General features: G+C 37.3%; 2 protein-coding genes across 2 annotated transcripts; one reads left to right on the top strand and one right to left on the bottom strand.

The window, feature by feature from the left end:
- Positions 1 to 22836: 22836 nt before the first annotated feature.
- Positions 22837 to 23734, bottom strand: CAPZA3 (capping actin protein of muscle Z-line subunit alpha 3). Its single transcript, XM_025895925.1, is given in 6 exon segments — positions 22837 to 22914; positions 22916 to 23190; positions 23193 to 23369; positions 23372 to 23441; positions 23443 to 23519; positions 23522 to 23734. Coding segments are annotated over 6 exon segments (807 nt in total). The 5' UTR covers positions 23652 to 23734.
- A 102-nt stretch (positions 23735 to 23836) lies between these two features.
- PLCZ1 (phospholipase C zeta 1) lies at positions 23837 to 70882 on the top strand. The gene is made up of 13 exons (XM_018080212.3): positions 23837 to 23981; positions 24545 to 24668; positions 28436 to 28670; positions 36267 to 36468; positions 38073 to 38217; positions 40053 to 40208; positions 47597 to 47869; positions 50027 to 50183; positions 51822 to 51938; positions 62185 to 62357; positions 65334 to 65466; positions 67172 to 67321; positions 70709 to 70882. Exons 1-13 carry the CDS (start codon positions 23968 to 23970, stop codon positions 70789 to 70791), a joined length of 1962 nt encoding a protein of 653 aa, XP_017935701.1. The 5' UTR covers positions 23837 to 23967; the 3' UTR covers positions 70792 to 70882.
- The last annotated feature ends 1207 nt before the right edge of the window (positions 70883 to 72089 follow it).

The following is a 72089-nucleotide window of genomic DNA, read 5'->3' as shown; positions in this document are numbered from 1 at the left end:
TGTCTACTGAACACTTGCATTAAATATTGTATTGCCTTCCTCAAACCCTGAATTTTAAATGACTGGCTTTGAGCTTTGTCTGCTACTTATATATAGAGACAAGAACTGTACATGTATATTGTGTAAGGAAGTTCACTGCAATTATTATTTACACAGCACTTTCTAGACGCCAATGGTTACACACTATTATTTCCATCTTCTTTTGTACTCTGCTCAAAAAAATATTGTACTATGCCAGCACAGATAATTGCAAAGTCTTTGAATTTATATCCTTACAAGATAAGCTAGGGTAGAACAGTAGAAAAAACAGGACCTACAATTAGCGCAGGTTAAGAGTGTTTTACTGTGCTTTTTCAAACCCCTTAAGTTGTCAATGTAGTTATAGCACTTAATTTTACAATACCCAAATCTGTAATAAAAAAATTAAATCTACAGCTTTATCTTCCTTTTAAAAAGATGTTTTTGTGAGTCTAAGAAGCAAAGCATTTATGTCGTCAAATGGCACAGTTAATGGCTAAAAAACTTCAGCATATCTAATGCATTAGTTTTTCATAAAAGTTCTTTTGAAATACAGTAGAAGTAATATTTTCCTTGCTGGAAAAAGTCAGTAAATATTGAATGCTATTTTTGTTTGTAACTTTTGTCTGCCCTACGAAAACAAGTTTTTGAAAGCAAACTTGTGGTCAAGGGATAATTTTTAAGATCACTTAAAATTTTGAATTTGAAAGCTTTTAAATATGGCAGAACTACCTTTTCTACTTGTGTTTACAAGACAGGACACAATGCACAAGACACTGCATAAAATTGGGACTTTAGTTAGCCAAAACAACAATGAACCAGATTAAAATTTATCATTCCACAGAACCATTTATTTATTCTCTTTATGATTTTGGCTCCTTTCATCCTTCATATTTTCATCACCTTTCTTCCTACTGGATTATTATTTTCTTTACCTATTTAGTGTCTTCTTTTCCCTTCCTCTCCCAAACTGAATACTGAAATTATTTTAGTCTTTTTTAAAAATAAGCACCTCCTCAATTAATAAATTTCCGGGGTCTTCCACTCCGTCTGTCTCTACAAAGGACCTTATTTCCTATTCCAGAATAAGACACTTTAATTTCTGGACCATTGTTTGAGGGCAGCTGGGCACAACAGAACAAGAAAAAAAATAAGCAAAACCAAACCTTGAGTTTTATTGCACATTTTTATCTTCTATTACAGGAAATCATGTCCTTAACTGGGCTTGGGGTTTTTATATGTCTTCATAAAATATCAAGAAGTGTTTGTTAGGGTTTTTTGAGGGAGTTGATTGGATTTTTTTTTCATCTTTTGTGGAGAATTAGGACACGGACTTTGCATGATGGTGAAAGTAAAGGCATTTATTAATTATTTCAGCAGTCTTTTTATACCTTTTACACAACAGGCTGCAATTGTTCATTTAGGCCGTGAGTCCATGCTGCTAGCTACAATATTATAACATTTTTACCTATTAGCAACATTAGTTCCTTTTGTCCTTTGTCCAAGGCCCTCTTCCTACCCCAGGGAACTGCTCCTCCTCACTTTTCCCACGGCTTCCATCCCACCAGTGTAACAATGTCCATTTCTTGCTGTTTTCCCATATTAGAAATCCCTACAATCTTTCTATTTTCAAGCAAAACCGCATGTTCCAGGCAATTCAAAAAATAAACAGTTAAGGAAACTTTTCTGTCTGATCACCCAGGAATTCCTCCGGGTGTCCCATTTGACTTCCTACACAGCCAGACCAGGTTTCCTCACCAGCCCCACCCCAGGGTTTCCCATAGGAGAGTCCCAGAACTCTGGATCCTTAAAGCAATTTATTCACAGCTCAGTAACACAGAAACATGAAACAACATCTCAACCTTGGCCATATTGATCATCACAACTGGTCTACTCTGGCCTCCAACTGGGAGGTCTGGAGACACACCATCTATAACGCTGCTGATGCTTTTGAGAACGCACGCAGGGTCACTCTCGAGGAGAAAAGACAACGCAGAAAGAATCATGTCTTGCAGAATATACCACCTAAGGAGTCTTTCTGCTGTGCCTTTTGCAGCCAGATATGTCTATCTCATATTGGCCTTTTAACAAACGTGGGTAGTGCCCTTCCCAAATCTTCGTTCGCGAAGCCCGGCCATGAACACAGAAACAATTTGAGATGGTGACTCCAAGGAGGGACCCTGAACAAAGAACCCCATGGCTTTTATTCCCTCACAGTCTATGTGTGTGATAGTCTGGGGTTTGCCTGCTGAGCCGCTGGCTCCTGCCATGCCCATGAGTGTCCAGTCACCCGGCTGGGCCACAGGTCCCTGTGCCCTTTGTTGTGCAAAGGGGCTGTGCCCATTCACAGGCTCTTGATTGGTGCTGATGCCAATTCCCACCTCCCAGAGCTCACCCTCCAGCTTGGACTGCACTAAATGTGTTCCTCAACAACACACTGGTGATCCACCCACTCCAGACGCCATCATTAGAGCACAAAACAAAGTAGGGGCACAAATTTTATGACCTTAGTGCATGAAGGCCACAGAAAAAGATGCAAAAATTAACCTATTTTAGGATTATCGTTACAGTGAGCTTTAAAAATAAGCTGGGGGAAGAGGAGTGAGTCTTGATAATGGCTGTGGTCTCAGCTAAATAAAATCCAGGTCTGAAATGCATGGAGTTCACTAGCCTAAGCTGTGATTATTACTGGGTTAATGAGTAGGTATGATTGCACAGGAATATGCTCTTCTGCCTGTTTTTTCAGTGAAAATTGCCTATTACAAATCTTTCACCCTTTCAGTGACTGATGCTTCTGCAATGTTTAATCAGCTTAATATCTGTCCCTCCTCTTTCCGACCCTTGTAATGAATTCACTCCTAAAGTTTCTCCAGCTGAAATGAGGACCTATGCTTTTCAAAGCAGGTGACAAAAGGTTAAAAGAAGGAGACTATTTCATCCTCACTCAACAGACAGAGAGCTGTGGCCCAGAATAAGTGGGTCATTTTCTCAAATCTCTGGTGAGGTAGTTATTAATTCACATCTCATACATCTCACTTCAAGAACTCTTGGTCACAACTATTTCTTTGCTGAGGATTCCTACTAAATAGGGAAAAAAATAATTTTGTAAGGAAATTGTTCATAATAGTCAAGGAAATCTAAGTCTCCAGAACATGACAAACTCAAATAACTCATAGCTTTGACACTGGGCTTTCTGGAAGGCTATATAAAACCATTGCAAACACCATCTTTTTGTCTCTAATATAAGGAATGTACTGGCTAGAATACCTCAGTATTAAGATAAAACCATGTCTGCTATTGGGCAGGCTGATGGTTTGGCAGGAGTCAAAAGTTAAGGCAGCAGCAGGACAGAGAACTCTAAGGACTGAGGAGAAAAAATACACATACAAATACATCTGCTTTGATTTGCTAATGATAGCTCTCAGCCAAACTACAGTATTTGAATGCCTGGTAGCCACTGAAAAGTGACAGGAGTTATAAAGCAAATCACAAAGACACAGCTATTTGGAGTGACAATAATTACATAACTGAAAATTATTTACTTTTATGCATTTAAATGGAAACAACTTAAATAGGCCTCAGATTTGGCACTATCTTCAGAAACACAGCCCAGAGCAATAAAAGACAAAATGTAAAAAAAACAATGCATAAGGCAGGAAAACCAGAGAAGGGAGAGAGAAAACTTATAGAACTCCATCTTTATTTACACTCGATAAACTATGCCTAAATATCTACTCATCATGACAGTATTTGTAAAATGCTCTGCAAATCCAGCATGCAAGTTTTATAACACATGATTGAGTTGATTAGTTTTATGTATTGTGATTGTGTTGATTAAATGAGAATTTTTTTATATCTTTCAAAACATAAATAAAGTTATAATAATGCTTTACGCAGCATTAAATACTACATCAATATGTTTTAGCTAATCTTAATCTTCATATAAATGATTAAACAATTTTTTTGTATGAAAGACATTGTTGGTTGCTCCCTCTCTAACCTTCTGCTTTCTGCCCTGAGATTCCAGGGACCCAAATTTGTGATCTCGTTATGTATTACAAGGGATGTGTGGTGGGGAAGAAAAGGGAAAACGCTGTTTGATGGGAGTAGATTTATCTCTATTGTTTGGAACAAACTGATTAATGTATTTTTAATAGTAGGTTAATTAAGAGGTAATAATTTCTAATTTAATATTAGCACGTGACCTTTTTGCAAATTATGTAAACATCAAACTTGTGGAGCAGAATACAACAAAAAGAAATCAGCAACTAATTTAGGAAATGCTTGTAAATTCAGCTCTTTTATTTATGGTGCTGCCCATGGAGTCCACTTTAAAGTACAAACTTGTGTGCTTAACGTCCATTAATTCACTCACATAAAAATAATGGGAGACTAATTTAAAAAAAAAATCAGTACATTCTGTGCCAAATTTGGAAGTCAGTGGGATTTTTTTATGAGTACCTGAGAGCAAACTATGTATATTATGAATCAAATTCAAGGACTGACAGGATGCAGTATTCTGCAGAGGAGTCATGTAGGTTCCCCACCACACAAATATTATTGGACAGCATGTGATTTAAAATCAAGATTTAAATCATTCTCCATGAGTACCTTTCAGAAAAGATTGAATTGATAGATATTACCATAACCTTGACAGTCAGCTATTCTAAAAAGGAATGATTTGTGTCAGAGCTGAAATTTAAGGAGTTCTTTTTTTGATTTCATTGGCTGCCACAGGGCCGAAACTTCTCCCATCTATGAAAAGCTTCAGGACTCCAAAAGTTGAATGCAGATATAGCAACCAATAAATAATCCAAGGTGAAACACCATGTATACCAATTGCTAGCAAAGTTTTATGATCATTCTGACAATTATTGTGGATTTATACTGAGGCAAATTGCTATGGAAAATGTTGTCTCTCTGTTAAAAGAAAAACAGAAAAGTGGGGAGATTTTTTTTCTCCCCCCCGGTTTCAAAGCTCCCATTTCCTAATATAATATAGTAGACTTATGGTCACTGGTTTAAATTAGTGTAGTAGACAAAAATTTTGTGCTGTCTTATGTCAATGAGATCATTGTAATTAATCTGATCTTCTGTTTGTTGTATTGCTGCATATTTTGTCCTTTTACCCTTGCAACTCAACCTCAAGTGAACAACAGCTATTGCTCTTAAAACTTTGATATCTAAAAATTTCTTAGAAACTTTTGGTGGATATAAACTATGACTCCTTAATTTTTACCTTTTTTTCATATATGAAGACAAGCCTAGATACTGTCTTTTAAAAAATCATAAACTATATTGACAATAATACCTGCATAAAGCATATTTTAGTATACACCTATGCACTGTGCAGGTAACTATTACCAAGCATTTTCGAACAAATTTGAGGCAAACTATTTAGCAAACCAGCTTTTTTTTTTTTTTTTTTTTTTTTTGCCAACCACCTTCAAAAAAGAATCAGATTATCTAATTTAGGTGTCAATTTAACTGTGCTTTGCTGCTCTATCAAATAGTTGTACCCAGAATAATTCTGTAAGGAATGGTACAGCAGAATTGTTCAGGATACATATAATATGCCTGCCCACACATCTGTGTTTGCAAATTGGCTTGTCAGCACTCTTCAATCCCAAATCAGACCCAGTTCTACCTATTACAAACCCCATAACATTTGTTTCACAGTTCCTGATATAGTGCTGTCTTGTAGCTGTCTATCCAAAGACAATTTTCAGTATATTTATAGTAATTTCATCAGTGAAGTATTACTAGCAACCCTACAGACAGGAGCCATGAGGCAAAATACATAATGTTCCTCATCCCATCCTATCCATCAGCTTACATTAATTTTCTTTGTATCTCAGAATGTTATCACTGTAAATTTAGTTCCAAGAAAATAGTCATTCTTAGAGTATCTCCCTTAAAAAAATGTAAAGTATTTCTGTATAAAGTTGCTGAGGTAACAAGGAAAAACAGAAGAGCTTTTCATCCCTCAATGTTATATTGATTTTGTCTATGAGAGAGCAATCAGATACCTCTTCATCTATGTTAAAGTTTCAAAAATATGACAAAATGGCTTAAAATAGGAAATATTGAAATATGTGTTACCCTTAATACCCTGTCAAACAGCTATTCAATTTTCTGACTAAAACATGCCTAGCAACAGCCAGTTTTGAGATGGTTTTAAGAACAGAAACTCAAAGCCTGTAGAAGACTTCTGTATCAATCCAATCACAGCACACAGTTTCTGTAAAGGATAGCAGAACTTATTAGAAAAAGCTTATAAAGAGAACTTATTAAAAAAAAGTTGCTTCACCTGGAGAGGTGGATGCTGTACAATTGCAGAAGAACTAATGGGATGTGGGAGACCCTATTAGGAGGGTTGCAGCAAAGCAGCTATTGGATGCTGAACTGTTTGTGGGTTTTTGATGAATGTTTGTCCAAATGCCAATGATGTCTGAGGATATTTTGGGTTAGACATGTTATTCTGGCTTGGGGAAATCAGCCAGCAGTGCATTCCTGTCCTGTCTGTTTTGTCCTGGGCACTTCTGTCTTATGTCACAAGGGAATAGATAGACCATTCCTTATGTAAACATGAGTGAATAATATTATTAATTATAAATTTTAGGATAGTGTGACCTATTAATTAGGGGAGTGAAAGGGAGGATGCAGTACAGCAATGGCATCTAGTACAGTGTAATGTATCATGGGATGAGGGTTGATGATACGAGAGAATCAATGTCATATTGCCTTGAAAAATTGAGAGATTCTCATATTAAATAAATATGAGATGCCATAAAGAAATTAGACAAGACAATAAATTTACTAGGATACAATCTGACTGTGTCAGAAAGACACAGGGAAGAGAACTAGAATGCTTTTAAGATGTCTGAGTTTGACATAAATGTGATTTACATCAGAAAAAATGGAGCTAGCTTCTTTCAAGCAGAAATGATCCTTCTGATCCTATGAATTATGATCATCTAGGCAGGGACATAAGGGAAACAGAGTATGTTTATCAACAAGTGAGTTCTTGATGACTGATCACAACAAACAAGACTTCAAACAGGTAAATATATCACCACACTACAACACGTCTGGGGATCTCTCAAAAAAGTCTAGGGTAAAGGCAAGCAAGAAAACCAAATGTTAGCAAACAATTGCTGGATAAGAAATATAATTTGATCTCAAAGGGGTTTACTCATATAACTAATTTTGATTTTCAATTAATTTTTTTTGGATTTCCTCTGTGTTTAGATCTCACAGTGAAATTACATTTTGAATTATTGTTGGTGAGCAAAGATCTGCAAACTAAAGCTGCTGTGATTCACAACACAGAGGTGCTGTAAAAGGAGCCAGGAAGACAAAAACAAGGAAGATTAGAGTTCTGCTTCAACCTTCTGTTCAGTGTTCAGAACAGCATGATGTCACCTGCCTTGTGAATAGTGGAGACTCGTTCACCACTTTGACAGCAGTGCTAGATAAAATACTCTGGATAGGAACCCCTAGGAACTGACAAATTGAAAAGCTGATGAAAGACATTCATATATTTTATATGGCCTTTGGTAACCTTAAGGACAGGAAATCAATTATTCTTGTTATTATTTGATACGTGACTGTCCATAATAAGTGAGTATAGAACATTTGGAAGGCTGTAGTTCCAAAGACTTGGAGACTGGTTGAAATTCAATAACAAAGGATTGACTTCTGGGATATCATCTGCTGGAATGATTACATTTCTTCCTTCCCCCAAAAAAAGCATGTCTAGGAACTTTTCAGCCTTTAGTTTAAAATCATGACTTAATTATTCGAGTCCTGTTAAAGATGAAAATTCCTGTCTCTCAGGTATCTACAAGCAAAAATAATTGAGATGACATTCTGGATATCTAAGGATTTTCCCACATCCCCTTACACTTTCTGGCTCACAAGGCCAAAGTAAGTAAAATTGCAATATTCTAACCCCAAGGGAGAATGAGAATTAATTATGTCAGTTAGTCAACTTGTTGGAGGAGTTGTTTGATATTTTAAGGGAAGGTGGCTTTCTGCTTGCACAAAGAACAAAAGCAGAAGCAATCCTTCATCTCAAAAGAGCAGATGAGACAACGCTCACGTGTTTTCAGCTCGTGAGGTTAACCAACAATTACAGTAATTGCCTTTAATATATTCTTACCTCAAAACACCTGAGCCTTGATTACTACTGGTCTTTCCTCAAACACAAATGGAGGTTTTTCAGCTGTACATCCTGTATGGAATCAAATCACACCAACAGGTTCTGTGAGCACTCTCTATTCCTTGCTTGCTTTCTCAGCAGATCGATAGCAGCAGAAAGAAATGGTGAGGTTGGAGTTCCTGCATTTCCTTCCCCCTCTAGGAGCTGGCAAAGCAGAAGGGGTATGCCAGGGTGTACATGTCCAGCTTACTGAACAGCTCAGAGAGAGTTTCACAGCAACACAGAGTATGGCCTGTGGCAAGTGACTGTACCCCAGGTTTCTCTGTGATAGCTTTTGCCCCGAGAGTGCTATGCTGTGTAAGGAGTGAAACTTAATATCCTTCACCCCTTATTCCTAAATGGATATATTTGGAAGTAATAACAAGGCACATTGTGGTGATAAAACTCCTTTTACTTAGCTCACCTGTTTAAAAGAGAAGAAGAGGTAATTTATTGCTCCTCTGCTTGTACATGACCTAATAACCTGTGAAGTTTATGTGTGTTTTTAACATTATGTAGAATAGATGTTTCAGTCTTAACAGGCTTTAGATTTTAATCTCTAGAGGGAATACAGATTTTCTTGGTTTAGCCAAAGCAGCAGTCAGTACAGCAGAAGATTCCTCTGTGTGGTTAGGCCATAGCCCTGTGTGCCCCAATACAGACCCTGCTAAAACAGTGGAGATCCACAGCAACATTTAGGGATTTGTGTGATAAGCCACCACTGCAAGAGGGAGGCTACACACTGCAGAGTTTGCCTTCAGGGAATCTAAATTTTCAGGGAACCTCATTAGAATTTCTACATCATTTGTAATAAATCTTTTTGAAGAAAGAGCAGGATATGCAGCAAAAGCAAGGTCCTTTGGCTTAAATGAGAACAGAATCGATTTCCTGAAACATAGTCCATCTTCTTGAGACTTGGAACAAACATCCAGTAACTTAAAAGCTGAGAGTATGTGTTGCTGTAAGTTTAATGGTTTAACTGCCTTTCTTTTCCATCCACAATCTTCCAGTTAATTGATGACAGAAATGAGAATCTGCAATGGCCATCCAGGTACTTTTGCAAAGATATAAGATAAACAGTTATGTACAGTGAATTGGGGCTGAGAGTCTGCTGATGAAATCAGGGATACTAAATTGTGCCATTCTGTTGTGCATCCTATACAGCAATAGCCCACCTCAAAATAATGTTCTTTCTTCTTTTTCTTGAAATGTTTCATGTTAACAAAAAAAAAAAAAAAAAAAAAAAAAGGAGAGAAAGTGTAAATTCTATCCCAAATTTATCCAAGGGATGAAACAAGGTAATGATCAAACAGAACTCTTATGCAAACCAAACCAGCCAACACACCATCCAAGCAAGCTAAAAATAACTAAGGCATGGTTGTTAAAGAATGTATTAGAAAGTACAAATATGTAAAGGTAAACATCTTAGTTCTTTACTTTCAATATATTGTTCTTTGAATAGAAAATTGAGACAGAATTTCCGAGAGCAAACTGATCAAAACAACAGTTCCGAAACCTTAAACAACATCAATATTTCTTAATGCATAAGAGTGGATCATTTAGCTACATTTTGGTTAACGAAGGAAAAGGTCATGGCAAATTGATATATGGAGAACTATCCACAAGCTGAGAGGTTATAGTTTGGCACTGAATTTTAGAATTATATGGAGGCAGTAGAATAAATTCAGAGCTGAGCTATATGCAAAAAGCAGAATACTATTCAGGAGCTATGGGCAAGTCTGCTGCTACAAAATCCATTTGACTCCAGCCCTGATCCAACTCCCATTTTTTTAACTTCCTGTCCATAGTCATCCCCCTTTTATCCTTCACAAGCTTTTTACCACTCTACATTGCAAAAAAAGTAAATTCCCACTTCTCTAGACTGTGTGGAGAGATTATCTGCCTGCATTCACTGGTAGCTGCAATTTCAAGGGCGATTCTTCATAAACCTGGAAGGAATCTACTCAGTAAAGATGGGCTGCCTGAAGACTTCTCCTCTGTTCAGCCCTTGTGAGACTGTACCTTTAGCAGTGTGTCCCCTAAGGGCTCCCCAGTAAAAGAAAGACATTGAAATACTGACCCAAGTCCAACAAAGGGGCATCAGGTTGGTTAGAGGGGTGGGATGCATGAGGAGAGGCAAAGACAGCTGTTCAGCCCTAAAGAGAGAAGGCAAAGGGGAGATGTGATTGTTGCCTACAACTACCTTGCAGGAGGTTGTAATGGAGACAGGTCCAGTGTCCTAGAGGCACACTGTGGAAGAACAAGAGAAAACAGGCACAAGTAGGAACAGGAGAAATTCTGACTCGCTAGAAAGAGTAAGAGTTTTTATCATGAGGTTGTTCCAACAGAGGAACAGGGGCCCAGAGAAGCCTTGACGCTGTTGCTTTTTTCAGGCTGTGCTCTTTTATAAACACCCCTCAGGGAGGCCAGTTAATTGCTCTAACAACAGCAGGCTACTTTTGGCCACCACCTCTCCTGAGAGTCAGATGTTTCTTTCCTCCTGTGTCATGTGACAACACGCATCCAGTCCACATGAGTTGGAATGTGCCCTATGGAAAAATTGGGGAGCAGCCTGCCGTAAGCACGGGCATTCCTTCACCCTGCAGCCTGATTTGCAGGAGCACGTGCATGGGGGTGAGGAAGGGCAGCAATGGTCCCTGAACACACCCATCCCCAATCTCTCCCAGGACCAATGTGGGCATGGACAGGAACTGTATAGTCATTGATCTCACTGGGCATTTGGTACAACCGATCCCACCTGGAACAAGGATGGTAGCTCAGTTTGCATCTCTTCCCTATTGGATGCCAGTGCTCCACTATTAACTCCACCTTGTCCCTCTGGACAGGTTTCCTTCTGTCTCCAGGGACTCACTGCTGCTCCCACCTAAGACTTGTCACAGTTTTATTCCCCTCGTGGGTGGAAGCTGATTTTTCTGATGCTGTTTATCCTTGCTGCTCTTGTCTATGTAATCACAAGTATTTCTGTATCATTACAGTAGTTCATTAGGATGTGGTTTCCCATAGGATGCATGCAGGCTGCAAGATGCAGGGTACAAGTACAGTTTCTTCTCAGGAATTTTTGACAACATGCAATACTATTTTAAGCAGGATAAATGTGTCTTTAATAAATATTTATATTCTTTCTGTCTAGGTTTCTACATGGGCATTGTCATAGCTACAAAACTCATACATACACAAGCCTTTACTCAGCCTGGAAGCTTTTAGAAAGAAATATTCACTCTTAGTGCTATTTCACCTGATTTGACACAATCAAGGCATTTAAATACTTTTAATATAAATAACAACTTTTAAATTAAGTATTATTTTTAAAGCTGTCCTTATTTGTATAAGTGATGTCTTTTTATAAACAGATTGAACATGAGAGTGAGATAGATTTAATGTGGGATAGATTTTTATCATGAGCCATAGTAAGTTTATATATAGTAACTGATTTTAGAGGTATTTACAGTAATCTATGATCAAAATTATTTTAAGTTCTATATTTTAAGTGAGCAGATAGTATTTTCAGAGGCTGTTATTCTGAAAAACATAGTATTTGCTGTTTTTTTAAAATAGTGTGCAGATATCAACAAATGCTGGTTATAAAGCTTCAATATTTTATAATTATATTAGATACAGTAGCTACATCAGTATTTTTAACTGCATATTTGCAAATCTATTTGACAACCAGGGAAAAAGTTTAGCTGCCAGCCAATTATTATGGGATCGTTAAATTTTCTTTCAAAGAAAAACTTTAATTATCCTGAAATGTGAAGACTAACACAGATGTAGACAGCGTACTGAGGTTCATCTTGCTTAGATACATTTATTTTTCTATAATTCCTCAAATATGCCTTTCACTACGACCTTGTTTCTTGTGAGGATTATCTGGAATCTGCAAAGACTGAATCTTCAATGATACAACATTAAACATTGAATAAGTGACTACAATTTGCATCCTGTATGCGAATTAGAGCTTAGCCCTTTTAAACTTTTTGGGTCTCCTAATTTTATTGGCTGTATTTCATCTCAAAGCCCATCTCAAAGTATATATATATATATATATATATATATGTTTTTATGTTTTTCATATATTTATGTATACACACACACATACACTTTATGTCTTTTATATGTATATATAGGCTTTTTTCTTCCCCTAAAATTTATTTGGTAGGTCCGCCCTGTCCTATATAGAGCATTTCATGCCCACAAATGCATTTGCAGTGACCCCAGAGGTAGCAACATCAATGCCAGAATAGTTATACTGTGCAGCACAGCTTGGGATTCTGCCAGAGATACAGCATGAATTCCAAAAGCAGCTGAGCTGCAGTAGTTCCACAGTGCATGTAATCTCATTAGGCTGGGTCTAAGCTCTTCAGACAGAGCAGTAACAAATCTGTTTTGAGGACTAGGCTGGCTGGTGTTTTGACATCCCTGTACCAAGATCAATTGTACAAAGATTTTAGATGGATTTAACACCAAATGGACAGGAGATTGTTACTGGGTAGAAGGTACTATCCCGAATCTAGACAGCACTCAGTACTTGTCACACCAGTAGTAAAATCCCGAGGCCAGTTTTTCACCTGGTATAAAATGGAGTAGTCAAACTGTGATGAAAATATCCCAAATTGATCTAACTGTAAAAAGGCATTTTTAATGCAGTAAAGGATATGTTTTTCTAATGCCTAATGCAACATGGTGTTTCAGTGCACTATATTTAGCTAACATGTCCCTTGACACTAGTAAGCCATTGGTCATATAGGTTTTTGTTTTAATAATGTAACTATCCTCAGTTGTTCCCCCTAAATAATGGCAACATGCTGAGTGCCAAATACCCTTTCTTTTATTTAAAACACGCAGGTAACAGATTCCAATGAATTATTTGTGTGCACTGTTCTTATTTAAGCACAATATCATCTAGAGGATGCTGTATTTACTCTGAGCATTCCGAAATGCTCTTGACCTTTGAAGTTTTTCAGGATTCACTAGTCCTTATTTCGGCAGTCTGATAGAAATATACGTCCTGTATCCATTGTATTCTCTGTCCTTTTTAAGAAACAGGTCAGGCACTACTGTACTCTAAGAACAACCACTCCTTTTCCCCCCAGCATACTTAGATTTTTTTTTTGACTCCTTCCATGTCTTTTTTTTTGACGTGGGTGCTCACATTCACTGCACTGCTTGCCAAGCCCTCTTTCCTTTCTATGTGTTTGTGGAAAACAGGATCTTAATCCTTTCCACCTAACACATCAAAGAGGAGCTTCTACTGTTTGGTCTGAAGGTCTACATCCAGAATTTGCCTTAAAGGGAGGAAATAGGGGTTGCTCAGAGTTCTGGACACTGGGTGAACCACTACATTGGGAATGCAGCACAGGTAACACAGTGTGGACTTTGAGGGGAGAAAGGCATTAAGACCAATTTCCCCAGGGTAAATAGAATCTCCTATTTCATGCCAGATTCCCTCACATCAAAATGAGGAGTCCAGCTGAAGTCTTTTGTGTGAAGTCTTTATTTTTTTTACCAGCCTAAGCAAAGAGATTGCCCAGCATTTAGCTTGTGCACCTGAGAAAGAGCCTTTGAGGTACTCAGTACTCATGTCACACCAACCTGGAAACTCACTTCTGGCCCAATGCTACAAAGTCACAGGGGTAATTTAGGTTTCGTTGGAATTTTCTGTGAGTATCTAAAGGTAGAAAGGGAAAAAGACAGACTGAGTTGAGCTCTCCTGTGAAACCATAGTTTGGCAGTCAGGGTTGCACAGCTGAGTAAAGAGAGATGTGGTAAAAGGAATAAAAGCAAACAAATGCTGAGCAATATATTTTGGCTTTTGCATTGTTTTCCTGCTTCTGGAGTAGGCAAATAATGTACCCAAGCAAGCATTACTACCACTGTTTATATGAGACTATGGATCTGTGTGGAATACTGGAAAATGCATAAATTCCTCACTAATTACGCCTTAAACTAACATTTAATATAATTTCTGATTTCACTTCATCATACCAATGAGCTACAAACAACTGTCCTTTGACCCAGAGCTTACAGCCTTTGGCAATTTCCTTTCTACTTAGCACATCATGAAGTCTTTAGATGATAATTTTACAATATGACATGGTTAATAATTTGGTCTTTTAGAAGCAAATGAAATAGAGAATATTCATCTGGGGAGTTAAAATTATCAGGATTATGCTGCCTATGAGGGGTTTAATGAAACAGGAACAGATGCGTCAAAGTCACTTTTCACTGCAGAATTTTATGATTAATATATTGAGCTCTTTTTGTTTTCACTATATTTTGCTTATAAAAATATTGTGCCAATATCAATAGGATTTAGACGTTGGAATTACCTACTCAGTTACAGGGGTAGACTTGCAAATGCTTCCACCTCTTCTAGTCTGGTCCTACATGTTCACAGAACTCAAAGAAATTCTCAGAACTAAAGGAGTTCTTAAAATTATTGTTGCTTTTTTTTTTAAAAAAAAAAACAAACTGGAAACAACCTAAAATTCTGAAATAAGGATGCTAATGGCAGGCAAAAATCCAAGTTTTTTTCCACCTTCATTCTGCACTTAATTTCTTTCCTCCTTCCTGTTATCTGAAAACCCGTAAGCAACCCCCACTCTTGCAGAATCTCAGCAGATCAGAGTGTTTCATGTTTTTACTTTCCCAATAAACAGTAGTCAGTTGTCACTAAAAAGAATTTTGCTCTGCTGGATCCAGCTACCTTCCAGCTAAGTCATGAATTATGCTAATCTTTCTCTTTTTATGCCCACAGACTGTGCATTCTGTAGCACACAATAACACATTTTCTACAGGTGTGTGTGAGTGCCAGTTCATAACGAAGCTGCAAGGGAACTCCACTGGAAAAATGAGACACAGAGTTGAACTTCCTTAAATTAAGAAGACACTGAACACTCCCAGAGTGAGCATACTCTCTACAACTCACAGTCTAAATATCCATGGGATAGGTGCTTCACTTGACTTATTTATGACTAGAGCATGAATAGGTGCTTAGCATTTAGTTTACTGAAGCTTCTAGACTTTTAAGTCCATTTCTGGATTTAGAGGTATTAATTTAAAATTAATTATTTTATGATTAACATGTTTCATAGATTAGGACAAAAAATGCAGCAGGATAATATAAATTAATTTATAAAATATATTGGAGCACTGGAACTCGGTCTGTAGGAACTTTCTCCAAGTGGGTCTAAACTTCACAGTCAAAAGAAGGGAACATTTCTCCTGTTCTCTGTACCTTCTTTGTCAGGTCCTTCATTTTGTATGATCCTGTATAACTAACTGTAACATCATGGTACCTATATCATACTATTCCTCCCAGTGGAAATAGTCAAATGATTGTAATTAATCAAACAATTAAGTACTTTGTCGAACTGGGACTTAAACAGAGGAGCCAGAAAACAGCTGAAGGCAAAATAGAACCTAAGCATTTTAATCTTCTCTGTCTCCCCATGAATACTTCACAGGAAATAACAGGTTGTTTTGAAAAACCTGAATTTTAAGCACAGTTTGCCCCATAATCTGCATCACGCATTTGGCAGCCTATGTAACTTTGATAATGGAAAATAAATGATTGCACACCAAATACCAAAATGTTAATTACGCTTTTCATTGGCTTCAGATAAATCCATATTTTGTAATGGATTTAGGCATAGAGAACTACAGCCCAGAGGCTGAAATAACAGCTTGGTTCTTGCAGGACTTACAGATCATAGAAAGCGTGTTGTCGATGTGCCTTTAAAATGACCTTTTGATGGAAAGAGAAAGAATGAACTATAGAAGCTCAGTGAATACACACTGCACACTCAATGTTAATTACTAGAGGAACTGGTCTGAGCAAGAATATATTAGCAGATAATGTTAATTATTTAAGAAAGAACAACAGAATAAATTTGCATGTAGATGTTATATATGGAAAGCAATGGTACTGAATTCTGTGTAATACCATACCTGAAGAAATCACATTTCTTTTATGGGCATGCAAAGCTGATGAACAAGAAGGTGACTTTCTACTGCAGATGCACTTCAGGCATTGATTCATTAACAATACAAGAATGAATAATAAATACTTGAAATAAACTGTGCTTCTCATATCTGTCTCTAATGATGATATAATTAAAAGTTGCAAACGGGAAGTCTTGTGTGAAATAAAGTTCTTAAGTAAAATTAATAATATCTTCAGTGAACTGGCAAAAAATTTTTTTCTGAAAAACAATCTCAGGGATTTGTAAAAAATATTTACTAATGAACTCACAAGCATTAAAAACAAAAAGTGCTTTTTCTCATCTGTTGAGTGCTATAAAGCAAGAAAGACAGCATAAGGAACCTTTATAACTTGGAATGTAAGTGGTTTTAAAGGTAAGTCATCTATATAACTTGCTTCAAGATCAGTGGAGTCCTAATTATTTCGTGCTACACACAGGACAACACAGCTGTTAAAGGCATACACAGGACTTTCTACTTCTCTGTGAGCCTGACCTCTGAGTGGTGAGCTTCTCAAAGGTCATTCTCTTAATAGTAACTTCAATGCAGGGTAAAAAACTCCAAACTCTACCAAATAAAAAAACCCACCCACTAATAATCTGTTCATCTTCACCTTCCTTTTAATTATCTCATTCCAGAAAGAAAATGTTTCTATCTGAAACCAAAGCTACTTTTTTTTCTCCACTGAAACCACTCTCTAGGAGGCTTGTAGGGTGAGTATGTATTTTTCTTACCCTATAGAGGAACTCAAACTCTTTCAGCCATTGAATCTCCACAGTGGGATACATTCCCCAGTCCTGTCTCAACCTCCTGTCATCACAGAACCCCAAAAATACACATTAACTTCCAAGGGAAAGAAATGTGAGTGTGTGGCAAAAAAAGAGCTGTATGAAACGAGCACTCCACCATGTGTCCAGGTAGAATGACTGGAGGACTAATGCCAGAATGGGCCTCTGTGAGAGTCTCCAGTCATGAACATACATGACTATGGACACAAACATGTTTCTTCATCTTATTTGAGTGTATAGGACTTAGTATGGCCTGCACCATGCATTTGGGTTAAAGTCTAACTCCTTGGTCTGTGTCTCAGAAGTCAGGTAACACTGAAATTATGTGAGCAGCACTGTACTCGATGTCTTCTTGTCTCCCTCAGGCCTCTAAACTTCTTGTGCTTAAGAATAAACAATGTGTGTTTAAGGAAAAACAATGAATAAGTGAATAAATAAAGCCTTTTGATCCCTTGCTTTACCACCAGTCTGCCCCTGAGGGCTCTTCCTATCTGGAATATGAGCTTTCTGCCAGTGAAGATGAGCACTCCTAAGTAGCTGTAGGCTTGCCAAGGGCTGGTGCACTGCTCTGTGATCTGTGTAGGTAGATCATGAAGCTTTGCTGGTAAAAAACCCTGTCATACATAAGAACACAGCAGAGTGCTTGAGGATGTAGCTTTGTAATTCTAAATTTCAGTCAGGATAGAAAATTTCCTGTTTCTTAATGCTTTTTAACTTTGTGAAACAAACTTGCATTAACTTATAGTTAATAATAATAAGAGAGTTTTATTTGGGACCATGGCTACTTTGCGTATGTGTCACATATAATTAAATTGTTCCCTACCTCAGTTATTAAGAACCGATTATTGTATTATTTATTTATCATTTTAATGCACTCTGATAGAATACCTGGGGGATCAGGGAGAGTGGTTGGCTTTCCTGGATACAGAGAGGCTGAAGATTGCATATACTGGAGTACTGATTTGAGATCTCTGAGTCAATGTGACTTGCCCCAAAGAAAAGGAAGGAAAGACAGCAAGGGAGCTGAGATTTCAGTTCCACTCTTCTGGAACTGTCTCCTCGAGTCCCAGAACAGTGGAATTATAATGCTTGTCTCTTTTTTCTTCCTTTCTCCAATTGTGAATTTGCCTTTTTACATTTTTCTTCAACATCTCCCCACTTACACCCTTTCCCTGATCCCTCCTGTTCCAGGTTGCTAGTTCTCCTCTAATGCCATTCTAGACACTGGGCTTCCATTCCCCTGAGGAGAGACACCTGGATCATATGCAGTTCTGGTGACCTTTAGTTATGTATAAAGATTCAGGACTAAAAGACCTATACCTACATCTACAAAAAAAGCTGACCCACACTTCCTTTTCTTCCAAACGTGTTATAGGAACTGTAATATAAAAAAAAATCCCACCAAGTCCAACCAGATCCGATTATTAGGATCCCACAATCTCAGGACATTTTCTGAGTATGAATTTAAGGACGTGTAGTAGATTATTTTAGATTAGTAGATTAGATTATGCTTGTTCCATCCAAGGATAATCTGCTACATAAATGACCTAATATGATATGGGTCATCAGTTTTAAATATTATGTATCTTATTCCCTCAGTTTTGTATGGTGGCAATTCCTAAGCCTTTCTGTAACAAACACCTCTTGTAACCTTGGAAAATCCCAGGTTAGTATGCTTTGTATAGTTCAAAATAGTTATTTTTTGAAATAATGACTTTTGAAACCATTTCACATTCATTTTTTGTAATTCTGAGGCTTTCATTAAAAAGAACTATAAAATCCACTATTTGTGGATGCTGACATACAGATCTGAAAATTGTTTTGCTCTTGGCATGTAATCTGCTTTTTCAGATTTGTTGGAACATTTTAAACCATTCTTACCATAGAAGGGAAAATAATCCTTGAATGTGGTCTCACTATAGTTGGAGCATTAATGCATTGATTGTTTGAGATCAGTGAGAGAGATATACTTGACAGAAGGTTCTTTGGATTTCCTTCACCTTTATTTCCTCTGTTTCAAAATCATGTTTTCCTTTCTTTTCCATCACTTGGTAAGGAATAGGGAGTAAGAAATACAGTGGAGATTTTAGTACAGACTACAGCCTGGAAAACATACAAGTAAGGCTGGGGTTTTTTTACAAAAAAATGCCTTTTTCATTCCATGAATGAAGCAAAGAAAGAATTAGTACTGTTTTGGAGAATGTAAAGGGGAAAACATGAATTTCTTCCAAAGACTGTGAGTATTGATAGACTTTGATTTCTGCCAACAGATAACTGGAGTCTCTTTTGCCTATTACAGATTTGGTTATCTGTTCTGAAACTAAAAAGAAATCAGCTTTTAATTCCACACATATATTTGAATGAAAATGAAAATGAAATGAGTAAACTTGTTTTGCTAAGTGTCCTCATTTTGATAGGTTTTCCACCTGCTGTAGTACTAGCAAAACATGAAGCAAACTTTATAATGTGGACATTAAATATTCAGTCCAAGTACTAATTTTAAGCATCTTCCAATTTTAATGCAGCTGTAAGCTGACGATGAAGTCCAAGCCAAGCTCTAATGTTACTGGCATAGCAAAAATGATGATTTTCTTTGCAACAACAATTAATGATAGATTCAAAAGTATTGTCAGAATTAAAGAAATTTGAACCAATTTGGCTCAGGTACATTTGTACTGACTCGATGATTCCAATGAGTTTGCAAGCCTGTAAATGGAGTTTCAACAGAAGTTCTGTTTTGTTTTGAAAGAAAATTGCATCTTATTGTGTAACTGTTCTGAACTGATGGAGTAGATGATCTTCTCCTTGTGACAAAGAACCAGGGCCACTCAGTAACCACCAAAGACAAGAACAAAAAAGCAGTATTGGGGGCATATTACAGAAAGATAACTGATGATAATGTGTTTTTGCTGGTACAGAGCAAGTCTTTAACAGCAGATAGTTATGATTGTAAATAGGTAGATAGAACTCCAATTCCAGGTATGCTGTACTGGCTGCAGTGGGAACCTACTGCATGATACAGCTGGACAACTTGAATTTCTGTTTTTGTTGCACATGCCTATCCTTCATTTCTGTTCTTAAAATACAGGGTGCTGATGACAACAAAAAGAGATGGATTCACAAGGATCTATAAGAATGTGAATTGTTTTCAAAGCAGTAGAGAGAAAAAGAGGGCTATTTTAGGAATAAAGATAATGACAGATGTCATGTATTCCCTATGTAACAAAAAAACCTCCTGGTATGGACAAAAAGGTAAGAAGTTACAACCAAATCTCAAAGACAAGCAGAGTCACAAAGGTGTATAGGTAAAAGTTCAGTCAAGTGTTCAATGAAGTTGTGCATCTTCACTTTCTTCTCATAATGTTTACTCCTCCCCAAGTTTCCTCTTTACAAAAGCAATTAAAAAATGCCAAGCCCATCCCAGAGAACGCAGAGGGAAAAATGGCAAAGCCTGTATTGGAATTACCTTTCCCAGATTAATTTCATAGGCCTTGCGAAAACTGAGTGAGCATTTTCAGTCTGATGAGAACATTTCCTCTGCCCAAATTCCATCCCTCTGAGCAGCTTCTGTTGCAGATTCTGGTTTCACAGATTCCCTCTTCTATAGAGAAAGGAAATGGAAGGATAATGAAAAGTTTATAAGGGTAGTCTGATGGGGAAGATAGGAAGACTGTGTAATCCTACAATATTAAATGTTTTTATTATTACACTCTTTGTTACAATTTTGCCATAGAGAAACTGCATTTTAAAGAAGAGAGAATTGAGTTCTACAGGCCAAACAGTATATTGCAAAATACCATATATTTGCATCTCGTAAGGTCTGGTGGAATAAACCTTGAAAGTGAAAGTCATCTGACTGCTCAGTCTTTTTCATTGTTCTCTACTGTTCCTTATTGTTTGTTCATGTTCAATATTTGTGTTTGAATAAAGTGCTTTTTCACAATCCAGAATTTTTAGTGCTTTGTTCCTGTTTCTGTTAGTACTTAAATTTATGTCCAAAATTTCGTCTGTTATTTTGTACTGCAGATGTGAACTACACTCACAACAGGCTATCTTCATTAAAGCATCCCTGGCTTGTATAACACTTTTTAATAAATTCCTCTTACTTTCAATAAAGGAATAATCACATACTCAACCAAATTCCATGTAAAGACAGCTGCTTGGTCATTGAATGCTCTCCAGCAGCAACATGGGCACTAAAGGGCTGGATTGGTGTTGGATGGAACCCAGTAGCAGCTGTGGGGTGAAAAGAGAAATGACCCACAGGTAATGCAGCTTTCTCTGAAGAACCAAAGGAGCACAGAAAATGCTCTCCATGCTCCAACCTTCTTCCTATTCAAGTGCATGGTGCAGATTCTCTAACAAATGGACATCTGCAAAAGGTGTTGTTAAGGGACATTGTTAGAAGGGCAGCAGCCTGCTTGCTGCTTGCAGGAAAGGAACCTGCATGATGAGCATCTTCCTGCACATGGATTAGAACCATTGCCCTGAATGGCCATAAAGATGAGCGACCAGATGAAAAATGTGCTCTAGTCAATGCAAATCTGAAGAATTTCAGTGTGTATCAAAGGAACTATTTCATTTATTTCAGTTACATTCAAATATTGAAAACACTGCAACATAGTCTTCTGCAGCAAGGCTTTGTAAATTAGTGTGCTTATTAATAAAAATTGAGCCTATGACTTAATCATCAACAATATAGAATGATGTAGAAACATGGTTTTTGTATTAAACACCTCTTCATTACTCCAGATGTATAGAAAATGGAATCCCCCAAATCAGGGGTCAGTACGAATGCAAAATCTTCATTTTTTATCAAAAAAGAAACTTGAAAACAGCATTTTTGCATGATGTTTTCTCTACATTTTTAAACCAAGACAGTGAAAGCAATCATGACCAGTCTGATCAGTGAACCTATAAAGCCACAGATGAGAGGGCATGTTCAACCCATGTGACATTGCAATTGCCATCATCAGTGATGAACAACAACAAAATCTTGTGCTTACATTAAAAACATCTAGCATTTGTAAAATAATGTTTAAATGTTTATGTCAATATTTTTTAGTGTTTACATCACTGCTTGAAATTAACTTTTGTTTCTGATAAAACTGTAATTAAAAGTTATATTTACAGAAAACAGCAAAGGTGGTAGGCATTTGAAATAACTTGTGATAAATGTGATAATCACTGTCATGGTTTGAAAGTAAACCAAAATCACATACATTCCTTTGACCTTTATAAGGAACACTGGGAGAAGGGAAGTAGCACTGCTTTATTCTGTAATGCCTCAGCACCCAGCACACAACCCTGATCAGTCCTGAAATATCTTCTGCACTAGCTATAAGAAATTTATTCCTCCTGTGTACTGCTCTCCCTTTGTTCATGAGCCTGTGTTAGGGATGTCTCCTGAAGGCTGAATTTACAGCGTTTCACAGTACCAATGAAAAAATCTGGATATAATGCCAACCTACCTTACCAACTTTCCTTATAACCAGTGCTTTATTTAGTATGAAGTTACATAAGTGAATGTCATATTGGTTAAAATTACAGAGGAAAGTAAGAGTTTGCTTGCTGACTCACCTGCCTTTGACATTTTGACCACTACTAGTATCCTTAAAAGCAGTTGAAAAGTACACGAAGTAAACGAAAAAAAAACTACAGCAAATTATTTCCAGTCACTACGAACCTGAATTATTTTTAAAGTGGTAGTTGACTGATGGAAATTTCTGTACTCTCCTGAGTGATCCAGAAATAAATCAAACAAACAACCCCATTTTGTATTTTTCTTCTTTTTTATATTTAGGACACCATATCAAAGGGTTTATTTCAGTACCATGGAAGCACTTTGACATTGGAGACACTGGTGTTCAGATGCTGATCATTCAATAGTTTATTCCAGTTCATTAAAAGTGTGACTAACAGGGAGTTTCCTCGACAGATTTCCCCCTCATATATCCTCTGACAAAACCTGAATGTTTTCCAGAATGGCAATATGAAACTTGGTGTCCTCAACTTTCACAAGTTTCACAAAATCTGTGGCAAACTGCCTTTGGTCTGTCACATTTAGAGTCTCAATCTCAGGCTTGCTGGCATTTACATGGAGGCTGGCAGCTTCGAAGCAGCGTGCCTGGAGGAAAAGGATCCCTGTAACATCAGTGGTACGTGGAGCCAGGGCAAAATCCAGCCTGACTTCCAAAGGCTGTTCCAGTGGTTTGAAGGCTGATACTGGTGGGTCTCAAAGCAGGGCACAGATAGCTCCTCTTGCCCAGGGTGTTTGTGAGCATACGGTAGGGATGTGGCAACCCATGTGGGCTTCCATCCCTTGGGATATTCCTCAGTGTCTGCCATCACACTGTGCCCTGGAACCTGCTGCTTCCCCCACCCAGGTGGGCAGATTCAGAAGGGAGTTTATCCTGAGGGCCAAAGAAAGAGGTTTCCCCCTAAATTGTTGCAGTGGGTCAGTATCATGGTGTCCCCGTTTATTTGGACGAGGGTGAGGATGTTGCTGTGGCAGCCTCCTGCCTCGCCAGCTTGTCGTCCCGGACCAGAGCAGGCACACCTTGGACAAGCTGGCCCAACTCTCCAGCAGGACACTGGCACAGTTGGCTGAATATAGGAAACAGCTCCTTCCTGGTGCCCATTCTGGGGCTGTGGGCTGTCCAAGGAGTGGGAGATGATGGGTGAGGGCAGGCCACGAGGGCCGCTTTGGGCTCGAAGGAAAAGGCACAAGATGGTGGCGGGGGGGCAGCAGCAGAGGCTGGAAGGGGCCTGTGCTGGGCGCCCACGGTTTGTGACATCACCAGAGCGGCACCGGGACAACCCCGGCGGGATGGGGGAGCAAACATTCTGTGCAGTTCCGAGAGGGCACTGTGGGATGAGGAGCCCTCTGTGAACTGGAGCTAGGTTCTGGCAACGCCACTGCAGTGAAGGCACTGGAGCGGGCGATGCACAGCCAGCATGGATGAGAACAGATATCCTTTGGCTGCTCTACCTCCTCCTCCTCTCCCTGTCCTGTGACAGCTGCTGTTGTGACACTCCCCACATGCCTCTTCCCCCCAGGCCTGGATCCAGCCTGGGCACACATGGGACCCCCAGATGGGTGTCAGGGATGGAGGGGGGCAGCCAGTCTGGTCAGCCGGGGCCAGTTTGATGTGGTTGGGTGGGCGCAGTGCTGGGCACACTCACTCCTTGAGGCTTCTTGGCATTCCCCATTGCTCCCCTCAGCCTCTTCCACATTTCCCTTCTCTCACTACACCCCTTTCTTCACCCTGACCACCTCCTGATTTCCCTCACACGCTGCCTTTGGCCCTTCTTGTCACTGCCCTCAGAGTCTTTGGGAACAGAGCAGAAGTCTCTCCTTGCACGCCTCAGAGCCCGCTGTGTTCCCAGAGACCAGAAGACAAGGATGTTCTAGAGTATGAGAAAAGCAAAGCACAAACTTCTTAGGTTTAACAGAACTAAACTTCTCCCCTTCTTTCCCCCATTAAAAGGCAATGTCGTGGGCCAGAAGTTTCCTTAACCTCATTTCTCTTACGTGGTTCTGGTCTGTCATTCAGAATGATTTCAAGACTGGGAATATTGATTTAGAGGGCTGCATGAGGCTGCTTGAAAAAATGCAAATACCTTTTGATGAGGCACATGTAACACATATTTTCAAGGTAAGGTATATGTAGGTTAAGTAATTAAATAAGTTTAGAAGTTCAGTTACATAAGTGTCTTACATTTGCTGACTTTAAATTTTTTTTTTGAGAAGTGTATTTCATGCTAGTAAAGTGTGCAAAATCAGCAAATAATTTTTGTTTCTGTGTAAAATAGATAACCAAGGGCTTGCATTAGAATCCAAATCATTTAAGTTGGAAAAATACTTTTAAGATCACTGAGTCCAACCATTCCAGCACTGCAAAATCCACTGCTAAACCATGTCCCTAAACACCACATGTACATGTCTTTTAAATACCTTCAAGGAATGATGACTCAGACATTTCCCTGGACAGCCTGTTCCAATGCTTGACAAGCCTTTTGGTGAAGAAATTTTTCCTAATATCTAATCTGGCACACCCTGAGGCCATTCCCTGCTGTCCTATTAAGTTGGAGAAAAGACCAACACTCACATAACGCCTTCTCTTTGCCACAACAAAATAGTATAAGGTGGAAAATACATAAGTTTTGATTCCCAGTTTTTTTGTAGCATGTCTGCACTTGGGAAAATTTAAAATATTCTAGTTTCATCTAATCCAGCTTCTGTGATCAAGCTAAGGAACCCAGATGGCCCTGTCTGATCCTAGACAGAGCCATTAGAGCAACTTCCTAAAAATCCTTTTGCCAGCAGGACAACATGGACTTATCTGAGCTGCTTGGGCTTCAGAACAACATAGATGAAGCACACTGTCATTCATTCTTCACTATACCTCTTCTCTAGGATTTAGGAGGTGTGCCTGAATGGATAGGAATTGTACTCTAACCCCCAGGGAAAGTATTTGGCCTAGAGTTATGGAAGTGTTTAAGAGATTTCTATAAGGTTACATGGTACAGCTAGGAATTGGACTTACTGATGGGTTAATTTGGTGTAGGGAAGAAAACTATCAGCAGGTGGGTATTGTCCCAGTGAGCAAATAGTGCAAATTTGAGGGGGCCTTAGGACATCCTGGGTTTACATGTTCTTCTGGTCCTTTCTAGAACTGACTCAAAAGCTCTATGATTTTTCTTTTTACCTCATTTTTCCCCCCAAAACAGTTGTCTGGTAAAACATTTCTAAGGGAATGAAACCAAGTGGCTATATATATATGTGTGTGTGTGTGATTCTTTTGAGAATTTTGTAACCAACTGGTTGACTCTGTCCCAGTTTGGCAGAGGAGAATTAACTATGGTGAGTCAGAAACTTTCAGGTCACGTCATGCTGACAGGCAGACAGGCAGAGGGAAGGCATTGTGTTTTCCTCACTCTGTTGTGTTCCTCTCTCATTGTTCTCTGCCTTGTCAAGCCAAGGTAAAACCGGCAGCATGAGCTCAACGCTTGCTAAAGAGGCTTCCTGTGGTTTTGGAACTTGCACTGCGCTGAGAGAATTGCCAACCATGAGAACTTAAAAGTGTTTCTCAGTTTCCTCAGTTTTCCATCTACTTTGCTTTCTGACAGAAATTTGAGAGAGGTGGCCAGTTGTGGGTAGAGAAGAGAGTAATTATTAGAGGAAGTGATCTGCAAAGAAAAAGTCTGATCTAGCTGTATTTAACATATTATGCTCAGTAGCCTGATCTAGATATTTGTAGCTGTACTTACAGGTATTCTTTGCCATTTGAGTGAGATTTTAGTGTATTCAGTAGCTTGGGGGTCCAAATATTTCATCAGTGTAATAATATGTAAAAATACAAAGGAGTCTGAAAGGGAATCTTGCTGACATTGTTGTAAGTAACTACACATCAACAGTTAATCAAATGGTTATACATAAAAAATACATTTTATAGAAAACATAGTTTGTAAAGAAAAATCTGCGCTTTTTTTCTTGTCTCTTCTCTTTAGTTTATTTTAATATAACGCTCCTTTGAACAATATCAGAATTATGAACATTAAGATTTTTAAGGAATAATACAGTTGCATATAATTCCTCTCAAGACTCTTTGTCTAGATACTTTTTCTGAATAGCAAACATTTGATGTGCGTTAATAAAAAGAAGAATAATAAAAATCCCCCAAGAAGAAATTTATAACTATCTTTTTATAGCAACATGATTTTTATAACTTTTAATTTGAAGAGCTCTCCTGTGGAGCATTGTTGCCTGTATTTCATGAAGAGGCAAGTGAGATAGAAGTTTTAATTTTTTTGCCCAGCTTCTCTCCATGTCAGTGCCCAAGTGAACATCTCCCAAGTCCTAGTAGACTATTTATTTCCAAAATAAGTTGGTATTTTCTTTTCCTCTTTAACAGTAATGAGCAAATTTGCAGCTTTCTTAAAGATGTTAAAAATCAGGTTGAAGGTATCAACCTTGAGGAATTTCTCAGTGATAGTGAAATGTGTGTAATTAGCCTTTGTATTGAAATATTTTCTGTTAAAAATGATCATTATTATTCTCTTTCACAAACTCAAAACAAATACTGAAGTACTGATATGTAAGATTTTTCACTAGAACTCCTCATGAAATTTACTTTAGTACTTGTTTCCGTTATCTAATATGTTCTGACCCTACTGCTGTATTTATTCAGAAGTACAGTAGGAACTACATTGTAAGGAGGTGGTAATGTATCATTAAACTTTTAGGTTTTAAGGTATAACTTCAAAACTAATCTAACTTAGCAATAATCAAAAGTCTTCATTAAAGTCTTGATCAAAGCCAGAGCTCAAGTAAGTAATTTCCTGTTTATGGACACTTTTGGGGAAGTAAGTGCCATGTTTTAGATGGTGAAATTTAGGCTCTTTGGTAGTCTCAGTTTGAGGAACCAACTATTAAGAATTTTGATCACCTTTCGGTGATAATCATTGAGGCAATTAATTGCCATTTATTTGTGACTTTTGTGAGCATTTTTGTCATCAAATTTCTCTTAATTTGGCAACTTTTAACAATAATGCAAGCTAAAACATTAGAAAGATTTATATTTTGTATGCACAATTACTTGAGTAGAAAATTTTAAAGGAAATATAGAATCATTAAATCTGAGAAAAGTGTTCAAAGCAGAAACGGTAAAAAAGTATTCTACTCAAATTCTTTTACCCTTTTAAACTTTGTAGTGGCTTTTATACTGGAACATTGAAATTAATTACTATACTAACATTTTGTAAGCTGTATAAAAACAAGCTTACAGTTTAAGAATTCTGAAAGTGTGAATAATTAATCTAACTTAACCAGTCTGGCTTGTTAAGAATAGAACATGATGTCATAGGTTATTATAAAATACCTTGTCTTCAAACTTTAATAGTGTTTCTTATCTGATGTATTGAAAGACTTGGATCTCATGATAATTTGGTCATCCTTATTTCATTTTTAAATTACTGGTTGCTGTGTTTTGTATGGAAATTTAATGGACAGTATTTACAATATGGTCTAAATTGCTGTTGGAGAAATATTATATTAGATATATTTTCTAATTGATAACTTTTATGCTGCAAATTTATTTTAATTTGCATCATTTTAGAGACTTTGCATAATGTGTTTTAATATTGCATACACATTAAATATAAATTTATTGTAATTATTTAGATGCTAATTATGTCATATGGTCCATTTTAATCTGTATAAAATATTTTACCGCACAAAATCAAATCTAAAAGTTAAAGAATATGATCTGATAACACACTGTTGCCTGAGGATTCTTCTTTGGTTCTTGCTCTTATGATCAGTTAGAATAAAGTGGTTTGTGTGTCTCTTTGTGTTGCAGCATATATTTGTATTGATTGGGGTTTGTGGTGGATTTTTTGGTTGCTTTTTTTTTTTTTCCAGAAAACAGTTGACAAACACTCAGGACATATAATTAGCATGGAAGACTTCAAGGCAATTTATCGAGCTATTGTACACAGATCTGAATTTCAGGAACTATTCCGGGCTTACTCGCCAGACGGCAAAATTCTCCCTGACAGCCAGCTCATTAAATTTCTTGTGAAAGAACAGTTTTACACTGAAGCCACTGAAACAACTGCCTTTGAACTTATTTCAAAGTATGAACCCATTGATGAAGGTATGCATGGCTTAAGTATTTTTAAAAGCAATCCCTTTTTGTGTATTTATTATTTTTTTCTGTGTTTTCTTTTGTTTTCATGGTGCTATCCTTTCTCTGCTCTCTTCTTTTTTTCTGTCATTTATTTCTCTTTTTCCCTTGTCCTTCCACGTGTTCTGTCCTTCAGCTCACCGATGGTCACAACAAAACACTTTTAATTTGTTTTTCTTAGGGTTCTTATCTACCTTGTTTCTTCTCTGCTCATTGTACTGTCTTCTCTCCCTTGAGTCGTTCACTGACAATGCAGGGCCACAGACAAGACTTGTCCCCTTGACTTGCTTGCAGAATAAGCCCTATGTGTGATCTTCATGATCATCCTTTCTGAATCATGAGAATTCTGAGATGAGGAGAGGTTTATAAAGCTGTAACATGTATTCTTCAGCTATTGAAAGCTGCCTCAAGTTGTAGTGTAATATTTCTACTGAGTTTCACTGAACATAACTTCAGGCAAAATTTGCAACTAAGCTATGAAAAGGACCTAAATACATTTTATTGCAAGCTGTTACTTTGTTCAGTGGAATATGAATCTCAGATGTTTAATTTTTCAGTTTCCTTGGTTCCCGGTCTTTGAAAATGGGTGGATTTGATAACTGGTTAAAAAAAATAAACCCAAGGAGAAGTGTTCCTTTTGGGATAATAATCCTGAAATATCTATGCTGATCCTGTGGTGGAAGAAGAAAATGAATCACCCTGTCAAAACGTTTCTTGAAGAGGCATTACTGTCCAGTAGCAGCTACACAACATGTGATTCCTTATGCCTTTACTCTCCAAGGTTGCCTTTCAAATTAGACTGTATTTTATTGAATATATTCTGCTCTTTCTGAGGACTACTATGTTTGCTAAGTAGTTGCATAAGTTACCAGTTTAAAAGGTTCCTTTTTTTTGTATTATCTGTTTTGATGGGAAAACTAAAAGCTATAACACACTTAAACAATGAAAAAATCTTTAGTCCATTAGAAAACACATTTGTAAATATCAACTGGAGTTTCCACAGGTTTAATTTAATGTCTGGTTTAAATTTCAGATGCTGAGCCAAATTCTTGTTTGTTTCTTCATCTGTGATAAAATTTGTTTGCCTTGTAATTGGAAATAATCTTGCTGAACGGAATAATAACTGTATTGTTCAATGCTCCTTTGAGTGAACTAAAACTCCCACTCAAACACATTTATTGGAAAGTTCCAGTTATGATTGACACGATCAATGATTCGTGTGGTGTTGTGATAGACCATTTTGTGTAACTGTTGTTCTCAATTTGGTATGGAATACTCTGCATCAGGATGATCGGTTGGACTCATCAGCCATCCTTGTCCTCTGAAAGGGAAAAGGGCAGATTTTGACACTCGATTGACTGGTCTGCTAATAGTAATAACCATTATCTGATAAACTTGATAGCACTCACATGTCAAGATTAAGATGAAAACAGTGACTAGACTTTACATACAGCTTTGATAAGTGCATCTATAGCATTTAGTACATAGACTTTCCAATGCTATTGAGCCAGAAAACTCTGTATTAACTCTCTGAGGGTACTGTAGCTTGTTCAGGAACGGTGTGGAATACATCACTCATCCCTTTTTATTGTACAATTTAAATGTCTAATGGGAAAACGCTGCATTAACAGATTTTTTTTATGTGCTAAAAGCTTGCATTTTGGCAGAAAGAACCATTTTTGTGGAATTGATCACAAAAAATGAATATGTGATTCACACCTGACTGTTGTGTCTTACTAACATCCAATTGTCAGTTTTATTTCACACAAATATTCCATTATCTCTTCATTTTATTATTAATTTTGAATAGAAGTCTTCAGTCATTAAATGAGGTTAAAGAAAACATGTCAGCTAAATGCACCTTTTTTAAAAAGCTTGGCATATATCTCTTTTTTAAAAAAATTATTGCTTATTATTCAGTATTTACATGGATAGGATTAGAGGCACATTGAGGATAAGAAGGTGCACCCCACTATTATTTACAGAGTAGTACCATTCAAAGACTCTGCTCTTGTCTCTCTATTTTTCTGCTAAGCAGTACAAAAACAGGGCAAAAATACAATCCTGTCTTGAAAACGTGCTTACTTTGTAAATAACAGTATAAGCATCTGTCAGATAAAGAGTTTGAGTAATCCAAAATGTATTTGTGAACAAAAAACCCACATTTTCAGTTTGTTCCTAGGATATACAGTCTTTTAAACTTTGTTGGGTTGTTTTGGGGGGGTTTTTTTGGTTTGGGGGTTTTTTTGTTTGGTATTTTTGGGGTTTTTTTTGTGTGTGCATGAGTGTGTTAAAGACAGAGCAAGATAGAGAGCATTCATTTGCAGGAGAGAAAATTTGATCCCATTGGCCATTGCAAACCAAATTTCAACAAAATCTCAACTAAGACAATGTTTGTCTCTGGATTTATGAGACATAAGAATTCAGATGTGTGAAAGAGTGTGTAAATATCCAGCCTCAGGAAAAGCTTTTGGCAGAAGACAATTATGAGATATAAGCCCTTAGAAAACTCCACTGCAGCTCAGATACTTTATTCAAGTGTGCACCAATTATAAGTGTGGGTCAGGTGGAAAACAAAGTCCCCAGAATATAAACTCAGAGTAGAAAAGGAACAACTTAGTCATGGAAATATTTCTGTCTTTATTGTTCACTTAGAGGATGAAACTTTTAATCCGATGTTAAGTAGTAAAATTTCATAGTATGAAATTCCAACTGATAATGTTTCTGCCTGACTTGTAACAACTGTTGAAAGCTTCCTTCTTCCAATATAGCAGAGTAACATCCCTTGTCTCTGGTTGCATTTCTCATGACTTCACCCTTAAAATTCCCACTACACACCTATTTGTACACATTTCAATATCTCTGGTGGCCAAGTAACATATACATTTAATTACCAAGTTAACTATTGGGAAACAAAGAACACATACATACATTTAAAAACATGGAAAACACCTTTCTCCCCATTTCCTAGTCTCAAATTCCTTTCAGGCTCTTCTCATCCCCACCTCCTAGTCTCCACTTCAGACCAGACACCTCTCCTCCCAATTCTGATGGCTGCAGGTTGTACTCAGTCCCTTCAGTGGGGAAAAGGTGTTGCAGGAGGCTGTGGTCAGCATGTAGTGACTTATTTATTTTGTCTGCTTCAGCATGGATCTGCACAGGCCTCAGTCCCTTCAGGGCAGCAAATATCTAATGAAAGTTTTCACTTTTTTTCTTTCCATAAAGAAAGAAAAATACTTTCACAATAGCTCCAAGATAAATTAGAAAGCAGAATGTAATAAACTCTAAAAATAATATATCATGTAATCCAAGTCTTTCAAATACTCAGGTTATATCTATAATTCCTCTCTGATATGACAGTATTTGTATATGTGGCAGAGCTGGAGTTTACCTTAACAGGAGGAATAGGGAAAACCATTTTTTTTAAAATTAGATTTGGAAAAAAAAGGATTATTATTAATAATATATATCGCAGACTATCCAGAAGAGGAAGGCAAGAAAAAAGCATTGAACCTTGTAAACAAAAAGAGATGACAAATATATTTTCTTGCCTTCTCTTTTTCTTTCTACACGAAATGGATATGTGTACACACTAACTACTGCTGAAGGATCCTGATGGACATAAAGGTGATATTCCTCTCAGGAAGAAATATGAGGTCCTGATGAATATATCTTTTCATTGCAGAATAGTTATGGAGATGAATTCCCACTTCCTCTAATGTAAAAGGAGAAAATGTCTGTAAATGGTCAGAAAATAGTATGACTGTGCTAATCCTTAGAATTTAACAAGCAGGTCCTTCCACTTCTAGCTAGTTTTGGTATCTTCATCAGACAAAGATGGGACAGAGCTCTGAAGAAACACAGGTTTTCTCCCCTGGTATGAGAGGGGTGAACAAACAGTAGCAGTAATAAAAAATTAAGTGTACCATTATCTTAAACTCTCAAAACTATGACCTACCAAACATCATATTTCTGAACATTTATTTTATCAAATGGCATGTCATTTATGTACACGTGAAGGTCTTTTGCATATCTCAATTCCCAGAGCTGCCCATGCTGCTAGAACTGAGCTGGGCCCATGGGAATCTGGTGAGGTTTAACGAGACCGAGCGCAAGGTGCCGTACCTGGGTGGGGAGAATCCCCACCGTCAGTACAGGCAGGGGGATGAACAGATCAGGAGCAGCCCTGGCAAGAAGAACTTGGGGGTGCTGGTGAATGAGAGGCTGGATGTGAGCCAGCAATGTGCACTCACAGCCCAGAAAGCCTGGAGTGTCCTGGGCTGCATCCAAAGCAGTGAGGGCAGCGGGGTGAGGGAGGGGATTCTGCCCCTCTTCCAGTACCTGGAGGGAGCCTACAGGAAAGATGGAGAGGGCTTCTTATAGGGGTGTGCAGTGACAGGACAAAGAGGAATGGCTTCAAACTGAAAGAGAGTAGGTTTAGATCAGATATCAGGAAGAAATTCTTTACTGTGAGGGTGGTGAGGCACTGGAACAGGCTGCCCAGAGAAGTTGGGGATGTCCTGTCCCTGGAAATGTTCAAGGCCAGGTTGGATGGGACTCTGAGCAACCTGGTCTAGTGAAAGATGTCCATGGCCAAGGCACAGGGGGCAGAACAAGATGATCTTTAAGGTCCCTTCAAAACCAGGTGATTCTATGATTCTATGAATTTTTAGTGCAAAGCTCAGTTTACAACTCTGTAGTTTTGGTAGTTCTCCAGAAACATGATGGTAACTTCAGTTGCATGCAGTTCAGTGACAGCAACTAGAGATCCCTGAGAAAATTAAATATAAGCCAGTTTAATGTAAGGGCCTGTAATGAGTTGTATAAAAACAAAAAGATTTTTATTCCTTTGATTAGAAACACAAGTGGAATATTTTACTGAAGTCCAAGATCTTACATACGGACTAACAAAGTAATAATATGTTTTTATTTTGGGAGGATTATGGTCATGAGCTTGTTTATCGATATATAATTTCTCTTCTGGAGAATATTATAATTAACTTTTGTTAATAACAAGAACAGCCAGGAAAGCATCATAAATAATTCAGAAAATAAGCAAAACTTTGGAAAGTCAGTGTTTTTCACTAATTTAAAAGATAAATGCAGGGGAACAAAAAGTAAGAATTGTTAGTAAATAAAACTAAGAATTGTTAATAAATAACCACTCCCCCCCACAAAGTTACCAGCTTTATTTTTAGTTACAGAGATAAATATATAGAGCATGAAAAATAAATAAAAACTAGATATCATTGATGAAAAGCCTTCACTTCAAAGGAATTGTCTACGACTCATGCAGTTCATTATATGCTAAGCATCCAGAATGAATGTATTCTGTTTTGAGCAACATGTAAAAAAAATTCAAACTGCTTTTTAAAGACCCAGAAAGTAGAAAGTTAAACCAGTTGCTACAAGCATTGAATAATACAATGTGTGCATGTGGATAAATCAAAGTCAGGATACCAAATAAGACAGAATTATCAAGTCATCAGGGTAGCCATGTAATTCTGCAAATATATTGGTTAAAAGAAGACCAAAGAAATTCCTGATGTACTGCCTAGGTACGATCTAGTGGCCTAATATTATTAATGGGACCAGATTAAAATCTCAGTCAAAAATAGGGATAAATCAGGATAGGACATGCTTAAATGACTTCTTCAGATAGGTGAAGAAAGGTTGACAAAGCCAAGTTCTTAGAAAATTGACTGTAACAAGCTTGACTAATATGGTTACCTTTGAAGATATGAGAAAATGGATGATGAATTGAAAGACTGGGAAAGATCAAATGTAATATTTATTTTAGGAAGGTAACATCCAAGGAAATAGGCACGGTCAGTTACCAGAAAAAAACCTGGAACAAATAACAAATATGCAATGATCTCTAATATGGTAAGGATGAGTAGCAGTTTGTCAGGACACTTCATGAAGAAATAGTATCCAGTTTTATTCTGTGAGAGAGCAGCAGTACTAGTGGATAGAAGAAAAATGAAAATTCTCGGAAGTCTAAGAAAACCTGACCTAAACAGCAAGATGCCCTGAATTGGATTTGTTTCTTCTGGAAGGTATTGGAATGAGGGGAAGTGCAGTAGCAGACTTGGTCTGTCAAACAGGTGAAGTGTGAAAAAAGAGGAGAGGAATAGTATCAAACAGAATAAATATTTTGGATAGCAAGGAAGTTTCAGGGTAAACTTCTGTTTCCAAGTTATGTAAAACTTTCTAACAATAAGGTTACTCCGGTGTTGAAGTGGTTTTACTGGGTTGTCTGGGGATTATTCATCAATGAATGTCTGTAAGAATAGCTTCAAACAGACTTCAGTAGAAATAACATTTGTTTGGGTTAGAAGAAGGATGAATATATGTATGATGTCTGAGTGGCTTTCATCCTTATTTTCTATTTCTATTTATAATTTCAAAATGTTCCAGGTTTTCTTGTTCGAAAACCTGTGTAATTTAGAAATAATTATTTTCTATAAATTCTCATTCAGGTGTAAAGCTTTCAGTCTGTACACATACTGAAGATCGATAATTGCAATTCTAGCTCATAAATGCTGATTCTTATAGCTGTATTAGGAATTAAGAGGTCAGAAAAGGAATTTTTGTGCAGGTTTTTTTCCTTTATTTTTTTTCCATTCCCAACTTCCCCCCAAGTTTGTATACATGCATCTGTAAGTTATTGTTAACATAAAGTAATCTTGCTTATATATCTTGCAAGTGATATATATATAGTGATATATGCTTATATATCACTAGCCTACCATGATGACAAAATGGTTATTTTACAGTCAGAACTGGGCAAAATCCCTCACTAATTCAAACTATGTTTTGAAGCAAAGCTGACTTTTGAGATTATATCATTTGCAAAATGATTACATTCAAAACATGACATTGGGAGCAGCAGTTGGCAGTGTAATGGTTCTACTTGTCATTAAATCATTTAAAACCAAAACAAATGGGATGACTATCACTGTTATGGAGGCAATTAGCTCATTTTGTTATAAATGCAGTAATGTAATAACCTTGATTTGCAATTCATCTGTCTGGGCAGTCGTTTCTTTTGTTACAATGCTATTTTTATTTCAAATATTTCCAAGCATTGTTTAATCAATATTTATTTGGGATTTTCCACCATTAAGAAGGACATTTGGTGCTGGGAATCATAGCTTCTGCAAGATTATCTTGACAGCTTCTGACTGGTGTTTTGGAGAACAATCTCTGTTTTTTTAAAAAGAGAAAAAAATGTTATCTTAGTGCACATTACCTTCCAAAAATAAAGAGCAAGGACTACTGTAAACTCTTCTTACTGGTGTCCATAGAAGAATAAAAATGTCAGAACACATTTATTTCCTCTCAAAAGTTTGAACCACAGCAATTCAGCCCCAGAATCGTACCTATCTGCTGTTTGTATTTGTATGTTTGTTAGGAATTTTAAAATTGCAGGAAAGTGTTGTGCTGAGTACCCTTTAGCAGTGTTCAGAATTGACTGTCAAAATTATGGAAAGTATATAAACTGTCAGTTTAGCTTCACATCAGAGATATTTTGCTTTTGCTTTTTTTTTTTTTTTCTTCCAGTGAGGAAAAAAAAGCAGATGTCATTTGAGGGATTTGTAAGGTACATGAACTCAGACGAATGTTCGATATTTAAAAGCCAGCACAAGACCATCTACCAAGACATGAACCAGCCATTGTGTGACTATTTTATTTCATCTTCCCACAACACCTACTTGATAGCTGACCAGCTAATGGGACCCAGTCATTTGTGGGGATATACCAGGTATTTAGATACTGATTTTTAATATTTTAAACATTCTTTGGGTGTTTTTTTAAATGAATACTAGGTCACGTATAATCCTACTTGGCAATCAGGAACAAAGCCATCACAGATACAAGTTGAAAATGTGAGAGTGGCATTTTATTTTGTGTATAGACTTTTCAATATACTTGCCAAACCATCTGTTCATAGTCTGGAAACAATCTATTTTTTTCACTTACGTCTCAAAAAATCAACCTTTCAGCAAATGAAATCTATAGTATGGCACACAGTATATGATTAAATCAGTTTTTAATCTCAACATGCCATGCAAAAATAAATAACTCCCTGTTACAAATATAAAATTCCCAGGCAAACTCTAATCTGATCAATATATAGCATGTAAGGGCACAGTGTGTTGGAGCATGTCAAGGATATCTGTGATCAGTGCATGCTGCAAGTTTAGAAACTAAAACAACAACAAAACATGGGCACTCTGGTAGCCAGGAGGGAGGAAAAACTTTGCAGTGTATAACTCCAAGATGATGATGACCTGATGACCAGGATGCCTTATTGCCAAGAAAGGGAAGAAGAAAAGGGATGGTGTAATAACAGCAACACAGAGGAGGCAGAAAGTATTAAGAACTTGGAAGACAAGTGTCCAGCATTCCTATTATTTGTACTACATCAGTGATGAGAAAGCAGTTGAAACTGTCACCTATCTCAACTTTTTTTGTTTTGGTGGCTCTCTGAATATTCCCTAATGACTTGCAATAATCAGAAACATTAGTGAATTTCTCACAGGATTTAAAATTATATGATGCTAACACTGCATTGCTGAAAGTAATTACAAAGAGGGTATAAGCCCCCATCTCTTCATCTTTATCTACTGTTAGTGTGAGGAAAATGCTAAAATCAGCAAGAGGCATCTTTGAGATATGGTAAACGTGAAGGGCAGCATGTAAGAGACAGGTTGGTAATTAAGTGGAATAATCTGGAAGAAATGTTTCAATTAGTTCCAAGGCAAATATTAGAGATCTAAGACCTTTAAGGGATGCCATTAGCATATTAAAAATTAAACCAGTAAATTTAAGGCACCTGAGAAACTTTAGCACTCCCTCTTACAAGCAGGGTGGGGGTAGAACAACTGAATTGTGTAAAGACCAAGCACAAGCTGACTCTCTAAGTGCAATGCTGTTATTTTTAAGCACAGTGATCCTCAAACTTGCAGGCAAGTCCTGGAAAAGTAATAGAAAAGGCCATTTCAAACTTTTATTCTTCTATTTTAAGTGCCAGTTTACCATTATCCCACAATTCCTTTATTGAAATCTTTGACCCTCGTTTTTAGTTTCTTGGTGAAGGTTATTCAGGTAATCCCTCACTCTTTAATGCTCCAATATAGTTTATTACCTAACATAGCTAAGACAAACAACAGAAAGTATTGCTCTGTCTTATATCTATATAATTCTGTAGGATTTCTTTTGGTTTTCTTATGATGAAAAAGTAGAGAGTTTTTTTTTTTTTGGTGATTAACCGATGTGGCTTGTAAACAGAAACACAACAACTTCTATAAAAAAGCGTGATAGCTTTCTTTTCACTAGAAAATTGTTTCTATTGTTCTTTCAAAGTGCTCTCTTAAAAGGATGTCGTTGCCTGGAAATCGACTGCTGGGATGGCTCCAACAACGAACCCGTGGTGTACCACGGGCACACTTTAACAAGCAAGATCCCATTTCGTTCTGTGATCCATGTGATTGACAAGTATGCCTTTATGGTATGTTTACACACCTGTCTGTATATATCAGTTGGTTGGAATGTGATGGGGGCTTTAACAAAGCCCAGGGATGTGGGTGTTGTCAGAGATTCTCAAGGGTAAAGCAATAGGAAGCAGATTGTTGTGGCAGTGGGCACTGTTGAAATTAATGACAGGAAAATCGTGCTATCTGGTCTTCATATATTTTTAATCTTTTTTTAAGGAAGAGTAAACATGCTGAATGATTATAAACCAAACTAGTTGCAAAGAATTCAGGTGATCTTACTTATTTTGTTAGGTGGAATGCTCACCTGAGATCATTTAAGCAAGGACTGAATATAAAGTGAGCAACTACTTCAGAATCAGTCTGGTGTTTTACTCCTTTGTATCTTTTAAATCTTTTTGCTTCACTTATTCTTCTGTTGCTATCAGACTGTGTTATATCCTACATGTGAGCTTATGAAAAAGACAACAATGTTAGATTATAGCTGAGTTTGAGACTTACTCTGTTTTCCATTTCCTCTCCTTTTATTTTAAATGTTGAACCTGATGCAGGTTGCCAGCTACTGATGTCTTTTTGTCAGGTGACTCATTAGGGCAGTGTCCCTTCTGCCCATCTCTGGCAAAGCAGCAAAAGGTGGAGAGTTCTTGGCACTGTCTCAGGCTTTTATAGAGGTTTCTGACAAAACTCCTGCTCAAATAAAGTCCTGAATGAAATTAAGATAACTCTTGAATTCAGGCCAGCATTATATTTAAATATATACATCTATGATCATACAGTTATATGAATTTTTATGCATGTATTTTTATAGCCTTCTCAGTGTTAATCAAAGCTGTGTTTTTTCTATTCTTATTTCTATATACAATTTAATTAGCCTCTGATTTTGAAGGTGAAATAAAAAACGTGGTTTTACTTCACTGTTCTTCAAAACACATTAGATATAACTCTCCTGCTCTTGCTAATACACCACATATTGTACTTAACTATATTGCAAACTTCATTTCACAGGGACAAGTTACAGTAAGATGATAAAATCACAATAGATAATGGTTCATACCAGCTGTGCTTCTATTAGTGGTTAATAGCAAGTGCTCAGGGGAGAAGGGTGAAGACAGGGTAAAAATACAGTACTTCTCTTAGAAAAAGATAATTTTAAGTCCTGCTGAAGTAAAGATTTTATTCAGAGGTTTTGTTTTCGGTAGCCACCAGTATTACTGGCAATTTGTGAGATTTAATTTTACAGTCTATATGGACGTGTTTCATTTGAGCTATTCTCTGATTTTTACTCAATTTCCCTTGTTTTGCCTGTCTTGCTTGAGTACTGTGATGAGCAAAGTGTGAAGAGTCCCAAGAAAAGTTCGTGATATTATGAAAAAGTAGAAGCATAGCTTGTTAATGTAAAGGCAATGATTTCTGAACAAGCTTTAAGGATACTCAGCTTGAAATATCATCAGCTAAAATCTGTCATAAACTAAAGCAGAAGACATTTAATCCTGCTGTACTTCATCAATTTTAATTTTAGAATATGATTTTACCTTTCAAAAACCAAACAGTTCTTTTTGCACCTCTGTATATGTCTAGCACTGTTTTAACCCCCCCCAAACATCCCGAAGATACATTTTTCTCTTCTTCAATTGTACTTTCTCTTTTCCATAAATATTGTGAGCGTTTATTATGTGTTATTAACACATAATTATGTGTTATTAACACAGTTGTTCCAGCTGACCTATATTCTGAACATTTGAAAAAAAAAGGAAAATACAGATTGGTAAGGGAACTTTTGTAAGATATTTTGCAAAAGCAAGCGATCCTATTTTTATTTATGAATAATAAAATCTTTAAATTATGTTTTCAGTCATCTGCCTATCCACTTGTGCTGTCTTTGGAGAACCACTGCAGCCCTAAGCAACAGGAAGTAATGGCAGACTGCTTAAAAAGTATTCTAGGTGACAAACTTCTTTCTTCACCACTTGGTGGTGAGACAGAGATGACTAGACTACCTTCTCCTGAGGTAATAAGATTGCACTTTTCTCTATGAAAGACATGGAAAAAGATGTGTTTTGTTTGTTTGTTTGTTTGGGGGCTTTGTTTGTTTTTAATTCTCTGCAACTGAATGTATGGAACACTTCTTTTGTCTGAAATAGATCTCAGATAGTAACAAACCAATATTTAAACAGCACACAGAAGCCACGTGAAAAGATACATGTTAGCGTATCTGTTATCTGCTCATTTATTTTTTGTTGCTTAAAGTGAAGGAAAATCCTGAAATTTAAACATATTATTGAACTGGAAACCTGAATCTGAATTTTTTGACAATAACTGTGATGATGAAACTTTCTTATTGAGTTCTGCTACTACAAAGACATTCTTTCTTTCTCAGTGTGTTTCTCCCTAAGACTTTCTCAGCTGGTGGCTTCAGACCCCTGGGATATGAAGTCAGAAAAGGCAATTAGATGGGTGTTGAAAATTTTATTGCTAACTGAAACAAATAAATTCCCATTGTTCCAGTCTTTGCACACAATTTTCTTTCAAGGGCAAAAGTTTTTTTAATCTCTTTTAGCACAATGAATACATCCAAAATACTTATTTAGACTTGTTGCTCTTGCCAGTGATATATTTTATACCTTTTTTTGTTTACAGTAGTTGAAAAAGAATGCAAATAAAAATATGGGGAGGAAACACTGTCACAAGAAAAAAAAAATACACATAAAGGAATACAAGAATTTTAAGAATTTATCAAGGAAAAAAATTTTTGAAGAGACATGTCCAAAAGATATGCTAAAGAAATATGCATACTGCTATATTTCCATAACAATGTAGTTGTAAATATATTTATTATATAAATTTCTCACCCAACATAGTTTTTTTTTTTTTGATTGTAGCATTACACTTTTTATATCACAGTGTCCAATGTCACTTTGAAACCTTGCAAGTTTTTTTGTAACTCTGAAAAATATAACCTATATTAAACAGGAGGCTTTGTTTTGAAGCTTCCCAAAGCATGACTGGATTCAGTGCATTACATGTCCAGGGATCATATGTTCTCTGTGGCAAGCACAAAACCACTGCACTGCATATGAATCATGGAGTCACTGAATCACACAATTAAAAATATTATTTTTAAGAGGTGTGTCCCTTACCATGAGGTTACTGCGATGCAGGGAATTCATACTTCATATTTTCATAGCTTAAAGTTGTCATATGTCAGCTCTGCAGAATTTTTGCCTGAAAATGCATTGCTGGAAATGCTGTTCAGGTGAGATTCATTCTCCTGAACTTTTAATATATTAAAGTTGTGTGAGATGCGTTCCACATCTACATGAGAGGTAAGGGTTACCTAAATAATATCACTGTCCTCAGGTGTTTACAAAAGTCTGAATTTAATAAATTGTTATCTTGAGAATGAAAAAAATTAGGATCATCTCCATTTCTCCCAGCTGCCCTGATCAAGGATGTAAGAAAAATCAGTAGGATTTTACTTAGCAATGGAAATATGGAGCTATGACTGAATTTGTAAATTGAGTAATAAGTTTGACTTTTGGGGAGTATCTTTTTGAAGAGCCACTTTTGGTCCATGTTCAAAAGGAGTTTAGTGACATCACATCTTTAAAGCTTGTGTATATTCAAGGCCTGGGTAAAATCATTATCATTTGAGTAAGTCAGATGCTGAACTTGGTCTTCAACCTGCTTCACTAAAGCTGTGCAAAAGAGATGTTACAGAACCATAAATGATGAATTTAAAATGCTATTTGTGAGAAAGATTCTCAGTTAGTGTAAAAAAACCCAAATCTGTCACCTATATAGTTTACTCTTCCACTCTTTTCAAGATGGAGCACTGATAAGAAAAGGGAACAAACCATCTCAGTGTCCTTCAAATGGTTCTCTTGACTGTTCATGAAGTGGGACACCACAAACACTTCATAGAAACTTCTGCCAATTACAGGTTCTTTTTAGATCTTGGAGTTTTGAAGACTTCGATGGAAATTATTTTCTCCTCTGTTGTCTGGTCAATCTTCTAATCCCTTTTCTAAGTAGGTTTTGAGCTATACCTTTCTCAGCTGAGATGGTTGTGTGCATCAGGAAGGAGGAATAAAATGCAGAGCAAACCCATTCTTAGGGACCACAGGTCATGCAATGATGTCTCCTACCATTGTAAGTCTAAGTGAAAGGTCCAAGAGGACCTTTATAAGACCTGGTTTAAGGAGGTCCAGAAAAGAAAATTGGATGATCACTGAACATTATTGCTTTTTCTCAACACTTGCTTGCCCTGAAAAAAAAATACCAGAAAATTTCAGGAAAAGAGGTTTTTTAATTCTTTGTCCTCAGCCATATATGCACCCTTCCAGCTGACTATACTAGTACTGTTAATTTCCTGGAATATTACTGTATTCTGTAGCATCTCAACATATAGTTCTTTTTCTACATGTGGAAGAAAGGGAAGAAAAGACTTTTGCTCTCTTTCTTCCTTTCACACACCCCTTATTCGATGACAAACTGAGGCTACTCTTAAGCTTCACCAATCTCTTCCACCTCCTTCCCAGGAGGATAATTTTCCATGCAAAGCAAAAGACCCACTGCCATTCTTTCCTCACATCTTGGCCACTATGGTGCTCCTAAAGAGCCTTTGTGAACTTCCTTTAATATTCACTGGAATATCAGGTCCTTTGAGTCAGTTCCCACATTAAATTACATTTGACATCACTGGCTGGTGCCAGAGATCCCTGCCAGTTGCACCAGCAGTCCTGGTGATATGCTGATATAAAGTGACAGAATGTAGTGTCATATGCAGCAGTCTGTAGATGAACTTAGAAAATATTAGAATCCAAGAAGAGATATATTTTCACTTACCCAGCTGTATCCTCCCTCTCTAAGAAGTTTGACAGCTACTGAAAGAAATAAGTAAACCTCCACTGTAACACAGAGAAAAGAATGCAAACACATTGGTGCTTTTGATGAAGGTTTGTTTCTCAATTATTTTTGTAGCACATCAAACTGCCTTACACTGCTGACAGGATATATACATGAGCTGCTTAGGAATTTTCCATTATTTGCAGGTTTCCTGTCACAAAAGTGGAATGAGACATTGATGTGTTGTTAACTGAAAGTGAAGTGGCAACTACTGTTATTTTACAAGTGGTCTTTAATGTTTACCACGCAGCTGCAAGATCAGTTACTGCATTGTGGTGGTTCAGAAGCATTTCTGACCAGGATTACCAAGGTTTCCCCAGAGTTATTAAAGTCATGGTGTCTGTTTTTCCAGAATGCACCAGTCTTGGTGAACCAAGTATTGAAATCTTCAACATCTAGATATAATAATGGAGTGTGTGTCTAAGAGATTCATATTGCTACTGCACTTTCTTCCCTCCTACCTGTTGCACCGAGAAACTTTCAAAACTTAGTTGTACCTGGCTGTCTATGACCTGTGGCAAATAGATTCTTACTAACTGTAACATCTGACAAAATGGTAATGGTCAGATTAACCTGTGGCTGTAGGATCCAATGTTCAGTTTAACCATCCCCATATTTGCCTCTCTCGTATAACGTTGTAGGGTTTTATAATCTTATTTCTTTGTTATTGAAAAACCAGGACACGAAGATTTTCACTGAGACATTCAAGACCAAGGCTGCTTTAGCATGTCAAGTTTTGTTGCTTCAGTGATAAGATTCCTTCCTATTTTTTTCACCCACAAGTCAAGTATGCAAATGTCTCGACCAAGTCTTTGCATCAGGAATATCTTTTCTTCTTAGCAAGTCAAAGCATTTCTAGTCCACTGTGTTGCCTTTCAATCTGCCTATGGCATTTATTCTTTACAAAAATGAGAAGAAAGATGTTGAAAATGTAGCATGCCTTGGTGATGACCTCAAAAATAAGAAAATCAGTATTGTTTATTATAAAATTTCTGGTTTCTCTAGGTTCTAGTGAGAACTTACAGAAGACTCATCCAGTTCCTATACCATTTCTGGGCATTACACTCTACAGTCTTTTTCAGGGATCATGGTTTTCCCACAAATGTATTAAACATGCAAAAGTCACTTACCTCTTGTTAATAATTTTCCTGTATTGTTAAACAACTTCAGAAGATAATTAAAAACAAAAAATTGCCATATTTTAAATCATAAATCAGGTAGGTCTTAGGCTGATGGTTTATTTGATGTATAAAAACCAGATCCAAGGTATCTTCTTGGACCCTTGAACTGTGGTAGGGAATTTGTGAATGAAGGCCCTGAGCACACTACACTAATTAGCCTGGCCAACCTGTAACCATCTTTCTCAGTAATGATCCTTTGGATTTCCTTCCAATCCATGCACCAGAGATTTAGTTGCCTAGGCAGAATGTCACCTCTAATATGGCACAGCTGTTTAGCCTTGGATCAAACTTACATGAAGTCTATTACAGAGCACAACACAGGACTGTAATTTTCAGTGCAGGGGTCTTCTCACTGGGTAAATGTGTGGTATGAAAACTTGTAATGAGACAGCTAAAGTGGAACTCCTGATATAATTAATATCTGTTTAAGTAGAGTTCAGACACTGATGGTAGTATTGATTTCAAGTATCTGGATAACTGTGATTTATAAGGCTGCCACAAAGACATCCATTGCCACTTTTAATAAGTGTGATTCTCTTCTTGAATCAGTGAAGAATGTTGGTGTTGAGTGTTTTTAACAGTTGTACTTAAGAAATTTTGTCATTGTCTTATAAGTTTTCCCTATGTTAGAATTCACAGGAGATGTTGCATCTTCACCCTATATCAGTATTTAAGGCAAAAATATAAGTCTTGAAATAAAAAAACTATGTAAAATTTAAATTGATTTTAACCTTGTTACTTAGTAAGGTTTTCAGGATTAGATATTCCTCTAACTAAGCACCTAGGGCTGGCTAGGAGAAGAGAAAACTCCACTCTAAATTTAAATAAGGGAAGCTATTCTTCTCTTTTTAATACTTATCATGCAAAACCAGAGTTTGTTCTCTACATTTCTGAGGAATTAATTTTGTCCTTTTTTACATTAGTTACAGTACTCAGTTAGGTGGGTTTGCCTGATCCAAATCCATGATTTTGTCTTGGAGTCTTGGAGTCGACTTCGGCTGTTCTGATTTGTGTTGTACATCACATTAACCAGAATGTACAAGAAATAAATTTTGTTCATTTAATTATGTAAATATTTGTTCCAGTTGATGGTACTTGGAGACTTTTGCTTATGCCAGCCTTGAAGTCCCATTATGCTCTAGGGAAGATCTATTATGTTTTACATATTTAAATTTTTTATTATGCTTAGAGTTTATATAGAAGCATGTAGCAAATGTATTTTTAACATATTTTGCCTTTCATATTAAAACTAGAAAGGAGAAGTTATAATGAATGTTCAGACTTTCAGCTCATTAAAAGACTTTTCAGCTCTTCTAAAAGACTTGGACATTCAGAGAATAAGGTGCTGTGTGTTTAGCACTGCTGATTACCAATTAAAGAAGTCCAATTTCACACAGTCACTGGTTTTGTAACCATACATTTGTTATAAGGGTTTTTTTGAAGATGTATTTGAAGTTCAGACTTAAAATCCTTGATGTGTCATTTTTTCAGTTCAGGGTTCACTTTCCATGGTTTGGGATAACTATTACTGGAATTTGCTTCGGGCCAAATAATAGCAAAATTTCATATTGCTAGAGTATTCTCTGTAACTGGTTTTGAAAATAGAACTGTGATTTAAAATGTTATCTTTGTAGAAAACTGAAAAAAACCCCAAACCTTAAAAAACTTTTCCTTCCTCAGGGTATTTACATTTTTGCTAATAGTTCATAAACAGAGCTTTAGAAACTGACTTCAAACATCAGGGCCCATTTTTACAGGCTCACACACACATACTTTGGCATTTTTTTACTTAAAGCAAATTTACATATAGGAAGCAGTAATGTAGCCATAGAAAGGTTTTCCTTCCTTATATACTAGGTCCTTTTTTTTTTTTTTTAAATTTCTAGGATTAACTCTTACCTACAAATAAAATGCGAGACCAAAAGTGGACAGAACTGCTTTTAAATATTGGGAAATGTGAACATGCAAAGGAAAATTCAGAACTTTCAAAAAATATGAGCAGCATTAATCATATTAAAACTCTCCTAAAAATATCGCGGGGGGGAAAAAAAATGAGTGCATCAATAAGAAATGAAGGAAATGTTAAAGGGCATCCTTATTCTGAGTCACCAGTGCAGAGAGACTAATCAAATCTTACAGTAGCATGGCATTGATAGATATTAAGCATAAGATATCTCATTCCACTGGCACACTGGCAAACTACTAATACAGGATCTGAAGTGATGAGCGGATTATGAGCAATGGAGATTGCCATGTAAATAAATGGAATGCCTGTTTCCTTGCCTATGGCTGTAGTTTCCATTACAGAACTTTGGTTTTATATGTTTGTATCATCTGTACTTTTCATATTTACTTAATGGATACCTTAAAACACAGTATTTCAGTTACCTTTCATTTACTGTGAGATTATATGTTCCCTCTTTCTGTAACCTTCCTTTTCGCTAGTGCTTATGAAACTTAAGGAATAATTTTGTGGATCACTTTATTCAAGAATGATAGTAAGTCCTATTACTCACAGTTCCTGTGTACAGCTGTAGAAGTGAATGTCTGCTAAATAATAGCTCCTTTACTATGAATATTATTTCATAAATCTAAGGGAAGTATTTGTTCATAGGATTCAGGTGCATAGGTGAAAGACGCTGTAAGAATTGATTTCATTTAGTGATTTTTTCCCCTACATTTTATGTTACAGAAGCTGAAACGTGCCCATTTAAAAACAGAGAAGTTGCTTAAGCAAACTCACAAAACTCTGTTACTTCCCTGAGCAGATCAGCATGAGGATCCACTGTAAAATAACAAAAAAGTTTTAATTTGGTAAAATAGACAGATATGCACAAAGGCAGTAATCAGATAAGGCAAAAAATTTTCTGCAGCTGCAATAATAGCTAAAACAACATCCAAATTAACATCAGATACATGTCTCTAAGTATATGTATATATATATTTAAGATTATATTATGCATAGTAAAAAAATATACTTTCTATGCCTTGCCTGGCCATCACCTCTGACACTTACTTCCTACTTTTATCTTTTCATGGTTTCAGCATCTGTGTATTTGTGGTGGAGAACCTTTTCTCCTGTCATGGGTTTAGATAGTCACATTCTGCCATGTGCTTTGATCCCCAGACTCTGTTTGGTTTACTTCTTTTTGGCTTTTGCCTCACTGATATCTATCTTTACTTCATTTTGTTAACTCACTTCATTGTACATGACAAACAACTTTGAACATGGGTTAAACAATACCAAGAGATAAAAACCTACTAATCTATACAAAATTCTGGTTACTGCTGTTTAACCTCTTTTCTACAGGCATTAAAATTCAAAGTTCTGATAAAAAATAAAAAAGTTGGAACCATTGAAGAAGGTATGCTCAGGACAGGTGATGAGACTGGTGCTGAGGTTACTGACACTGGTGCTGAGACTGTTGTTGAGACTGGTGCTGAGACTGAGGACATATCTGAGTCTGAATTGCTGTCTGACGAAGAGACTGATGACACAACCCCTATTTACCGATCCAAGAGTCCCTCCAAAAGAAAAGGAGACCGTAGAACTTCATCCCCACCGCCTTCAAAAAAGTCAAAGGTAACTTTTGTCTTGATTGAATATAGAAATTACATAGATGTATGTCAGCTTCCTTTTTATTCTTTCTTTCTTTTTTTTTTTTTTTGAGAAGAAGGAATATGTTATCCTAAAATAGAGACTAAATTTAAAAGCTAGACTTTAAAATAACTTAGAGCAATGCATTTTGAAACGACATGTTTTAGCTCAAGGTTTCAAAGTTTTCCTCTTCTTACAAGAAACTCCAAACTGGACCACATTTTAGCATCCAAATAAAAGGCAACCCTTCCCTGTGCTCCCATCTTGAGCTTCAACTGCGTTTTCCTCTTTCAAGTCTTGTGCTTGTCCCAGGTGTTCAGTACCACAGTAGATCTAACATGAAGTTGTCCAAATATTTTGTTGGTCCCAAGGCCCTCCTGGAGCTATGTATGGAGAACACATGTAGCAGTTCTTGATGATGACAGATAGGTAACTATTTTTTGCTGAAGTCCATCGGTCTATCTTGGAGATCTTGAAGAGTTCCCACTCCCCTATTCTGTTCTGGATTTATGCATGAAATTAGGTGCACAACCATGTCTGGTTGTGCTAAAACATTTTTCAACACTTAGAATAGAAAAGGTGTTTTTACATTTTTCATGCAGAGACTTGACATTAAGTATTATTTCTGAAAGAGAGAGCAAAAATTGGATGTGATCTTTTTGAAAGTCAAATTGAACTTAACTCATATTTTTAACCAAGATTAATTCTCTACCATGGGAATCTGGTGCATCATCAGGATTCAAAGTGTTTTGTTCAAGTTTTTTAAGACATTAAGCTTCACTCTGTATCCAGCCACTGTTCCACATCATGTTCCAATTACCTGAATGTGGGTAAACTGGCAATGCTCCTCAGAGCCCAGTGTTCTTGCTGAGAGGCAGTGTTTCTTCTGTACCCCTTTCCTTTAAACCATTTGATGGTCAAGATCTTTGCTTTTTTCTCTTTCCACCTGATGAAGAGAGATAGTAAGGAAAAATTCTGAGGAAGGATGGAGTCCTCTTTGAAGAGGAAAGGCCAATTTTCCAGATGATAGGGTCAAATATATTTGTAAGATCATGTCAGAGACCAGAACAAACACCACATACTCAAGAGCAGCAACAACAGGTGTCTGGTCATGTTTCACAGGCAGAAGAGAAAATGATTTCCAGGATTCCACTCTGTTGGAGTATTTATCCTGAGATCCCCTTATGGGAGGGTGGGAGAGCATTGGAATCCACAGCCAGGATACCCCAGTGATGCTGTTGGCTTTGCCAGTGTCCCTGCCTGCCACATCCAGAGAGTTGTGTTCTTCAGGACTTCTGTGACAGTAGATTCCTATTGCTCCTCTTGGGACATAGCCCCAGAATAATAAATGCACTTGAACTTTGCATAGTTTAAGAGCCATGAGCAGGCAATCTCTATTATTTTGTCAGGTGAGAATTTGCCTTCAAAAGCTTTAATGCCTTGTAAACATTATGAGCATCATCAGCTCTTTGCTGGGTTCTGCCCCTGCTTAGTTCACAAGTGATGCTAAGTAAAAATGTCACAAAGTGCCTCACAGTGAGAGAGAAGACCCTGGTAAAATCTCAGTCCCTTTGCTTTTGCTTGCTTTGGTAATGGAGCAAGGCTAAACAAAGATTTTGGCAAAAGAACTTTCTGCCTTAATTAAGAAGAAAAGACTTTTCTTAACTTCAGAGCGAGGCTTGGAGGAATATTTCTATGTCTAATTTGCTTGGCACGGTAAAATATTCTGTTATTCTAGATTTTGTAGTTGAGTTTATGCTATTGATCTTTTCTAGTGTTTTATGTATTCATGAATAAAAAGTTGGATGTATATTTTAAATGAGTGATGTTTAAAGCCATGAAAAATTATGTTAATTTACATACCAATCTCAGAATGAGGACAATTATAAAGCTATCCAAAAGAACACTGGCAGCATCTCTCCATTCACCCTACAATTGCTGTGATAAACATGGACACAATAACCTTAATAATCTCTGTGTCAACCCTCACTATCAAAAGTCATAAATTCATTAACCGTGACACATTTTCTCATACTTTGTTCATACAAATTGATAGTTTCTCTGAATTAAAGATAGTAATAATAATAATGAAATATGAAAATTGTGACTTTTTTATTTTTCCATTATTCATATGATTATTAGGTGAAGAAGCCAAAAATTGCCATTGCATTGTCAGACCTTGTGGTTTATACCAAATCTTCAAAGTTTGTGAGCTTTGAGCATTCCCTAGAGAATCAGAAGTGCTATGAAAATAATTCAATTGGAGAGGCTAAAGCACGAAAATTTGTAAAACATTCAGGTAATTTATTTTGATTTATTCAGCTAAAAGTTACATTGTTGCTATGGCTCCCTGTCAGGGCATTGGAAGGGTTAAAATTTTATGAAACACATACTGTCCAGTTTTATGTGGTTGTTTTTATAATACTGTTTTAGAAATGTCCTTTGCACTGCATTTTTTATTTCAGTTTTTTTTTTGAGGAAAATTGAAATGCAACTTTCTTTTAATTTCACGTGGCTTTATAAGAACAAATATTAACATAGTCTATAAAATGTATGGCTGCCTTTTGACTAATTGCTTTCTGCATCAAATAATTTAGAAGTTATAGCCAATAGTTGAAAACACGTGGAATAGGTTTCACACTCCCTTCCATGTCTGGTCTCAACCTTCACTGGAGCTGGGCATGGAATCTCCCTGGCTTTGGGGAGAGCTGCAGATAAGACTGACAGGATGGATAAATCCCAGAGAAGGGAGTTTGCTCCATTGGACCAGACCTTTCACAGCAGCCAAGTTGGGTTATTCAAAACTCACTCTGTGTTGGAGCATCTCCATTTGGTGCAGCCACTACAGTTCAGGCTCTGCTGTTTGAACTCCAGCTGCCTGCCAAGAGCCTCGAGGGAGTGTTAAGGACAGAGATCAGTGGCCATGACAATGAATCTGCCACATGCCCGTTCACTCAGGGCCAGCCCAGCTGCCACCCACCACTTTGTGGAGGTGATTCAGCGTTTGGTTGGGTGAATGGTGCTGAACAGCATCAAAACAAGCAGGATTTTGCCAACAGACAGTCCTCTCTGGCTCCTCTGGAAATCTAGTGAACATAAAAGTAGTTATATTGAAAACAAACAAACGAAAAACCCCAGCCAAAACCCCAATCAGAGAAGCAACAAACCAAACAAAAACCAAGCAAAAAACCCCCAAAAATAGGGTTAAAGGAGGATGGAAAGGATCAGGATGGAAAATGAAAAACCTTTCGTTTAATTACTAGAAAGGAGTCATGTAGATAGAAGTCACCTGAAGTTTCCCACATGGGAGTAGTTTGTGCCTACATACGAGGAGGGAGGGAACACTGCTAGCAGGAAGAAAACCAACCCACTTACTATCTTCTGAGGCTTATTAAAAACCATTTAAATGTCATTTAAAAGTGTGCTGTGCACTGGTCTTGATATTCTTCAGTCATTTTATTAATCCTCAAAACAGCAAACAAGCTGAGATCATCTTAGGGTGATTTTTGTTTTTCCTATTGAGCTACTAAAGCATGAGAGGGCTTTTTGAGCACTTTCCTGTTTTGTGTCTTAGTTTTCCATGAGAACACAGTGGGCATTAGTGTAAAAATCGTATAGTTACCTAGCAAAGAGGTGAAGAAACAGAATATTTCAGTGAAGGAATGATTCTTGGTTACTAAACTTTTAAAATAAGTCTGCATTTACACAGCAATATGAGTCAAATATTGAAGTTTTAAAATAGGATTTTAGCTGTATCTCAGAGCAGTATATTACTATATAATACATATATTAATATTAAAGTAGAATACACTGTTATGATATTGAGTTTAAAAAATTGCTGGATCAGATTATTGTATTTTTATTGTTATTTATTTGAATAGACTCTCTTTAATAACAAAGTTTTTCTTACCAAGCTTTTATCATTCTGTTTTTTAAGCTAAAGAGTTTATTTCACATACTACAAGATTTATTACAAGAATCTACCCGAAAGGATCAAGAATGACCTCTTCAAATTATAATCCTCAAGAATTCTGGAATGTGGGGTGTCAAATGGGTATGTTTGTTTGCAGAGACTGTTGCATTCATGGTTTTACAGATACAAGAGGTTTTTTGCTTCCTGGAGTACTTTTTTGTTATGTAAGTTACATATTTTCCCCCACTGGCATCAATTTCATTTTGTGTTATATAAACTTCTCTTTCAGCCCACATATCCTAGCAATTTTTCATCCCTAGTAATTATAAATATCACTTTGTGTTAAATAGCTGTATCTTATCCCCAACATTCCATTTATTATATTTTATTAGTTTATTTAGTTTATTTTTAGTTTATTTAAACAATACAACATTTTTAAGCTTCCATTACTCAGCAGTGGAAGTCTTTTCTGAAGGATCTGTGGGTTTGCAGTGGTTTTCTGTGACTGAAGTTGCACAGATGCAGGAAATGTGGGCACAACAATTAACAGAGGTGCCAAGAATTCCCAGAATAGGATATGGTACTGCAAGGAGGCACTCAAACACTCCTGGTCAGCACAATACCCAGGTACAGCTGGGAACTGCTGGGAATCTCCAGTGTATGTACAGATGCAACATAAATTTAGCATCTTAATTTCCTGTACAAAGCTCCCTGAACAACGAAATAACAATATTTCCTGCTTCTCTTCAAGTTATTAATTTGAAACTGTTAAAAATAAGCATGACTTCTGTACTCAGCAGGCTTTGAGAAACCTCTCACCTGCAAGCATTTTCCCCCTTTTAATGGCTTTAGAGACAATCTTGCCTTCATCTCTTTGTTCTTCAGTTAAAAAGATTCTCATTTGCAGAATATTTTTCTGTGTCTGTCTGCTACACCTTCTTCAACCTTAGGTAAAGTAGAGAACAATATTTTTTGCATCCAGATATATATTCTGTCTTTTATTCCGAGTCTGTACCAAGGACACCTGAGGGAGGCTCTGGGGTGGGCAGGGCAGTTTGCCCTAGGCTCCCAGTTTTGAGAGGTGACAGGTATGGGCTCACCTTGTTACATTAAAATACTCATCCAAGGACAGGCACAGATTTCACTTTGCCTGTAGGGCCCTGAAGCTGATGTCACCAATGTTCCAGGCTGTCTTTTCCACTTGTTTCTTTTCTCAGCTCCAAAAATATCTTCTGTGGCAAGTTACCTTCTCCAAAATATTGTTAATGATGTGCAATTTCCACTGAATCTGTGAATATGTATTATTTATTGTTTAACCCCCTAATGTATCCCCAGCTATGCTCTTACAGTTCAAGAACTTAGAATGAGCACTGTATATACTATCCCCATTGCTATTAAACACTAGTAAGTCTGTTTTATGCTTGGAGGAAGCACTGGCCAGAGGTTCTTAACTTAAAATTCAATTAATCTCCCAGGCTTATCATGCTGCAGTTTACTAGTTTTCTTTCTAGCCTGTAAATCTCCATACTTATCTCTGTAAAAAATATCCATTTGTTAGATCTCAGACAGAACTGAAGTCTTTCAAAGTTACTGTTTACTCAGAGTATACTTTAAAGAAAAGTCATTCTAAACAATAGTATGCAAAACATATGATTTTTGGTGTAGAAGGGGCTTGAGGCCCTCCCTGGAAGAATTGAAAATATGCAGGAAGTGGTTAAATCTGCCCTCTTGGTCCCTTCATTTGCATCTTCATTTAAAAAAAAAATATATATTCTCATGGGAATAGGCTGATTTAAACAGTTCTACACATATATTATTTCCAAACCATGGTAGATCTATTCTTAATTCCCTAATCTGTTTTAGATAACTGTTTGGCAGAAATATAACTGCTCTTCACAATGCAAGTCCCAGAGGGAATCTCAGTGAATCTTCTGCTGATGTCCTTCCCCTGACTTGACGCAGATCTTCTAATTTTTGTGTCTCTCCTTTGTCTGCATAGTCCACATACCCTTCCTGTCTCCCTGCCATTGCATTTTACATCCCATGCAAAGAGGTAATCCCTCCAGATCCCTTCTGCCATTTCCCTAAAACTGTTCACAGGACTCTCAGATTTCTCCTATGTCACCTATTCCCCTTCTTCAGCTCCTTTTACCCTCCCTGCACCTGCTAGCTTAAGTTCCTTTAACATCCATGACTCTTCTGGCTGGGCAAAGAAAATATATTAGGTTTTGGTCAAACCTACATATAATACCACCTGCCAGGCCTCTGCATCATGACACGAGAGCTGAGCTATTCCTTCACTTCCCTTAGTGATCGACCCAAAACTGTGCTCTTCTCTTTACCTTGCCAGCAATTTTCCCTAAATTGCTTGGAATATAATTACTTGGAGCAGTCTGGCACTCAGCTAAAGCAGGATGAAATGGTCCAACAGGCTCGAGATTTGTTGGGGCTGAGGACGAGACGTGTAATTGTGTAAACCCAGTTTCCAGGGGAAGGCAAGTTAAAAACCTCAGTTAAGAGTACAGAGTTTCCACAAAATTGCTTTGGGATATCACTCTGCAGTCCATGTCCATCCTCTGAAAACTGAGACTCATAAGAGAAGGTTAGGTTTTGTGAACAAAGAAGTCTTATGGAGAAAAAAACCCCTTTAATAGTCTGTGGAAAATTAGTATGCCTCCTGCATACAACTGCAGTGTGGCACTGGAAAGAACTGGTTTGGTGTATCCATAGCTCATTTTTATGTAGTAAATAAAATGAATGTAAAGATTTATGTGGGGAAAGAAAATTCAGGACAGTTATTTAAATAAACATATATCAGTTGAATTATATTGACTAAACAGAGCAAAAAATCCAAAACATAAGAAAGCTTCAGCAAAAATAAAAATAGAAAGACTTAAATATCCTTTTGAATATGGCCTTTGCATGCAGTATGAAACATTATCCATGTATCAAAACACTCTACAGGAATCACTAAAACATGGTTTTATGAGAAGGCCATGGTATGGCAGGTACAGAATTTTGTATCAGAAGAGGCCACATAGAGCACCTACTTTCTGGAGCACTCATAAAAATTTGTATGCTGCTGTGAAAGTTCCTCTACTTGTATGATGGATTTTTTTCTTATTCTAGGTCTTGTTTTGGTCTGTGATGTTGAAATGTATCTTGGCAGTTTTGTCACATCTGTTTTGTGGCTTAATCTTGTGTGCAATAATATGAAAAAAAAAAATTCATAAAAAGAGGAGTGATAAAAAGCTCTCTAACTAGTTCTGATTTTAACCTCTGAAGTTTCCTAGGGAAAAGAAACCTGCTTATTTAAATCTTGGTGTGCCTCACCTTTGCAACTTAAAACAACTGAAGTCTGACCTTGCTTGGGTTCTGTATCAATACCTATATTATTACTTTCTTCCTAATATGGTTTTAACAGTCCAAAAATTCCTCTTTAGGAAGTGAAAACTAGATTTATTACAACCTGGCTAATGAATTCAACTGATGCATTTCCCCTGTTTCATTTCCTAGGCTAGGGGGATCTTCTTGAAGGTGTTTTAACTTGCTTGCCAGGGGAGCCCACACACAATCTTGGAGGGCCATGCATTGTTTTTGGTCGAGTTCATAAAACATTCTTCTATGTTTTTCATATCCTCCAACTGCTGCAGAACAGTCTCCACACAGCTATCACAAATCTTACTAAATACTGATGAATGATGTGTTGTGTAAAGATGATACTGAGATGCCAAAGAAATAAGTGTGTTTATTAAGTAATTGGAAAAAATTCCACGGCTGTAATAGGTCACATGGCCACCCTGGTTTATGGACCTCCTCAAAAAGGTTGCTTTGCTTCTTACTGCCCATAAGTCCTCAGCCCAATGGGACAGCTATTAGAATTGCAGACTCCAGGGATATGATTAATCTAATACTTCCAGTAAGGACCCATTTTTTTTAATATGTTGTCCATTAAACTTCATTGATTTGATTGTCACAAGCTGTGGTGGGGCAGTTAACTCAGGTGTAGACATGTACCAGTTAGGTTGGACAATATCATTCAATGTATGAAGCTCCCTAAATGTACTCAGCTTTCCTTTGGAATGGCTTCAAGGTCTGGGACTTGTTTTGAATGATAGTTTCATGTTTCTCCTGCAGAAATGTGTCTACTGTCAGGTTTATGAGAAAGCTCTTGGGCTGCTCTGTAGTCTGTTTATTTTTTAGAGTGTTTGGTGTATGTAATATACACTGGAATTTCACCTAAAAGCATGAAACATTGAATTTAGTTTTATCAGTTTTTTCCAGCTACCTTCACTTCAGACAACCAGTAGAATAATAAATCATATATCTGAAATCCAGTAAATTTTAAAGAAGGACAGAAAAAAATTGCAGGGACACATATACCTCTGAAATCTTTGCTGGTCTTATTCTAAACTCTGTGTCAGTGAGTCAGACTAAACCAGGAAAGGGAAGCTGGTAAAATACACTGTTCTGCCAAGAATCACAAGTTAAAAAAATTTTTTAAATTATTTTGTAAAAGTATCTGTTTAATGATGAATGAAATCAGGTAAATGACAACTAAAAGATGCTCAGACTTACACTGAAGTGTAACTTTCAGACTGACACATCCATCAGGTAGCAAAAATCAATTTAGATTTTAGATTCGGTAATTTATCAGAAATGCTTTAGGTACTTCTCCCATGAGAACCTCACGAGAGAGGATCCCTAATTGAAACCACTCATGGATAGACTGGACAATGGATGACTTTTAATCACCCGACATCTTTTTGTCCAGTAGAACTCCTTGTAATTATGTGGGAACAATGTCAGCAATTATGAACTGTAGGGCTGAATTCTTAACATTTCAAATGGCAGTGCCTTTAGAGCAAAAGTACTGAATTGAATTGGTTCAATGACAATAAAAAAAAAGACTGACTGCCCATTCTAAGCGTGTTATGTCAGGCAGTTCTGCATTTACTCAGTTCTCAGAAGAGTAGTTACTCTTACCGTGGCAGAAGCCCTTATATTGTAAGTCATTCAGAAATTAAGTGTCTGTAAAATAAGAGCAACCATTTCAAAATACATCAGTGACAAATAAAGCCGGAAATTATAATTAAGCTTAATAATATTAGGAGTCTGAATACCTAAAGCCCAATTTTATTCTGTAAGGAGAAGGAAAAAATACATACAGTCTGACGATTTTTTTTGATCAGAAAAAGAGATGAGAATTTGTGTGTCAAAATTTACACTGTCCATTTAAGCCTGCTCTGTGTTGCAAGGGAACTGATCACTATGTTTGTTTTTATTTTCTGGTAGACCAAAGTCCTTGTTCATAAAGTTTGGGTGGGATCTCACCTATCCACAGGCTTGGCAAGAGGGCTAGAGCTGCATGAAGATTTAGAAAAACTAAAAAGCTCAAGGCAAAAGGGATGCTGAGGACACTTAAAAGACTGACTTTGGACAGGATGTCCTCAAGCCTGAATTAAGTCCCCAGAGATGGCAGTGGGGATCAGAGTGACAAGACCAAAACAGCAAGCAATGCTCAGAGCCATCTGCTTATGCTGCAAGTCTTCCTACTTTCTCAGATAGATACAGTTAAAAATCATGCTTAAAAAAGACCATTTTCTCTGGTTTCATACTCTGACCACTTGGTGATGGAGCACATTATCTTCCTTACACCTGCTGTTAGTGAGAAAGGTTTATAGGGTACTACATATGCATGGCATTTCTCCTATGCAGACTCATCAGACTGCATATTAGATTTAGTATATTGAAAATAGTATTCAAAGAGAAATATTATTTGTATTTAAGCACATTGTGATAGTTAATGCTTGCACAAGGCTTAGAAATGGGTGTTGTATTTATCATTCAGATGATGATGGTATTAGTTTGATAGAATTTGTTTACTACTGATGAGATCCCATTGCTGTGTAGTCCGCTTCCTTTAAATTAGTGCTTGCCTCCTGGTATATGGAGCAGGTGACAATATGTCATCATGTTACAGTTTATTCTTCCTTCAGGTGTCTTCAGTTGCTTTTAATGTAATCTGATGACTGAATATCCTCCCTTTGCATCCAGATTTTGAGTGAACTCATACTCAGTTTTAAAAGCCACTTTCATCCCTCTAAAAAAAGGTCATGTGGAATACCCAGCCATGTGAGAACTTAGAATCAAAGAATGGTTTGGGTCAAAGATCATCCAGTTCCAAGCTCCCTACAGGGACAGGAACCCCTTCCACTAAACCAGGTTACTCAGGGCCCCATCCAACCTGGCCTTGAATATTTCCAGGGATGGGGCCTCTACAACTTCTCTGGGCAGCCTGGGCAGCCAAATATACCCTTTGTATTCTGGGCAGCCTGTTCCAGTGCCTCACTACCCTCAGAATAAAGAATTTTTTTCTAGTATCTAATCTAAACCTGCTCTCTTTCAGTTTGAAGCCATTCCCACTTGTCCTGTCACTACATGCCCTTGCAAATTGTCTCTCTCCATCTTTCCTGGACTTCTGAAATATTTCTCTAAATTTGGGCAGTGATGGATTGGGTGCAGCTGTGAGCTGCATGTGAGAAGAAAGGATAGACTGTCAATGCCCAGCTGGGAGTGCTAACGTGGGATGAAAACAATGTCTTCAAATCCAATCACATAGATCATCTCATAGCCAATGGCAACATACCAGATCATTAGGATATGGTCCTGTTTTCACCAGCATTTCCCAGTCTGTGTGGAATTCAGCTCAAATTTTAAATATTTAAGGCACAGAATTGCATTGCATTCATTGTGAGTGGCCCGTTTTAAGAACAGAGACAATTGGAAAGAGCTGAGGGGATGGCAACAGGGCTGACAAAAGGGTTGGAAGTGTGATCTATTATATCTCTTTAGACTTAAATGAGTGAGGTAAATCATGGAGATAGGAACATTGGCAATGAACAGTTTTTACATATGATATTGTTTGAAATCACATAAAATTTTGAGATGCATTTTAAATGGCATAAAAGGCAATTAAGTAGCTCATTTTAAGAAAAATTGATGACAAATGTGTCCTTAGCCATTTTAAAATCTTCCCTTTTAAATGGAGAAAATACACTAAACCTTATGTAAGTAATATAGCTGATAGAGCCAGGAAGCAAAGAATAAAAAATAAAAAATGGCAATTTTAAAGTCCCAGCAGGACTATTAATTGAGAGGCATGATCACAGACAAAAGATGTGCAGTTTTCCTCAACTGCCTTCAAATCATAGTTACAGGGCTCATTTTGGTTTTAAAAAGCTTTTGCTTTTAGTCTATAAATCATCTTGAATGGTAGTGCTTATGGAAGGCGCTGTATCTGAATATTTAGAAGGTTGTTAGTTCTGCTATTAGTTGTAGGACTGACTTTAGTTAACTCCTTGTGATACAGAGGGTTTTGGTCAAATATACCCTTTGTATTCCTCTGTGCAGCATGGATTGTTTCATCTTTTGGAGCTAGGCAATTTCCTAACTTCCATGTGCTATAGGAAGTTATTTACATTTGGGGCCTACTGGGACAGCCGTGGAAGATGACTTGAGTATTAAATACTCTGATCTGAAGGAGATTTGGCCATGTGGTTCCAGGAAGATAGATCCATTTCAGGTGCAGGAATCACACTGAGGAATTCCTTTGCTCAGGTTGTCCTCCAAGACCATGTTTTGCTTTGCTGTTTTGATTTTGATGTCAGCATTAAAAGGCTTTCAGAGCTCAATAAAAGGATTGAGGCGAAAGTTAAATGTACACAGTGCTAAACTTCAGGTGTCTGTACTTCCCCATGAAAGCCACACATTAGGATGATGTACTGCTCAAATGGTTTCATTGTAAGAACATTTAGGCTTCTTTCCAAAAGAAATTGTCAGTTTAAAGCTCTCTTCATACATGCTTTAAATTTCTACTCTTTCATAAAACAACAGTAAAAGGTTGTTATTGACAGTTCTGCTCTTGATTTCAGCAAAACTGAAATGAAATACCAGGTAGAAATTCTGTCTTCCTTGCAGAAAGATGTTGCTAAGCCCACACTGCTGGGCATAGGCTTTAGTTTATGATCCTTCCCATTTCTCAAGAAGTGTAAGGATTATAACCGCATCTGATTAATAAGAAAAACTGCACATCAACAGTACACCATAAAACAGTGTCCTGGGAGGCCCCAAGCAGCTGCAAACCTTGCAAACAGTTTTAGTAGAGGTGTGCATCTCAGAGCTTAGGATGCAAAATTTCACATTGCCTTAATCTCCCTAAAACTTGCAATGCCAAGAAACCAGTAGGTAAGTTAAAACTACTGTTCTGTGTGTCCTTAACTTATTCTGAGGTAAAATTAAATTAAGTGAAAATGTAGTGTTGATGTTTGAAGATATGAACCCATAATAACATTGCCCTTAACATGTGTTGCAAAAGTAATTTTCCTAATGTGATGACATGTAAAGTATTCTCCTTTGCTTGTTTCTGTTGTTACATCAGATTTTCCTACTTAGTAGCCTACAAAACTTAGCAAATTTAGCAATAGTCTCATTATGTAATTTATTTCATCGTGTGGAAGCTGCTATTTGAAGCTACAACTGTTCAATTTGCCTAATTTCAGCTACACTTTTTAAACCACATTTTCTGAGTATGGCCTAGGAATCATCTATGAACTGGGTTATCTGTAGATCACACCAGGGCCCAGACTTCCAGGGCCCTTGGGGTTGCAGCTCTGTAGCATCATTGCACAGCTTGAATCAATGCATTAAGATATGACAAGCATCATATAGCACCACATTTGGAGCTGTTTCTGGATGATGTGTTGACTCATAAAAAACCGAATTGTGAACCACTGCCAAAACCACACCAGGAGAATACTCACCCTGTTTTAAAAAAGGCAATGGTGTGTAATGGGCAATATGAACACTTTGATTTCTATTGTCAAAGGTAAAATAAGTTCCTTTGCATATTGACACAAAATTTATCTCTGCATCTACATTGGCATTTAGTTCAAAGCAGGAGTGCATGTTGTGTTTTGTCTTTGCTGTTTTGGGGGTTTTTTGTTTGTTTGGGATTTTTTAGGCAAGATTTCGAGTTGTTCCTACTCGTTCCATGTTGGTTCATGATGCAGAGCAATCTCAGGTAGCACAAATAGGATTCCTTTCAGATGAATTAGATGATGCACGGGGGGAACACCTGGTGTATTCCAGCCATTGGTTGGTTTTGAGGCCATGGAACCAGGCTAGAGCTCTTCTGAAGTAACCCCACCAAAAACATGTGTAGTGCAAACACCAGGCCCATAGAACCAGCTGCTTCATTCCTATTTTGTCATTTACTAGAGAACATGTTAAAAGGATCATCAAAGCAGTGAAGAAACAAATAATTTTTGCGGTGAAAACATTTTGCGCGTTTCTCACATCAGATGAGGATTTTTGAATTGAGCCAAATCTTCATTCAGTACATTTATATTATTTCATTGGAACATCTAATAACATCTTCTTCCTGAATTACGAGGACTCACTTAAACTGCTAAAGTCTTCCTTTTTTTTTTTTCTTACCAAGCCATCAAGTAAATGACTTTTTATCCTTTTCTATTTAACACATGTCATGTTATCACTTCGCTGATTTGACTTCTGCATTTTCTATTTTGAATGTGACAGGAAGCTCTAATGTACTGGAATAGGGGAAATTTCATTAAACAGGTCTAGTTCAATGTTGGCTTTATCTCATGAATTACAATATCCTGTTGACGAGACGTGAGTATTGTATTATTGCTGCTGCAACAAACCAGGAATGTTTTGAACTGCCACGGAAAGGAAAAGCTGTCAGGTGTATTCTGAAAATAATCACCAATACTGGAGGATTAAGTTCGAAGAAAGAGTGCTCACATAAATTTAAGAACACTTTTAAAATTGCTTCTATAAACTTATATGGATTTGCACTGAATATTCTCTAAGATAAAGCTTCTTGATCTTCTGGGTGACATGTTTTTGTGACGAATTCTGAACCATAACTAAGGTTAGATACAATCCCAGAGTTTTGCCTTCTGCACCAGAACTTTGTTAGCAAGTTTGGGCTGCAGGGTCTCGCTGCTGTAGAGAAACTAGTATGTGAATTTAGTTCTCACAGAGAAAAAAGATGTCTCCTTTCATATTCTCCAAGGTCTAATTTAGAAAGAAAATGGAAAACACGTGACATACTGCAATATAAAAAAGATCTATAGGGAAATTCTTAAAGTGGTGCAGTTCTAAATAGTGCACCGCTTTTGTGTACGAACAATTAATTACTGAATGCTGCTAAATTTAAGAGAAATAACAGGAACTTACAGATGAATTGAAAGATATACCTATTTTAACTCCACTTGCACTTTTTTTTTTTTTTACTATTTGTTTTATAAAATGGTCTCGAATCTAATTCACTAAAATCAATATTTATCCAATTTTACAGTGGCCTTAAACTTCCAGACACCGGGAACACAGATGGAATTGCAAGATGGAAAATTCCTAGACAACGGTGGTTGTGGCTACGTGCTGAAACCCGAGTTCTTGAGAGACCGCAACACAACGTTTACACCAAAAAATGTGGGAGCATACAGTAAACCAATGTCTCTGTCAATAAGGGTAAGATTATTTAGAAATGGGAAAACCAATGTTTTGTAGTTCAGATGTATTTGTTATCTATTATCAGTTTCTCGTCTTATCCCCCTTTCTGGTCGTCGAGAAGTTTAATATTGTTTTTTAACAAGACAGTAAAACTCTCATACAGTATCTATTCCTGCTTGGGTGCTTTCCCATTTGTACTTCACTCTTGTTTGCTAAAATATGTAGGTGTTCAGAGCTTGTAAGAGTTTGTAAAAATACATGATTTTTCTCGTGGTGTTGTGTACAGAAATATAAACAGTGTAGCTGACAAAGAGACTGGTCAGTTGTGGTTGTGGAGACTGAACTCTGAAAACTCAGAAATCAAATGTGCCTTTTTGGTGTTTTTTTTTTCTTTAAATATTAATAATACCACATGTACTGTTATAATGTTAACTCACAAATAGTAATATTTAAAGATACGATAGGAAGCTTTATGCTTCTTTTAAGTTTCATTATCTTCCTGTGCATACATGAAAGACTATTTATCATCCTAGAATAACATAAATAAGTGTGAAGAGGGATGAATTAATAAGCCTTTGAATTATTTCCACTTCTCCCAAATTAAAATATTCTAAAAATATTAGAAATACATGTCATTTACAAATAATGGGTTAGAAAAACCCTTTTTTTGAGGTCAAGTAGATGCCTTATAATTGTTCACTAGTTAGAAAACTACCTTTTCCCAATGAAAAATTGATATTTCTGATTACACAGTACAATACTTGCATAAATGCCATTTAATTAGCATAAAATTAGTGTATAATTGCTATTTTGTTTCTTTCAGAAAAATAGAGTGGAGATAAAACATTAGTTAATACCAATTATGAAGTACTTACATAATGCATGCACCTAATCAAGACCATTTTAGTGTCCTGACAGTGAGCATACCAATTGTGAATAGACATTGCTGAATGATTTCAAGCAGCCAGGCAAATACCTCAATTATTTTAGCCCTTATTTGTATAAAGCAGGAATTAATTAAGATGAGCAGAACTCCCCAGCTGTAATGCAGGAGACAGACAAATTCATTGACAATGGGATGTAAATGCCTGAGTGTGGAAGAAGCTGGAAAAGAGAAAGGCAGCTTTTTAGGCTGAGGGCACAGACTGAGATTACAGGCTGGGTGGTGCAGGCTACAGAGGAGCAATGGGACTGTAGGGCATAGGGAGCTCCATTCACAGAGTCAGCAGCAAAACCCAGGAAATGGTGGTTGAAGACAAAAAGAATCAGGAGCAGGAGTTAAAGGAGAAGCAGTTTCTGCTGAGAAAGAGTTACTACCTTGATGAGTAGAGAAATTATTTAACAGAAGGCAAAGATATAAAACATCTGGGGGCCAAATGTCTAAGAATGACTGGGAATAAATCAATCAATGAAGAACAGAATTGAACAGAAAAATCACACAGGGCCTGATTTTACTGAATTCAATATCCCTCTTAAGCTGATGTACCACAATTCCCATCAGCAAGAAGCATATAGCCTTTGAAGGACAAATACAGATATTCAAGGTGCTTCATAAGGAAACTTCTGAGCCCAACCTTTTTACTACTCTCTGTATGTCTGCTTCACTTTGGGTCTCAAAAATTAACTGGATTTATGGATTTAGGTCATTGTGTGCTGAAAAAGAGCTCACTCTTTTCCCACCCCATAGGGGACTTAGACTGGGTCTAGCAATGGGGTAGGAGTGTGACACATGCCTTGGTCAGTGGGGCTGCATTTTCATCATGACACTCAGGACATGGCAAGGAACCTCCCCGGGATCTAAGTGGGCACCCCATGAGTGATTGCAAAGCTTTCTAGTGAAGGTAGTAGATAATTTTTAGGAAAAAAAACGGACAGCATCGGTGTGTGCTAAGCCACAACTCTTCAATATGTCAGGCTGGAAGTTTTCTTGGAGCAAGGTGTTACAGAAAATACCTAAGCAAAAGGTGGAATTTGTGGGGTTTGATTTTCTGGTGGTTGACAGGGGAATAAGAATCTCTATCACGAGTTTTGATGCTTAGTCCTGACACCAGGATCAGGAGTCATATCTTTCACCAAGGCTTGCAGGGTTGTATCTCTCTATTGATACATTCCATACACCAATTTCTAAAAAGCAGATTATGCACAGATGGTTATTCTCTCCTAGGTGTCCTGAAATACAGGCAGAAAGCACACAAAGTTGTGACTTTCATGAATCCTTTCTTAGACTGGGAGCCAGATTACAGGGTAGTCTGAGGCAAAATTTCTAGGTAGCTAACTAAATTAAGGAGAAAAACATCAGGGAGCTTACTAAATGCAGAGGTTTTATGTATTACTATGCAAGAGAAGAAACATAGGTGAGGCAGTCTGCTACATACCCTGTAACACAATGCTGATGTCACCATGGCTGTTAATGCTGGTCCACTAGACACAAACTGGAATTCAAGAGCTTGGTATCAGAAAATGCAAGAAATCATGAAACTGATTCCTCCAACATTATTATTTTGCATGTTAACAAAGTATAATATTTATGTCTAGCTATTGAATCAAAATTTAAACCTGTAAATTATTATTTAAAGCATGATATCAGATTTTTTTTTTAACAATGAGGGTAACAAAACACTGGAACAGGTTGCCCAAAGAAGTGGTAGATGCCTTGTCCTTGTCAACATTTAAGGTCAGCTTGGATGGGGCCCTGAGCAACCTGATCTAGTTGAAAATGTCCCTGTTCGTTGCAGGGGGGTTGGACTAAATGACCTTTAAAGGTCTCTTCCAAGCCAAACCATTATGATTCTATGAAATTATAAAAAAATTAAATGGGAAGGACCATGTTCTTAATTTTCTTGTGTTTAATATACATTTTAGAAGAGTTTATGGCTGGTATATGCTATTTACAGTAGTTTCTTATGAAACAGCTATTTCTATGGCTACTATATGGCTACTACGTATAATTGATTCTTAGAGTTATTTCAATCCAGTACAACTTTAATTTTCCAGCTCATCAGTGGGCATCAGTTACCACCCAGCAGCCTGTCGAAGACTAACAAAGCTGACCCTTTAGTGCAGATAGAAATCTATGGTGTGCCAGAAGATCAAGCAAAAAAGAAATCTAGTGTTGTAAAAAGCAATGGTGAGCATCAGTCTGATTCTCTTGACTGTGAACAAAGCTCAATGGTATTTTATAAGGAATTATCAGTTTTGCATCCCAGGGCATTGGTATTAACTTACAGAAACTCCAATTATTTCTCTCTAGACTAGAATCTTTTGGCACAAAATTTGTAGCAGAAATTTGTGCTATGTGCCATTTTTGTAGATTAGTAGGTTCAGGAAGCACAAATTCCTAGTTAGGAGCACTCTCCTAAAGGAAGATGGAATTGTTTTTACACCCTTCTGTCACCCTGGACAGCCCCACAGAGCTGCTTGCCCACTCTCCCCCAGTTGGATGGGAGAAAACTCTTGGGTTGAGATAAAGACAGTTTAAGAGGTAAAGCAAAAGCTGCACACATAGGCAGAGAAAAATGAAGAATTCATCCCCCATTTCCCAAGAGCAGGCAGACATAGAGCCATTTCCAGGAAAAAAAGGCTTCGTTATACATTGTGGTTACTCGGGAAGGCAGACACTGAACTTTGAACATCCTCCTTTCATCCCTTCCCCCGGCTTTCTTTTGACAAGCATGATGCCATGTGGTCTGGAATATCACTTGGGTAGTTGGGGTTAGCTGTCCCCACTGTGTCTCCTCCCAACTTCTTGTGCACCCCCAGCCTGCTCACTGGGATGGGGAGGGTGCGTTGCAGCACAAAAAAGGCAGGGGTCCTTGACACTGTTCAAATCCTGCTCAGCAATAGCTCAGACATTGATGTGTCATCAACACTGTTTTGATCCAGAACACAGCACCATAAGGGTTGATATGAAGCAAATCAACCAGCCTAAATCAGTACACTAATTGGTACATTTAAAGACTTTTTTTTCTGAAGAAACTTCCATAGCTTCATCACTTAGCTCATATGAAGCTTCTAGTAGGAGTAGTCCCTTAATTGCTTGACAGGTGAAGTGTGTACTCTTTGTAGCTGCCTTCAAGCACTCCCTTATCTTTATCATATAGATCTTCTTGATGTCTCAGACGACAAGTTGCCTGTGATCTTCCTTCTCCTGTACTTCTGTCTTCTATTTTTTTCCACTGCCTTTTTTATAGATGGCTGCTGTTTTAAATCAGCCCCTGAATTTCTTTTCTCTGTATGATCATTGCTCAAGACAAAGCAACCCCCTCCTGTTTCACATCCTCTTTTTGTATTTCTAGTCTAGCAAATGTTTTACTACCTGAATTTATTTAGCTCCTACCTCATTTCCAGCACTGTGAAAGAAGAAACTTCGGCAAAAGCATGAAATTATATGTCTATATAGACATATAGTTCCTATATGTCTGTAGGAAAATTTAGGTTGAGCAGGGGCTCTTAACCTGGCTATTTTGCTCTTCTAAGAGATGACACTGACTTTGTTAGGCTTTTGTTTTACAGTATGATAATCCATGACAAATCCTTAGGAAGGGGCTGGCCTATATACTGTAAGCAAGTCACAAGCTGTCTAAGTTTGTTTCATTCTCAGAGCTTCCCACTGAGAGTTTTAACTCCATAATCTATACAAAAGATGTGATCTACGTACACCCGCAGTCAGTGGGAGTCTCATCATCTATTTAAATGGGCACAGAAATCTAGGGAAGAAGAATGAACCCTCACCAGTTCAAACTAGTGACAGCAGATAGAATAATTCAGTTATTAAGTAGAAAAAAATGAAATTGTACTTTAATCCTGTTTCTTTTCTTTTTTTTTCCCATTAGCTTTGTGCCCTAAATGGAATGAAACCTTCTCTTTTAACATCCAAGTTCCAGAACTAGCAATGATACGCTTCTGTGTGGAGGATGAGGTCTCTCTGGTTAACAATGAATTCCTCGGTCAATACACTTTACCTGTGCTGAGCCTGAATACAGGTAACAATTTTATGTGAGCCACCTATAACAGCTCAAAAAAAAATCTGTGACATTCCAGGCTTTTATCATCACAGCAGCATTGAGAAAGTGCAGCATTATGTCTGTTTTCTAAAGGAGGATTGTATAACTATATGTAAAAATGGCACTCCCTGGTTTTTGAAGTATGCAAATCCCTGTGAATGTGAATCCAGGATGTTGAAATCAAAATAATATTAATTACAGTTAATTATTCCTACTGCAATATTCCACTCTAGATAGAAACTGCTCAGATGGTATTTCAATTCACTACAAGGAGCAGGATTAGTCAGAATGGCTATGAAGGCAACAGTTTTGTGCACTTTCTACTCAGTTAGGCTCAAAACCCAACACAAACCAAATTAAAACAAAATCAACCACCAAAACACCCTCAGGTAACCTATCTGCAACTTTTCAGAGTGGAGAACAAAGAATATAAATCAGGCAAAATATTTATGGTATTTTTCTTACTAGAGTTTCTGGAAGGGTTCCTGGAACCTTTTGTAATGAATAGGCTGCACATAAAGAGCACACACAGAAGTCAGTAGGCCAAGGAGAAAGGCTTATGTAAAATGGCTGTTTACCACACTGGGTTTCTAAAGCTATTTCTGACAAAACAAACAGCTTTTATTAGTGAATAAAGATGTGGAGGGAAAACACTGGAGCTGGCAACAGGCACTGTGCCTTTTTTATTAAGCTTAACAGGATTTTAAATGGCTTTTTTCCCCCCGTGTTCTAAAGTCATAAAGCTGCTTGTGATTCTTAGTTGAGGTTGAGGAGTTACGCAAGAACAAAGACATTACTCTTGGAGCACAGTTGTTTCTCTACAACATAAATTTTTACACTGATAACCTTTTACTTTCCTTTCCTTAGTATATTTCCAGATAATGAAAAAAAAACAACAACTCGACAACTTGCAGTGCCTGAGACAAATTTAAATATCAGAAAACGATGTTTTACGTACGCCTGTAAAATAACTGATTTGGGTTTTTCTTATATACAGTTTTTCTTTCTGGCTCTAATGTGCCTGTATGATTAATTATGACCACAAATGAGGGATTTATATTTTGGAAAAGTAAGAGCTTGCAGATTCTGTAGGAAGTATTTTGAGTGGAATAATACAAAATGCCAGGAAATCAGTGTAGGTACAAAAACTACAAATGGTGCCAAACAAATTGTCCCAATCACCACTTAACACAATGTAAAGAAAATGTAATTTGCCATCAGGATTGCCCAGAGGCATAAATAAAATGCTTCTAAGAGGTGAAGTGATAAATAATTTCAAAATTTAGTGCAATGCTTAACACTGAGACCTCTAAAACCAGGTGTGGAACAATTGTTTTGCTTTAGGTACCCAAACTCTTTAGACAGTAAAATGGGAAAATAATGTTCTTACAGAGGGAGTCACAACAGTCTGCATTTCCTAGGGAAGAACTGCCTAAAATGCTGAAGAGTGAGCTAAGATTTAAGTCTTACTCTTCAGAACTCAGCTTTAATCTGTACTACAGGACTGTCCCTCTTTCCTTAGTATTCATATCCCTGAGGTGTCCCCGAGGGCAAGTTGCTTCCAAAAGCTGAGCAGTGCTTACATCTTTTCCCTTTGACGGGCAGTGGGACAAAGTTGTGCCTTTGCCACCCTCCCCCACGTTTTCTTTTAAAAGGATTCAAATCTGTATCCTCCCTGCTTTCCTTTCCCCAGCAGCAGCCTCCCAACTCAGCAGACTACACTGGGGAGGAATGCTTGCAGCCCAGCTGAAGCAGACTTTGGTTTTTCATGCAATGATTATGTTGTTATACTCAGAGGGGCTCAAACTGAAAATAATTCTCTACCTTGGTGGTTAAAGGCAAGAGTGGGGAGTCCTGTGTTACAGTCCCAGTTCCAGTGAGTGGAGAATACTAATACAGGACAGGAATTCAGTTATTACTGCTATTATCATGGGAACCAGGAACAGTTAATTATTTAATGCAAATTGGAGCAATTTGAATTAAAAAAAGGGAAGCTTTACTTCTCTCAGGAAACTTTGTGGAATATTTTGTAGGTAGGGGCTAGAACAGCATCTTCAGAAATTAGTCTTAGTCCCTGAAGTGTATCTTTGGATAGGAAATACACTGAGTCTTCCACATACTGTGTGCATGCCCTAAAAACTGATTTCAAATGTAAATTGCCTGGAAGCAGCTTTACTATCTGCTGCCCAGAAGCTGAACCTTAGATACCAGGGGAGCTTTCATGTAGTATGACAGGACGAGAGGACATGGCCTCAGTCTGCACCAGGGGAGGTTCAGGCTGGACATCACAGAGAATTTCTTCACTGAAAGGCTGGTCAAGCATTGGAATGGGCTGCCCAGGGAGGTGGGGGAGTCACCATCCCTGGAGATGTTTAAGAACAGACTGGACATGGCACTTCGGCCTGATTGACAAGGTGGACATTGGTCAAAGGTTGGACTTGATTTTAGAGGTCTTTTCAAAATCCTTCTTTAGGTATGTCTGGATGTCTTTGGAACCTTCATTTATGTGAGTTTGGAATGTCTTGATTCTTTTATACAGAATCACAGAATCATTTAGGTTGGAAAACCGCAGCCCAGGAAATATTTATTCAAAACAGAGACTTACTTAAATAACTGCAGTTAAATATACATAGATAAAACACAGGACAGTTTTTTAATCAAAAGTAACATTGTTTATTATTATGAAATAACAGACATTTAGTCATATAAAGCAATACAAGTTGGGGTTTTGGAGACGAGATCGTTTTGTTTTTCAAGCAGGTAAGTTAATTGTTTTAAATTGATAAGTACAGCTTTTCCAAATGCTTCAACAACCAGATGACCACACAGTTTCTGAGGCATGCCTTATCCATGATAACAGGAATTACTCATATGCAAAAGAAGAACCTTAACAGATTTAAGATGTCTTGGTAGAGCTCACACTACACTTTTTTTTCTGCCTCAGCTGGACAGTGCATTGCTGCTGCAACACTGTTCTTCTCTGAGGCACTCTGATTCACAGGTTATTTAATTTGCTATCAGAACAATGATACAGCATGTAATAACTTTGAATGTTAAAATATATGCTTTCCCCATGTTTAAATATCACTGGGCTAAAAGTCTTCAGTTTGAAAAAATACCACATCGTGAAAAACACTGGAGTTTTTCGCTCTGTGACCAAAAATGCCAGAATTGAAACACTGCATATGTAGAGGAGAAAAAACAACAGAAATGGTACTTGGGTTCTGTATCATTTCAGTTTATTTTAAAGAGTTAATTGAGAGAATCATAAATTATGCCTTATTTGCATTGTATATCATAAAAGCACTCCATGGTAACATTTGTGCTTGTGGTTAGCACACTAATAAAGTGTGATTGCATTTCCAGGTTACCGTAACATTCCGCTGCTGACCAGAGAGGGCATCAAGATCGAGTCTGCGTCACTGTTTGCCCACATCTGGTACTATTAATGGTGTTTTCTGCAATAGGAACTGTTCTGGGGCATGGCACCCCGCTTCAATAAAGTGGCATTACTGGGTTTGCAACAGCCCAGTGGTCTGATTTCCAGAGTGGCACGTTCTCAATGATTTTATGAAGATAATGGGACTTCTTGTGTAAGTGGCACCTGGATCAGTAACAGCTGCTGACCTTGGCCCTGCTGCTATTATTGAACTGTCTGTTGTAGGAGAAGAATGTTCAAGAACATTTAAGGGATCTGAAGGTGCACAAGTCTATGGGACCTGACAGGGTACATCCACAGGTCCTGAGGGAACTGGCTGAGGAAGTGGCTAAGCTGCTATCCATCGTATTTGAGAAGTCATGGCAGGCCAGTGAAGTTCCCACTGACTGGAAAAGGGGAAACATAAGCCACATTTTTAAAAAGGGAAATAAGGAAGACCCAGGGGACTACAGGCTGGTCAGTCTCAGAGAGACTTGGGGATGTTCTTGGGGATGTTGGTTCACAAGAATATCAACATGACCTGGCATCCCAGAAGGCCAACAGCATCCTGGCTGTATCCAAAGCACAACCACCAGCAGGTCGAGGGAGGAGATTTTCCCTGTCTGCTCTGCTCAGGTGAGACCCCACCTGCATCCAGCTCTGGGACCCCCAACACAAGAAAAATGGAGCACCTGTTGGAAAGAGTCCATAGGAGGCCATAAAGATGATCAGAGGGATGAAGCACCTCTGCTCTGTAGCCAGGCTGAGAGAGTTAGGGCTGTTGAAACAGGAAAAGGGGGGCAGATGGCTTTAAACTGAAACAAGGCAGGGTTAGATTAGATATTAGGTAGAAATCCTTTACTGAGAGGGTAGTGAGCAGTGGAACAGGTTTCCAGAGAAACTGTGGACTCCCCATCCCTGGAATTTTTCAAGATCAGGCTAAATGCAGCTTTGAGCAACCTGGTCTAGTGAAAGGTGTCCCTGCCCATGGCAGGGAGCTGGGAACTGTTTGGGTTCCTTCCAACCCAAACCATTCTATGACTCTATAACTCTATGATTCTTTAGAAACAATTCATAAATACTGAAATTTTTTGTATATTTTTAAAATTCAGTTAATAATGTCATTTTCAGCTAATTTCAAATTTATGATTAATTACTGAGAATAATACTCTAATATATAGCCTCTGACAGATAAGGCTAATTTTTATGGTATGAACATGTTACATTGACATTTTCAATTATATTGAAAAAAATTTCTTTCCATTGTATCTTTCTAAGAGAACTGGAAAAACTATACATACAAGGTACCCTTTAAATTTATAACAACAG

The sequence above is a fragment of the Manacus vitellinus genome, unplaced genomic scaffold (genome assembly GCF_001715985.3).
Source record: "Manacus vitellinus isolate BGI_N305 unplaced genomic scaffold, ASM171598v3 scaffold_5_pilon, whole genome shotgun sequence".
Taxonomy (NCBI): domain Eukaryota; kingdom Metazoa; phylum Chordata; class Aves; order Passeriformes; family Pipridae; genus Manacus; species Manacus vitellinus.
The sequence above is the reverse complement of the archived record's forward strand: the minus strand, read 5'-3'. Positions and strand labels throughout refer to the sequence as shown.

Bases quoted from the DNA above. Each gene is read 5' to 3' on its own strand.
- PLCZ1 (XM_018080212.3), top strand. The intron at 36,469-38,072 runs GTATTTAGATAC...GTTCTTTCAAAG, and splicing joins CATTTGTGGGGATATACCAG to TGCTCTCTTAAAAGGATGTC. The intron at 65,467-67,171 runs GTGAGCATCAGT...TTTTCCCATTAG, and splicing joins TAGTGTTGTAAAAAGCAATG to CTTTGTGCCCTAAATGGAAT.